The sequence below is a fragment of the Meleagris gallopavo genome, chromosome 2 (assembly GCF_000146605.3).
Source record: "Meleagris gallopavo isolate NT-WF06-2002-E0010 breed Aviagen turkey brand Nicholas breeding stock chromosome 2, Turkey_5.1, whole genome shotgun sequence".
In the NCBI taxonomy this organism is placed as follows: Eukaryota; Metazoa; Chordata; class Aves; order Galliformes; family Phasianidae; genus Meleagris; species Meleagris gallopavo.
In genome coordinates, this window is record NC_015012.2 from 108,973,962 (window position 1) to 109,044,710 (window position 70,749).

A 70,749-nucleotide genomic window follows, 5' to 3' on the forward strand; every position below is an offset into this window, starting at 1 on the left:
GTTAGCCTCTCTGCTCCAACTCTGTTTCACATGAAATGTGTGTTTGCTGCATCATCTTGGCTTTCTGAGCCTACATCCATTAGTACAACATCAAAGAATATTGATTTTTTTATCTGCAGTCCAGCCTGCCTGCAGGATTTGTTGCTTCCTGTTTGAGTAATAACTGGATCTGATCAGCTTGGCTGGATTCCTATGGTGAGATCACTAGGAAATTAAGGGAGTTCAGGGATCTTTCTTTTTTTGTCTCATAATTAGAGTACTCTCACTTGTCCTAGCTTTACCTGCTGTCAGAAGTCATGCAAGCTGATCTGTTACAATAACCAGCACCACAGCTTTTGTTTTAATCGCAGTTAGGTGAGTCAGGCATATAATCAGAGCACTCTCCTGTTTGGAGGCAAAGAAGCAGATGTGTGCCCAGCTCAGCAGCGGAGGCAGAGAAGCAGATGTGTGCCCAGCTCAGCAGTGGAGGCAGAGAAGCAGATGTGTGCCCAGCTCAGCAGTGGAGGCAAAGAAGCAGATGTGTGCCCAGCTCAGCAGTGGAGACAGAGAAGCAGATGTGTGCCCAGCTCAGCAGCAGAAACGTGCAGGCATTTCAGTGGGAATCAAAAGGAAGGGAACAGAATCGGGTCCTGTGTGATGGGAGGACGTGTGAGAGCAGGAAGGCAGCAGCAGGAGACCTTGGAGCTCAGTGAGAGGATGCAGGAGATGCTTTCCTTTTCCTGAGTATTTGAAAACCTTTTTAGATTTCAGGCATTGGCTCGCTGCTGACTTCTGAATGTACCAGCACAGAGATGCAGCTGCTAACACACATCTATTGGTATATTGCTTTTTCTTATAGAGAGGTAAAAGTGCTCTGATAACTTCTTTGTGGATCTCTCAGCTTTCTGAACATACGTTTCTTGGGAGGCTTACATTTAAAAACCTCATTACTTTGTAGTGCCTTGTCTCAATGGCAATGATTCATTCCTTTCAATGAAGTATTTTTAACAGTTGTTGATTAATTCTTGGCTTTTAACCTCAAACTTTGGCATTTCTTTCCATTTTTTAAAGAAATGGAGACAAAAGCCATGTTCAGTTGACTTACTTTCCCCAAACAACAGGCAAATATTGTTGAGCAAACACTTACTGTTCTGTAATTAAGCTTCTGTGACAGACTACAACAAGTGACCAATTATTTTTTTTCTGTTAAATCAAATGAATGGAATTAAGGAGGTTGTCTCCTCTTTTATGTTATCCATCTATATGTGTGGTGCCTTCCCTTCCTCTGTATGGCAGCACCTCATCACCCATGGTAGTTCCAATAGTGCATTCAACAATTGTCTGTTACAGGACAGTTTTAAAGCTCTTAGGCACTTGAAATGGCAAAGTATACAAGTTAGAATTTAAAAAAGATGATGTAATATATTGCCTTTTTTTTTTTTACTGTCATATTTTGCTGTGTAATAATAGTCTATTTCTCTTGATTGATGTTGTTCTCCCAACACTGAGACTTGCCTGTGTGGTTCCTGATGCTTTGGTCTGATGGAATATCTCACAGAATCGTATGATTCACCCAGCATTGCTCCCAGAGCTTGACAGACAGCACTCCCCATTCTATCTCAGGTTTGGGATTTGGGAGGCTGTTCCTCTGCCACACATTCTCGCCTTCAATCCATAAAGGATTTCATTTGATCTGAAGAAAATAGAGCAATTTACTAATTTGAGTGTGCTGTCAGTTGTTGAAGAATGTTGCAGAATGTGATATTTATTTTCGAAGGAATAATCTCCAGCGCACGACAGCAGGATTCTCATCAAGCACTGACTCCAAAAGCAGCTGTTCTGCTATACCCAACAAATGGACAGAGTAGTTCAGCTGAGGATCAGTCAGTGAAGTGCTGGGCTGATGCTTCGTATAAATGTCACAGGAGCAGAGCAGAAAGTCCAGAGTGCCTGCAGGCTCCACTCTGCTGTGCTGTCAGATGAGACTTTAAAGGTAAATGTGTGAGAGGAGTCAAGGACAGTGAGTGGCTGAATGGGATTAGAATACCCAGCTGGATTTTCCAGTTGTCTGAGTAATCAGAGGAGAGCTAATAGGTGGGGATGGACAGGCTTCCCTTCTGCTCACTTGTAGGACTGCAGCATACTGTGAGCTGTAACTCTGAAAATGCAGCTTCCTCTTAAAGTTAGGTGAAAAGGCCCTGAAAAGTTTGTACATTAACAATGTAATCAACACAAGAGTATTTCATTGTCACCAAATTGGGTTCTTTTTTTCCTTAGTCATCAAAGAGCTTAGGATCCTAGACATCTTTTATCTACCCTCCTGGAGTTTCTTATGAGTAACTGAATTTTCTGGCTCACTTTGCATCGGTGTAGATTTTACTTCTGTCAGACAAGGATCAATCTTGGCATCTGTTGTTATCCTTCTCATCTGCACAAACTGTTGCAGGGCTTGCAGCCATCTGCCTGTTCCTGGTAGGGACCTCCTGTTGCTGCTTTGCAGGGTTCTTCTGGCTCCTAGGTAGGTTTCTAGTGCTCTTGTAAGTCTTATTAGCAGAGCCCAAATTACTTCATACTCTTTTGTTTACAGTGACTTCTTCTAGCAATGATAAGCATTTGGGAGGAAGGATAGCTATTGCTCTAGCCTCCCAGTAACATTTGAAAGTTGCTATTTCTAAAAAGTACCAAGGCAAACAAAGTAGAAATGTGAGAATCTCACACTAACGCTGACTACCTTTCTTCCTTTGGAGTCTTCTCCCCTTTTGTGCTCATTCCATAATCCTTTGCACTTCCAGCCTTAAGTGGAATTTGGTTTTGAGGCTCCTTCAAGCACTCATCTCTTGCTGGGAGAAGTTCATGCTGGAGTAAGCTTTGACAGCTCTGCAGAGGGTAACTGGATCTCTGCAGAAGTGGCCATGCTGCAGAAGGCAAATAGTGCTAATTGCTGCCATTCTCCTCTTCCTTGCCATATAGATTACAACTGGATGACATAACAGTATCTGTCTCATGTTATAAATGGTGAGGAGAGACAGTTGTGGACAGAGTGAAGTTACCAGTGGAGATAAATCAGGTTGCTGCTTTCATTCCCTGTCATGCTGGTGATATCAGTGACAGCCAGTCTCTCAAAAAGTGTATTGCAGAGTTTTGATTCTGCCTTCCCTGCATCCTATGTGACAGTCAAATATTTGTCAGTTCCTTTCTATGTCCATGCATATTATTTTCCATTGTAAATAAGTTGTGGATGGTCATCTCAGATGTGCTGTAATTTGACACAGGCACCCCAACGAGCTCTAAAAACATCATTTTTGATGCACCAAAAGCATGAGCTGTCACTAGTCAGCCTCTCATATGCAATCAAGGCATTTTTCATCTCTTCCTGTGATGCATTTGCCAGAGGCAGTTTAACTTTGGCATCTGGGAAAGACTTCACTCCTTAGTGTAGATATTCAAAGAAGCTGTCTTGAGGTAAATGAACTGAACACAGGTAGCAATTGCTGTCCTTGATGATACACAAAGTTGTATTTTCCAGCATCTTTCATAGTCTGCCACCAAAAGACAGTTTTGCTGCCTCTCGGGCTCCACATCCCTTTTGCATTGCATCTGTTGATGATGAAGCCGTGTCGTGGATTGGATCAGCTTGTTCACCTGGTGGGAATGCTTCCTTGCAAGGAAACACTTCTAAATTGATCCAGTGAGCTGGGCAAGTAGCAAGTATGATTGAGTATCAGTCAGGAGGTGTAAGGCAAGAGGTGGCATGTCTGTGGAGAGAAGCTAAGAGGACAAGAGACATCCTGATCAGAGCTGACCTTCCTGCAGGCATTCAAGGCCAGGCTGGATGTGGCTCTGGGCAGCCTGATCTGGGGGCTGTGGGACCCTGCACATAGCAGGGGGTTGAAACTAGATGATCTTTGAGGCCTTTTTCAACCCAGGCCATTCTATGATTCTATGAATCAATTTTCTTCATATGATCACAGACAGAAAGTCTGCCTTTAGTCAAAGCTTGCAATGCTTTGCTGTCCCAGGATGGTGTCAGTGCTGAGCTGAGCGTGTAGGCTGGGCTTGTCCAAGGCTTCAGGTAGGGCAGTGTCCAGCCTGGACTTCAGTGAGAGCCTCTCACCGGTGAGACCACTTGTTGACCTTTGGTTTTACCTGAAATGGAGCCAACTGTCGTGTGTGACCCGAGGTATCTGATAGCCCATGTGTTCTGCCAGCTACTTGTTGGAAATAGCACCGGCTGAACGCTGGCAGCCTGCAGGTTCTTGCACAAGCATTGAGCTCCTGGAAGCTGGAAAATTATGTAATGGGAGTTCACGATGAGAACTTTGTGCTCAGGTGCTGGGGTGGTTCTAGGAAGTGCTTTTGGAGAAGGAGCTGTAGTGCCTTACGTAAAGCAGAGCCCAGAGTGGAGGTGTGAAATTGCAATTTTAACCTCAAAGCAGCTTCATCACCTGAAATGGGTGAACGTTTTTACCTTTCTTGGCCTTCTTTGTTACAGCAGTGTTTATACATTCCTGTTCTGAGGTCACTCTGGAAGTGAGATGCTGTGCTCTCTCTCTAAGACTGAAGTTGCCTGCTTAGCAACTTATACCTGCAGTACACACTACGGTCTGTTTCTTGCTGTGCCTGTGAAATAATTCAAAGCCACAACCACATAGTTCTGACCACGTGGGTGGATTTTGTGCTGTTTGAGGATATGGAAAAACTAAATCAGGAGCTGTTGTTGAACAAATTGCACACCTCAAGAAGCAAAATCATCTCAGTGTTTTGCAGGCAGCAGAAGAGATGACCTGCGTGCTGGGTAATGAGCTTCTGAGGGCTGCTGCAGTATGGTTGCAAACAGCATCAGGAGGTTGGGGTTTTTTGGGGGAGGAAAGGATCAGCAATTCTATAAGTGGATGCTAGCAGTCCTATAGGCAGGGATATACCTTCTGTATCTGACTGTGGGAGCTCCTTAGTAAGCCTTACTGTAGGAGTAACAGCCTGTGTGTTCTGACCCAATGCCTGGATGTGCTCGTCTCTTTCAGACAGATGAATGGCGTCTCAGCTATATCAATAAGGACTTCTCCATCTGCCCTTCCTACCCTCCAGTGGTTATTGTCCCCAGATCCATCGATGATGAAACACTTCAGAAAGTTGCAGTGTATCGCCATGGCGGTCGCTTCCCAGTCCTCAGCTATTATCATAAGAAGAACGGCATGGTAAGCTGCATTTGGTTAGTTGGTCGTACCTGAAAGAGGCATATAAACCTCCTCAGATCTCATTAGCCTTCTTTAATGACAAACAACTTGTGCTTTAGACTTAATACAGTTCATGAGACATTCTCTCATATTATTTTCCGACTTATTTTTAAGCTTCGAAACTGCTTCTGGGTGATGGAATGAGTAATCTCCATCTTAGAAATAGCTATTAATGTGCTTGTTTGGGCACATATGTGGCATGAGCTTGTCTCATCTTGCCCTTAGTGCTGTGAGCTTGTAAAGCCATAATTGGCACCCTAACTTGCTTTATCTGCCAAGAGGCTTCGTACTGAAAGGATGGCAGAAACCACATTGTCCTGCCTCTGGGTGATGGGCTGCCTCCTTCACAGTGGAATCGTGGTGACAGCAAGTGTGCACGGAGCCAGCACTGCTTCTGCTGTGTAACTGTTGGTTGAGTGATCAGAACAATCTGTTCTCCAAGCCTTTCAGTATAACGTGTTTCAGGAGCAGCAAAATCCTGCTGTTGCACAGACTCCAGGAACTGATACGTTATAATTAAATGTACTTTATGAAATCGTTGAGTAATTCCCTGCATCTTGCTGATGTAGTCGGTTCTGAGGATGTTGGGGTGCCCAGCTTGCATCCCTGATCCAGGTTCCTGGGTCAGATGCTGCGTTCTCACCTCCCATGGACAAGATTTGTAAGGACACCTAATCTAATCCTGCAGTACTCTACTTTTGTGGGTTGTTTTTTTTTTTGCCTCCAGTTTCCTAAGTCACGCATTCAGCTCTTTCTCTGCTTGGGTGAAAGCTGTTGAAGGAAGACTTGTTCAGTCACCCATCTGAATTGGGCACGTTTCAGGTGTGAGGAATGTAACAGCATTTGTCTCAGTGCGTGAACTTGTGACAGTAATGCTGTCTGTCGTGTTGCTCTCTTGGCTTTGGGCTCCCAGTACAGCTGGGGGTGCTGACTGGCTGTTCTCACCTCTTGAATGCTTCAGCTGTTGGTATGCAGCAGAACTCTAGTTGGAAAGGCAGTTATGAAAGAAAAATCTCAGCTAATAGATCTGTAGAACTAGGGCTTATTTGTGTAGCTGCTGAGGAGAGCTATTCCTAACTTACCTGCATCTTTGGCACCTGGAATAGTCGAGTCACACACAGATTTGGAAAGAGACTTTAAAAATGATGATCCTAAAAACACTGGTTTGTGAAGGAATTATAGGCAGGAGTTTGTGAAGATGGCCCTGTGATAATAATTAAAGGGATCAGGTCTCTGAGAAGTCTAATGTAAGAGGTACTCTGCCAAATGATTGCACAACAAGCTCAGTCTCTGCACTTGAAAGAATGGAAGATTCAGGGCAAGGGGGAACAGGAGGAACCAGAGAAACGTGGGTCAGTGTTTTTGTGCATCAAACAGTGCAGACGAGCACATTTTTCTGATTGTCCTGATGTTGTGGATCAAACTTGAAGCTGATATGAGAAGTGCAGTGGGATGAGAGGTGTGTTTGAATCACAGAATGGCCTGGGTTGAAAAGGACCCCAATGCTCATCCAGTTCCAACCCCCTGCTATGTGCAGGTCACCAACCAGCAGACCAGGCTGCCCAGAGCCACATCCAGCCTGGCCTTGAATGCCTGCAGGGATGGGGCATCCACAGCCTCCTTGGGCAACCTGTTCCAGTGCCTCACCACCCTCTGGGGGAAAAACTTCCTCCTAATATCCAACCTAAACCTCCCCTGTCTCAGTTTAAAACCATTTCCCTTGTGCTATCACCATCCACCCTCACAAACAGCCGTTCCCCCTCCTGTTTATACGCTCTTCTCAAATACTGGAAGGACACCACAGGAAAAACTACAGATCCAGGAGTGCTCCATTTGCCATTTTCCTCTCTGAGCAGATACGTAAGAAGCTCCTTAAGGTTGAGAGTCTTAAGACTCTGTTTCCTAATTGGGGATTACTTGTCTCCACAGGTGATGATGCGAAGCAGCCAGCCTCTGACAGGTACAAACGGGAGACGCTGTAAAGAAGATGAGAAACTTGTTAATGCCACTCTTCGTCCTGGGAAGCGTGGGTACATCATTGACACGAGGTCCCTGAATGCTGCCCAGCAGGCCAGGGCTAAAGGAGGAGGCTTTGAACAAGAAGTGTATTATCCCCAGTGGAGGAGGATTCACAGGTGCATTGAGAGGTGGGTGAGATCACACAGGCCTTCTTCTGCACTGGGCTTTGGAGGGTTGTGTTGGCAGAGCCACGCCAGCTCCATGGAAAAATTGTCTTCTGTAAGACATGGCTGTGCATCTTGATTGTTGTCAGTAGGGTTGCATTCTAGCAAAATGAAGGTTTTTAGCTTTGGAGCAGCTTGTTTTGAACAGCTTGATGCTGCTGCAGGTTTCAGATATTTTGCAATCTCCCTGTGCCATCTATGTTTCTGACCATCCGTGGTTGCAATCCAGCTTTACTCTTTGCAGTGCACGTGAATGAAGAAGTCCTTTGCTAGGGAATTGCTACAGGAGAGGACTTGAGCGTGGCTGTCACAACTTTGTATCCAGTACTTTTCTCTGGAAATTTAATATTTTATTGGCTATGTGGAGACAAGTTGCTGGAGTAAACAGACCTTTGATCTGACTTTGTTCTACTGCTCCTGAGCCTTGGTTTTGGGGAGTCTTTCTATATGGGCATGCAGTAATGTTGCTGGGTCTATTGAAAGTCAGTTACTCTTCTTACTTGCTGTATAGGCTAGCTTCTGAGAAGCTAATAGAAGGATTTTCCTATCCTCTACTTTGAACTGTTAGGTTTTGCTTCTCAAAACTGTGGAATTGTTGGTTACTTTGCAGGTTGATGGTAGGCATCAGGTTTATTCATTCCTCTCTTTGCATTTCTTGTAAGGTTTTTTTAAGCTTTTTGAGGTCTAGTCTACTGGCTGCATCCTTTGTTACCCTGAGCACGTGCTGGAGTCAGTGGGAAGTGACATCTGATCCACTTGTAGTTTGATGCTTCTGGATGGCATGTTGTGATACAGGGCCAGAGAAGCAGCTCGCTTTACCACTGCGTGCAGAATGCCAGCTTTCCAGATCTTGAGGATGCACTTCAACTGCAAAAGTGAAACAAAATGCATTCCCTCTCCCTATCCTTTTAATCTTCTACCTTATTCACTTAGCCAAACTAATCTTTGTGTGGTCCTACATTGCGAAGCTGAGTCTGGCTTAGAGTTTTGTGTTGCAGTGGGAGTTACGTGATGAATGGTTTTTGGGTTACTGTTGCAGCTCTGCAGGTTAAAGCAGCCAGCATAACAGGAAACAAAACACTTGAAGCTTGGCTCACGCTTGCTAACATCCATGCCAGACTGCAGTGACACGTGTGTTTGGTAAGAGGACTAAGGCTCTGAAGCACTTTGCATATAAAGTGTAGGTATGGCTGAATGCAGGCAGAGCTCAGATCTGAGCTCTGTTGTAATACCCCATGAAGCAATTTGTTTTGAAATGGAAGAGACAACTTCTGTCCAGATAGTGGTGTTCTGCTGGCATCTAGCCATGGCTTGGGATTCCTGGCGAAAGCAGGCTCTGAATAATGACATGACATCCCTGGGGTCATCCTTCCTCATGTAACTGTGCATAACTCTCAGTGCTTCATTTTGATATCAGTAATTCTGAGATCAGTGCGTGTTTTGTCTGTTTTTCTGCATTACTGCTAATATTTCCAATATTTTGCTCTTCCCAAAGGTTTAATATTCTGCAGGAAAGCCTCATCAAACTCGTAGAAGCTTGCAATGACCAGTCACACAACATGGACCGCTGGCTCAGTAAACTGGAAGCTTCCAACTGGATGACTTACATCAAAGAGATACTCACTGCAGCTTGCCTAGCTGCTCAGTGTATTGATAGGTAAAGCTTTTTATTTCTTATTCAAAGAGCCTAGGGTTTCTCATTCACTGGTTAGAATAATTGTTAAATACATTTATTTCCTGTTTAGGTGTTAATACTTAAACCTCTAGTAACTGGCCACCATAACTAGCTTGCTTGCACTTAATGCACAGCATTGTTTCCTCGTCATGATTAAAGAATATTCCTTTAGTACCTCACGTTTGCATTTGAGTACAAGCCTGAGGGAGGAAATGTTGACTAAGGGTGAGTATTATCTCACCTAGATGAGATCTATTCCTGTGTCTGCTTCTACTGCTCTAACAAAGTTGGTTTTATTGGAGTTTTAAAGTATTTTTTCAACTGAAAGCTTCCAGTACCCCAGGTCACTTTCAGGCTGCTTCTAGGAGAAATGGATTTTTTTTATTATTCTCCTAGGAATTGGTCCATTGCAAAGAGCTCTCAACCTTTATCCCCCTGGTCTATCTGAGAAATCTTGCTCGTTTATTATAAGTGTTTGTGACTCTAACCTAACATTTCTTTAATAAATGCTCCTCACTTGACTAACTTATCCTCAAGCTTGAGAGAGAAGCTTAATGTCAGGTGTCAGGATTTAAGACCAAAGGTAGGGGTGTAAATGCAGTCTTTTTGTGGCCCTGGAAGGAGAAAGCCTTTCTCAAGGCTGAAGAAGCCCTCGCTTTTCATAGCAGCTGGGGAACATTACACAGCTACGCAAGCAAAGCTGAAATGCAGCCTCATTGGTAGAATTACTGCATTGAAATATGAGCTACTGTGCGTTCTAAAAGCACTGATGGTATCTGTTTAGTTATAGGTTGTGCCAGGAAAGGATGGCTCTCAAATCAATGGTTTTATCTGTAATTCTTTCCCCTTGTGTACACTGAGAAAAATCAGTGATGAAACTCCTCTGGCTTCTCGGGAGAGCAGACGGTTTTGTCATTTTTAAGCTCTCCTTTTTTCTGTTTACCTGGAGTTCTGACATGCCAGCACCAATCTGATGCCTTGCCTGCCTCGCTCGGAGCCTGGTGATGGTAGCTGAGCTGATAAAAGTGGCTCAGTTATGTTGGCCCCAGGGAGGGAGTGGCTGGAACATCTTTCTGGGGCAAAAAAGATGAAATGTAAAACTGTTATCCCCATGTGCTCCACTTTGATGAGAGCATAGGCTTGGTGATTGACTTCTGCAGTTGTGCTTGGCAGTGAAGGGGCCTCTGCTGCTGTCTGGGGGAGGAGCAGAGAAAATATCTGAAGATCATCTGAACTGTTGAAGCACTGGGTTTATTTTAGGTTTAGGACTGTAAACAAAGATGTTGCAATGTTTAAGGTATGGATTTATTACTGCTTTTCAATTCAAAAAGCAGATAACATCTATCTGCAGGATTACTTGCTTCTCAGATGGAGCTGTTTTACCCACGCTTTGCTGCTAAACTTGGGTATCTGCACAGAAACAAATACAGCCTGCAGTGAATCTCCTTTCTATGTAATGATGTTAGCAGAATTGAGACATCAGTTCAAGGTCTGGGAGGAGTAAGGGGTATAAATGCCACTTAATACCATCCAGTCTTTCCTTCATGAGTATTTAAATTAGATTCTGGAAGCATATCTAAATGTGGCCTAGGATGGAGGAAGACCAGAGGGAATCAGCTGTCCTGGGGTGTGGGTCATGTGAGCCCCTAACAGCATGCAAGACCCTCCTGTCCCAAACTGCCACGTGTTTTGCTCCTCATGTTCTGCTGCTTCACTTGTGCTGGCTGGTGAGCAGGAAGCCTTTGTTCCTGGCTCTTAGACAAGCTTTCTTGCTCAGGACAAACAATTTATCTCCCTTTCTAGAGACCAAGCTCTGCCTTTCTCCATTCTTTCTCCTGAACTGGCTTGCTTCTCTTTCAGGAAAGCAGTTAAGGTGCAGGTGTGAGCAAGAATCTCACAGTACTTTTTACAGAACATTTGGGAAGATGATCCATCTTCAGAGGGTATGGGAGCATTTCAGAGTACTTAGCAAAACAATAAATGATGAGCAAAGTCTGATGTGTTGTCATTCACTGGGGTGTGTTCCTGGGATGTGTTCTGCTCATTCATACTGTTATTCCCTTCCATCTTTCTCACAGGGAAGGTGCATCAGTGTTGGTTCATGGGACTGAAGGAACTGATTCAACACTCCAGGTAACTTCTCTGGCACAGATTATCTTGGATCCAGACTGCAGGACCATACAAGGCTTTGAATCTCTTCTTGTCAGGGAGTGGCTACAGGTAGGTCCTGGTGGACAAAATGTCAATCTGTTCTCTTGGCATTTCCATTGGGAAATGGCCTGAGAGGCAGTAAACAGGTTACATCTTGGTGTACATGTGTGAACAAATAATCCTTGTCTGAAGAAGCAGAATCACAGAATTGCCAGGGTTGGAAGGGACCTCAAGGATCATCAAGCTCCAACTCCCCTGCCCCAGACAGGGCCGCCAACCTCCACATTTCATACCAGACCAGGCTGCCCAGGGCCCTATCCAACCTGGCCTTGAACACCTCCAGGGATGGACGGGGCATCCACAGCCTCTCTGGGCAGCTGTTCCAGCACCTCACCACTCTCACAGGAAAGAACTTCCCCCTGACATCCAACCTAAATCTTCCCTCCCTCAACTTAAAACCATTTCCCCTTGTCCTGCTGTTATCTACCCTTTCCAAGAGTTGACTCCCCTCCTGTCTGTAGGCTCCCTTTAGGTACTGAAAGGCTGCAATGAGGTCACCCCACAGCCGCCTTTTCTGCAGGCTGAACAAGCCCAGCTCCCTCAGCCTGTCTTCATAGGGGAGGTGCTCCAATCCCCTGATCATCTTTGTGGCTCCTCTGGACCCTCTCCAACAGCTCCCTGTCCTTCTTGTACTAGGGGCTCCAGACTTGGACACAGTACTGCAGAAGGGGCCTCACAAAAGCAGAATAGAGGGGGACAATCACCTCCCTGTCCCTGCTGGCCACCCCTCTTCTGATGGAGCCCAGGATACCATTTGCTTTCCAAGCAGCAAGAGCACACTGCTGGCTCATGTTATGCTTTTCATCTATCAAGACCCGCAGGTCCTTCTATGTAGGGCTGCTCTCAAGGACCGCTCCTTCCAGTCTGTATGGATGCCTGGGATTCCTCCGACCCAAGTGCAAAACTCTGCACTTTGCTGTGTTGAACCTCAGGTTCACCCAGGCCCACCTTTCACGCCCGTTGAGGTCCCTCTGAATGGCATCCCTTCCTTCCACCGTGTAAATAGCACCATTCAGCTTGGTGTCATCAGCAAACTTGCTGAGGGTGCACTCGATTCCATCATCGATGTCATTGATAAAGATGTTAAAGAGCACTTTTCCCTGGGTTATTTCAGTAGAGTTTTGAGTTGGGTAGTGCTGAAATTTGGCCCTGAGAAGGGCTCCCAAATAGATGGGAGCTTCTCAGCAGTGGCACAGGACAAAGGCAGGTACCAGCTGACTGCAGAAGAGGAGCCCTGCCTGCTTTGCTGCACAGTGGCCACACAAGGTGCAGGCACTGGTGTAGAAGACAGAGCCCTGGGGGTCACTGCTCGTTACCAGCCTCCACCTGGACACAGAGCCATTGATGACCACCCTCTGTCTGCGGCCTTTCAATCAGTTTCTTATCCATCGAGTGCTCCACCCATCAAATCCACATCCCTCTAATTTGGAGATAAGGATGTGTCTGGGCCTTGTCGAAGGCCTTGCACAAGTCCAGGTAAATGACATCAGTCACCTTTCCCTTGTCCACCAATGCCCTCACTCCACCATAGGAGGCCACCAGATTGGTTAAGCATGACCTTCCCCTGGTGAAGCCCTGCTGGCTGTCTCGGATCACACGCTCATTCCTCATGTGATAAAGCATGTCATACAGGATGACCTGTGACCTGTTCCATGATTTTCCCAGGCACAGAGGTGAAACTCACCAGCCTGTAGTTCCCAGGGTCCTTGTAAATGGGAGGGATGTGACCTTTCCTCCAGTCATCCGGGACCTCACCTGACAGCCATGAGTTTTCAAATATGATGGTGAGCAGCTTGGCAACCACCTCAGCCAGCTCCTTCAGCGCCCTGGGCTGGACGCCATCCGGCCCCATAGACTTGTACACATCCAGTCTCATGAGGCGGTCTCGGACTTGTTCTGCCCTTACAGTGTGGGAGGATTTACTGCCATGGTCCCCACTCATAGGTTCAGGGATGCAGGGCTCAGGGACGTGAGAAGTACTGGAATCCTGGCCACCAGTGAAGACCAAGACAAAGAAGTCATTCAGTACCTCAGCCTTTTCTTCATCCATTGAAGCCAGTTCTCCCTTCACATTCACCAAAGGAGGCACACTCGCTTTGGCCTGTGTCTTCTGGCCAGTGTACCTGTAGAATGTCTTCCCATTGTTTTTCACATCCCTCGCCAAGTTCAGTTGCCTTTCCTGATCCCACGTCTGCAGATCTGGATGGCATCCCTGTATTCTTCCCAAGTGACCCGGCCTTGTTTCCAGAGCTTGTACGCACCTTTCTTGCCCTCAGTGCCCAGCAGGACCTTGCTGAGCCATGCTGGTTTCCTACCTCCTCTGCCCGCTTTCTTATTCAGAGGGACAGAGAGCTCTTGTGCTCTCAGAAAGGCGTCCTTGAAGAGTAGCCAGCTCTCCTCAACATCTTTGTTTTTAAAGATGGCATCCCAGGGGATCTTGGCCAACAGTCCATTGAGCACCTTAAAGTTCGCTTTTCCAAATTCAGGGTCCTGACGCCACTCTTTGCCAGGCGCACATCCCTTGAGATCACAAACTCGACCAGGACATGCTCACTGCAGCCAGGCTGCCTCCAACCTTAACGCCTTTAATGATCTCAAGTAAAGTTGTTACCGAGTCACTTGTACCTCTGGCACATCATGGGGCCTGTACCTCTCGCTGCAGTTTTGCAGTTTGGGGCAGCAGCCTGTTTTATGTGCGTAAGATGAACAACTCTTTAGAATACCATCTGGACTGAAACAGAAAACTTTCATTTCACTCTTTGTATTACTGGAGTTAATATCCTCATCTCGGTTCTTTGGTGCCCCTACAGCAGTTCATTCTTAGTTAAAAATATCCCATCAACTACATAGCCTGAAAAGGCAGAAAAGTATCACTGGGTGTTTGAAGCTGCACATGCTGCATGTGCTCTGGGGGAACAGCTGTTTACAAGAGTGAAGAGGGATAGGTCAAGGGGGAATGGTTTTAAACTGAGACGGGAGGTTTAGGTTAGATCTTAGGAGGAAGTTTTTCACTCAGAGGGTGGTGAGGCACTGGAACAGGTTGCCCAAGGAGGTTGTGGATGCCCCATCCCTGGAGGCATTCAAGGCCAGGCTGGATGTGGCTCTGGGCAGCCTGGTCTGCTGGTTGGCGACCCTGCACATAGCAGGGGGTTGGAACTAGATCATTTTGAGCCTTTTCAACCCGAGCCATTCTGTGGTTCTGTGATACTCACATTCTGTTGCTCTTTGTGATGCTCTGATTTTTCTTTATAGGCTGGTCACCCTTTTCAGCAGCGCTGTGCCCAATCAGCCTACTCAAATAGCAAGCAGAAATTTGAGGCCCCAGTGTTCCTTCTCTTTTTGGACTGTGTATGGCAAATCCTTCATCAATTTCCTTGCTCTTTTGAATTCAACGAACACTTTCTTGTTACACTCTTTGAGCACGCCTACGCTTCACAATTTGGGACTTTCCTGGGAAACAACGAAAATGAAAGGTTGGTGAGATTGCTTGCTCTGAACCCCTTAAATATCAGGTTGTATCTGGCAGAAATGTTGCTTGATTTGAAAAAAGGTGAGGGTGATGGTTTGGTCTCTCTGGACACAGGTGAGTTTCTCTTGATGCAGTTGCATGGTGTGCTGCAATGCTAGGGGGCTTCTCCTTCTCTCAAGCACTTGAGCAGGCCAACATTCAGCATCTGAATCCTGCTCAGCTTCTGATGCTGTGCTGTACCAGTGGGGCAGCTCTGGCCACGCACTGAGCAGCGCTGCTGGAGTTCAGGAGGGTAGGAACCCCACAGGACAGCTGGCAGCTGCCAGTGGTTTCATTTCCTCTTTTTATCTTAAACCTGTCTATTTTCAGGCCTCCTGAGTCCAGTAAGACTATGTGTGAAGACCTCTGAATGAACAGAGGGAAAAAAATAGTGCTGATCATACAAATAAATACAAATACAAATAAAGGCAGGGTGAAGCCTTTCAAAACCTCTCAGCCCTGAAAGTAACCTTTGCTTAGAAGAGATTCCTGTCTTCTGCAGGGATGCTGCTGAACTGGTCAGACTGCAAAACTAAGTCAGGTTTAAAACTTATCAAATGAAATTTGGAAGAATATGAATGTTAGGTGTAATAACCTCTGTCATGTCTGAGTGCATCCACCTGTGATCACAAGCATGTTTGAAGTCCAGTGTTAAGGTTGTGCTGCCTGAAGTATTCGTGGGGATGGCAAATATCCCACCTGGGTGACAGCTCAACAGGATGAGATTTGCTAGAATCCAACGACTAGAAACCCTTGTTTAACTCTAGGTGGTGGGTTTGACCCAGGAAAAAACGTTTCTTTCTGTGCTCTGATGCTTCCTGCCACCAGAGGGATCTAACAGGCCGTATCCAATTCTGCCTTCAGCCTACACCAGGAATTGCACTTAATGTTGACCTACCAGCATTCCTCACGACTCAATCTTAACAAGACTGAGTCCTTTTGCAAAATTGGCAGGCAAACTATTTTTGGGGTAGGCGACTGACATCCGGAAAGAAGAAGGCAGCTAACTTCCACCCAAATTAAAATGACAAAGAAAAGCTGGGGAAACAGTACTTGAGTGATCTGCTTTTAGGTTTCTACCAAGCTGGTGCCATGCTGATGAGTGGTACTGAAGGGATGAGCTTGAATTGTTGATCCATTACTTTGGGCTAGTAGTAGCGCATAGGAAAGCCTGTGGCAGTCTAATCTGACAAAACAAAATGAGTTGTCTTCTTCTGGATCGAGCCCTGGGCAACCTGATCTAGCTATGTGTGTCCCTATTCACTGCAGGAGAGTTAACTAGATGACCTTTAAAGGACCCTTCTAACTCTAAGGATTCTATGATTCTTAGTCTAAAACTGAAAGCTAATTAGGTCCTTTGGGTTTGCCAGGTCTAAACTGAAGCTGCAGCAGAAGACTATGTCCCTGTGGTCCTGGGTGAACCAGCCCGAAGAGCTGAAAAATTTCCAGAATCCTCTTTTTGAGGCCAACAGCCTTGTCATCTGGCCCTCTGTGGCCCCACAGAGCCTGCAGCTCTGGGAAGGTAAACCAAGCTCATATATATTTTGTGACTACTGGGGAAGCATCTGCTTCTGTTGTCTCTGCTGCATGCTTGGTCTGTCTCAGCTGTTAACGTTCTCACTCCCTTTGAAATCTGTTCCAAAATATGTTTGGAATGTAGTTTACCCAGAAGCATAATGCTTCCTCATGAAGTTTAGCAACATGCTCATTTTTGGCAGGAGTCACACTGAACCTTCTCAGTACCATTTAACTTGTTAGCACAGTATCTTTGCAGTGATGCAGCCTTATCTATGGTAAGTTTTGTAAGCCTCAGGCTTTCTTTATTCTGTGTAAGCAAGACCTTTTCCTCCCGGCCAATAGGTGGGCAATCTGTGCACTAGATGATCTGTTCAAGAAACTTTCTCTGACCTATGTGATGTGCAGAAACAGGTTGCCCAAGGAGGTTGTGGATGCCCCATCCCTGCAGGCATTCAAGGCCAGGCTGGATGTGGCTCGGGGCAGCCTGGTCTGCTGGTTGGTGACCTGCACATAGCAGGGGGTTGGAACTGGATGAGCATTGTGGGCCTTTTCAACCCAGGCCATTCTAAGATTCTGTGTCTGCTAAAAAGTTAACGACAATGAAGTAAGCAGGCTGTTTTGGCAGGCCAGAGACTGAACATGGACGTTTTAGTATGAGAAAAAAGGAAGGCAAATTCTTTAACCTTAGTTAATAGAATGATGGATGCATAGCAGGTTCAGTATTGCTAAGTGCTGTTTAGGGAAGAGAGTAAGAAAAAAATATGTAAACTATATGCATGTTACTTGAGAGCTGACTGAATGAGAATAGCAGTTCCACCTCTGATTACAAGAAATCCTTCTGACTTTTTCTGTCTCTGGGCTTTCAGGTGTATTCCTACGATGGAACAGGCCTTCCAGATTCCTAGATGAAGCTGAGGAAGAAATGAGGAGGATTATAGACTACAACAGGTTTCTTCTGGATAAGGTTAATTCAATGAGGAAGCAGATAATGCAGACAGAAACGGAGGACGGGATGGACAGGATGCAGGAGGTGCAGGAGGAGCAGGAGGAGCAGGAGGTGCAGAAGGTGCAGGAGGTTCAGGAGATGCAAGAGGTGCAGGAGGTTCAGGAGATGCAGGAGGTTCAGGAGATGCAGGAGGTTCAGGAGATGCAGAAGGTGCAGGAGGTGCAGGAGGTTCAGGAGGTGCAGGAGGTGCAGGAGGTTCAGGAGATGCAGAAGGTGCAGGAGGTTCAGGAGGTGCAGGAGGTGCAGGAGGTTCAGGAGGTGCAGAAGGTGCAGGAGGTGCAGAAGGTGCAGGAGGTTCAGGAGGTGCAGAAGGTGCAGGAGGTGCAGAAGGTGCAGGAGGTTCAGGAGGTGCAGGAGATGCAGGAGGTGCAGGAGATGCAGAAGGTGCAGGAGATACAGGAGGTGCAGGAGATGCAGGAGGTGCAGAAGGTGCAGGAGATGCAGAAGGTGCAGGAGATACAGGAGGTGCAGGAGATACAGGAGGTGCAGGAGATACAGGAGGTGCAGAAGGTGCAGGAGATGCAGAAGGTGCAGGAGATGCAGAAGGTGCAGGAGATACAGGAGGTGCAGAAGGTGCAGGAGGTGCAGAAGGTGCAGGAGATGCAGGAGGTGCAGGAGATACAGGAGGTGCAGAAGGTGCAGGAGAACCCGTGAGCTGCCAGGGCTTTGTCTCAGGTCTTTCTTTTCCAGTTCTTTTAGGTTAAAGATTAAACATGGAAAGTGCATGTATTGCAGAGTCCTCTGGTACAGCTGACCCTCAGTCCTCCACTGCTGAAACCTTCACTTCACACAATGTACCTCCCTGCTTTTTGGGAGGGAATTTTCTTTTGTTTACAGAAGGTACAACTGGGCATAGTTTCCTTTCCTGGCAGCTTTCTTGTCTCTTACTTGTGCAGTGTCAGCAAAAGCTGGAACTCTTACCTCCACCCAGCTGTATGGATGACCACGATGGGCCAAGAGATGTTACAGATTTATTTTGGACTTTGATCTTTTTTTTATTTTATTTTTGCTGAACTTTCTAAACATTCTTTGCGGGATTAAAGACGAAGTTATGTATAGATAGGTTAAAGGCATTCTATCTGAGAGCACCTTTTCTCCTCAAGTAGTTAGGGCAGCTTAGTTCCTTAGTTTCCTAGAAAAGTTATAATCTAACCACACGACCAACCAGTCCAAACAATGCTTTCAGTAGCCTTCACATCTCAGACTTGGGGGTTTTCTGGTTTGGGAGCAGTAGGTTACGTACCAGGTAAGAAATTTCAGTGCAATACAGAACTGAATAGGGATTCTGCTGCTAATGTTTAAGCTGTGACCTTCAGGTGGAATTGTTCCTCGTGGACAAGTAACTCCTAAGGAATAAAAAATATTTTTTATTCTACCTGGAAAACAAAAAGGCTGTGATTGCAGGAGGTGTATTCACTTGCTGAGCAAAGCAAGGGACTTGGAGCTGTGCTCTTTAGAGCCACACTACCCTCTTGAACTTCTGTCTGTTTCCATACATTTGAACAGGTTCACGGTGCACAAGCAGCACTTAATTTACTGCTCAGCAAAACATTATTACTCCATTTTGTTTCTTCTCTCATGCTCTTTCTGTATGCTTTGTCAAACATCCAAAGCTAAAGCTGAGTTGGCGTGATCCAGCATACCAGGTAGCTGCTGCAGATGGGAAGGCTGTCACATTACAGAAGTGTTAACAGCAGCTGCAAATGACTTACACTAAAACTGTTCAAAGATGCTGGAGAAGATTTTCTTCCAAATAAGTTCATTTTGTAGTTATTTGTCTCTGAGCCTGTAATCTGCTATTTTATAAGGTTGTTCTGTTTTTTCTAAGTCTCTTTCTCCTTCAGATAAGAATGGTGTGGTGCATCAACTCATGTTGGTGTTTGTCCAACTAGATTTCATTGATAGCTACCCATAACTGAGGAGACTTGAAATCAATCAAGCAGTGCATGTGGCTGGGATTACTGTAAGCTGCTCACTGTTAGCCTGTTGCTGCTGAAACCAGTGCAGCTGCATGAGGTCAATCTTGACCTCTTTGACAAGTGTTGAATTTAAGTGTCATTTTTTTGATGCTTTGGATTGAAGCTGCCTTTGCTTAAAAGCCACTTAGCATAAAGATATGAAAATAGAGGCTCCTCAGTTGCCTTGGAAGTATCTGGAGAGCAGCCTTCTGCGTAACACCTAAAAATACCTTTTTAAAAGGTGTTCCATAATGAAGGAGACTGATATTAAGTCTACCTTAATGCCTTTTGCTTCAGTCCTTAATTTTCTTCTTGAGTAGCCTAAACTTCTAAAGTCCTGTGGCTTAAACACTTCATTGTAACACCTGCTTCTTCCTACTCTCGTAGAGCAAACTTGTTCCCCAGATTACAGCTGACATAGGGAACACTTGTATTTATCAGAGTGGCTGATGACCTGTAGCACACCACAAGGGAGATGCAAGCTGGCCATGCCTTTCTTCCACTTCCAGGCTCTGGATTTTTGGAGCTGCCTGCTTATATTGCAAATGAAAGCCCTGAATATTACTGCTCACCCTTCAGAGCTATGGCTGTGCTGTCTGCAGCAGCCTGGATGTTGTACTCCCATCCCATTCAGAACTTCTGCTGTTGCTATATGTCCAAAACACATCATCATGAGTCAGACGAGAAGGATTTGAAAGATCCTGTACATAAAACACACTTAAAGGTTATGCAATTTCCTAACATAGTAATTATATATCGAGCTAAATAATAGAGGAGCAAAGAAGGTGGTTCTCTTTTCTTTTTTAATGTAATTGCTTGGCTGCTGTAGTCTCTTATCTCTTACAGAAACTGCAGGCATCTGGGGAGATGGCATGGATTGGCAGCCTTGGTGTGAAAATGACACTGTCATTGTGAGCAGTGGCAGCAGGTTGTTCTTTTCCCCCCCCCCAGTTCTCCAAATAGTTCCCTTTGTGCAGTGTTACAGTACTGCTGGGTGCTGTGTGGTAGAGCTCACCCAACGTCTGGACCCCACACATCCTCCGGGGAAAACAAACGCTTCTCAGATGTCTCATGGCACCTGCAGTTCTTTTCACCTTTCCATTCCAGTGCTTTCCACACTGTGGAGCACTCCAGCTGTTTGCTAGCTTATGTCTATCACACTTATTCCCTTGCTTTGATCAGCTTGCTTCCCCTCAGCCTGCAGGGCTCACCCCATGGAGTTAACCACACACTGCTGTGTCTTCCCAGGCTGTGAGTGTGATGCTGCTTTGCACAGCTGCTGGGATGCCCGTTTCTGTTCCTTAGCATATAGCCTTTGTGGGCAGTGCAGACATGCTGCCGTTAACCAAAAGAAAAAAGGGAAAAGGAATCAAACTTGCACAGTTTTCACAAAGACAAAGGGAAATATGTACCTTCAATATTTTGATTGTATCGACCTAACTCTTGAATGTGGAGACCTGTTGAAGTGCACTGTTGTCCACGTTGCATACAGTGGAACTGAAATTGCACTGTACAGCATGTCGGCTTCTCGTTGTGCTTTGCTAAAGCCTTGGAAAGTGCTGTCGTGTACAGGTTCCTGTACAAGGGAAGATGTCTGTAATAGCACTCCTTTCTTGTAACTGTGACACTGAATAGCACTGTGTGATGTGTGCTATCTATCCGTCAGCCTGTGCAAACTGAAGTGATGAGTGCACTTCTGTCTCAACATCTGGAATGGTTAATTGGACTCGGCTGCTGCATCAATCTTCATTGGAAAACTAAATATCAGGGCTGGGAGCTGTGTGTTGTTGTTAGATGTATGCTGAACATGTACAGAATCCTGGCTGCTGTGGTGTTGAATATACTGGGGGAAAAAAAAATGACTGTGGTTGAAATGGCTCAGCCATTAGAGGGGGGAGAAACAGACACAAAATGGCTGTAAGCTTCACTGTAGATATGTTGAGAAGATAATAGAATTGTCTGTTCAAATTAAAATGTTCCAATTAAAACCTTGAAGACTGGGATTCTTTAATTACAGTGCTGGAGAATCTTGTAGTACTGCCTTCAGTTCTCATTGTGTGTGTGAGTTGGATGCAAACACTTGTCTAAAGCTTATTTTTCCTGGCTGATGTGCATTTTTCTCCTACAGCGGTGACAAAGAGGGGAGCTGTGCTGCAGGGCTACATGAAAAGGTTGAGACTTCAAGTCTGTGTGTGGATTGCAGAGCTCTGCTTCCATGGTTTTGGTCCTTTGTCACCAGTTCTGCACGTGGTGCAGGAAACAAATTACAGTTCTATGCTTGTATTAGATTCCTTAAAGGATGCATTGGAACAGGTTGCCCAAGGAGGCTGTGGATGCCCCATCCCTGCAGGCATTCAAGGCCAGGCTGGATGTGGCTCTGGGCAGCCTGGTCTGGTGGTTGGCGACCTGCACACAGCAGGGGGTTGGAACTGGATGAGCATTGTGGTCCTTTTCAACCCAGGCCATTCTGTGATGCAGGCAGATGTTAAAGGGAGAGTGGGCAGGACTGAAGCAGAACCTTGCAAGCTCATTAGTAGTGCTGGGGCTCTCCCCGCCTCACTTAAAAACAGTAGGTAGCATCATTTCTACATGCCAGGAAAGGGGGTGGGTCAGCATGCTGTGTCCTTGGGCCATCACTGAGAGGTAAAAGAATGCTGTGTGACTTCTGTTTTTTCAGCAGATCGGCTCTCCATTGCCCTGCAGCTTGTGCAGTCCCAAGCTTCACAGGATGACTTGTAACTCATTTGGGTTGGAAGGGACCTTAGAACCCACCAGCCCTGCAGTGGGCAGGGATGCCTCTCACAGCCCCACCATGGCCTTGGGCACTGCAGGGATGGGGCACCTACAGCTCCGTGGCCAGCAGTGCCACTGCCTCGTGGTGAAACATTTCCTCATGCCTGTTAACCTCTGTGAATGGACTGTGTGTGAGTTCATCTCATTAAATCCTGGGCACCTGGGGTTAGTGGTGTTTGTGCAGCATCCAAATCCCTGTATCTTGTGCGTGCTGTGGCATGAATGGATCTTGAGGGTGTTAAAAGTCAGCAGACTGTGCCCATAAGCGTTCATGAAAAGCCAAATGCTTTCGTTTAGTGCCATTGCAGGGCTGTCTTCCAAGCTGCCAGTTCTCCCCCAAGCAGTGGAAGCAAACAATGAGAAAGAACCACCGTCGTGCCCTGAATGTGACTGAGATGCTTCTCCACTTCTGCTGTGTGAACATGAGGACACAACTGTGGTGTTCACCTTTCAGAGGTGGAGCTGATGATGCTTTGGTTATCTGTTGTAAGAGCATCGCTGGTACCTCTGAGACAATCTTAAGCATCGTAGGTCATACTGGGCTGGTGAGGCACTGCTGTAACTGCTGAAGGTTTTACTGTTGCAGTGCCATGTGCAGGAGAGCTGGAGCTCTGTGAATGTTGGGTTGTCATAGGGATGAAGTGTCCACGAAATGGCTGATGTGCTACAGTAAAATGCACGTCCTGTCGGTCTTAAAGATGCTCTATAGGTATGAAAATAGGATGAACAATATAAGGTACTCGGCCTATTCATGGGTCTGATTGCTGTTCTCTACATTTTCTTTTCCCTCCTCACTTGTGCTGGCCCAGCTGCTTGTGATTCCACACAGCACACTTACTGGGAGAAACTGCTGTGGATGATAAGTAAGCCAGCCAGAAGGAGAAAGCTTTGCAGCCTGAATCGCCATCTGTGGTGGTAAACGTTCTGATGATGCTTTTAGCAATTAAGTCACAAAGATCTGTGAGATGAAAACTCCGTGTGGGTTAATGAGATGTCATCTAAGCCCTTGTCAGTGGGATCCCTATGCAGGTTGGAAGGATGACTGCTTTTTAAGGCATAGGGTTGGAAGATCAAAACCCTGGTCCTGCCACTGCCGTGGGCTGTTGGTGGCATCTTGCGTGGGTTGATGTTGCCAGTGTCCAGGCAAGTGTGCTTTCTGGGGGTAGTCCAGATAAAATGTTTTGTTCTCATCCGCCTCTCATTCACTGCTGGACTGGAATGCTCAGCTGTTGTACGGCTTTGAGCAGAAGCAGCCTCTGGGCTCTGATTGGAGGCTGGAGCAAGAAGTGGAGCCCAGGTGGAGCTACCACCTTGCTTAGCACTTTGCTGAAAGCCATCTGCACCATTGTCAACAGGATTAAAAACAGCAGGTCCACTGAAATACCATATTCTGTGGGCAAATGTGCAGAGCAGCAAAGGAAGAGGACAGCATGTCTACAGCTAGCTTGCTTGTGGCTCCAGGAGGCACCTAGGCACAGAGATCCATCTTGAGGCTTGTGGTGAGGCTGAGCTGCAGGGAGCTCTGAACAAGATGAGCAGCTGAGCAGGATGCAAGAGGAAGTCACCAAGGCTGAGATGTATCCAGCAGTCAGAGTGATGCTTGGTATTACGCAGTGGCACAGGCAGGCCAACAGCAGCACTGTCTAAGTCTCGGCAAAGGGAAATAGATAAGGCTTCCAACCTGACAGCAAACATACAGGATGAGGGGGACTGGAAGCTTGTCTCTCCTTGGAGCAGATGGAGAAGCCTCTCCCATTTGTCCCTGCAGTCCTCCTAGCCAGCAGATACAAAGCTGTGGGGATGGAAGGAGAAGGAAAGGGTAGTGGTTCAAAGCCAAAAAGGGGCAACCATGTTAAGAAGGTGCAACTGAGAACCAGAGTCACAACCAGTGCTGCTAAAAAAAAAAGGTGAAGGGTCTTGGTTATTGGATTGGAGCAATTAAGGACGGCTCCTCTGATCAAGGGGAACATGCTAATGAGGGCTTCTTGCTTCAGCTGCAAGAGGTTTCATACTTGCAGGCTTTCATCCTGATGGGAGAGTTCAACCGCTTGGATGTCTCCTGGAAAAACAACATAGCAGCCTGCAAGCAATGAAGGAGACTCCATTGACAATAACTGTCTGGTTCAGGTACTGGACAGACTCACAAGAGGTGAAGAACTGCTGGGCCTGGTGCTCGCTAATGTGGAGGAGATTATTGAAGACCTTAAGATCAGAGGCAGCCTGGGCTGCAGCAAACATGCCCTGGTTGAGTCTGTGATCTTGAGGGAGAATAGCTTTAAGCTAAAAAAGGGGAGACTTAGGTTAGGTGTTAGGAAGAAATTCTTTACTTGGAGGGAAGTGAGGCCCTGGCAGCACTGCCCAGAGAGGTTGAGGTGTCCCATCCCTGGAGGTGATCAAAGCCAGGCTGGCTGGGATACTGGGCAGCCTGAGCTGGTGGGGAGCAGCCCTGCCTGTAGCAGGGAGGTTGGAACAGATGATCTTTAAGGACCCCTCCAATCTAAACCATTCTATGAGCACTTGTGGATGCTGCATGGGAAAGAAAAGGAAGAAGAAGGTAGTATGAAATAGATTAGGGAGAATGACAAGAGTTTTCTTGAGCCATCAGCTCCCTGGTGTTGTGCTGCTTGTAAGAGTATGCATGGCTCTGTTGCTGGAGACTCCTGACAGCAGTTGTTCCCAGTAGCCCTGGTCCCTGCTCTGGCCATTTTGGTAGTGCTGTGCACTCATGCTGTGCAAAAGATGCTTCAGAGTTTGCCACCTTACTGTGCTTTAAGAACTCTTCCCTCCTGGGAGATTGCTATGGCCTGTGTGCTGCCATCGCTCGAGCTTGCACTGCACCTTTACAATTGCTGCTGCGGATCAGTTCTGGCTGGGAAGAAATAAGATTAACTGCTAAAGAATAGGATCACTTAAAGGTGGGCTGCTCTCAAATTGCTGACCATCCTTCAAATCTTCAGTTCTGCTCCTGTGTGGGAGAAGAAGAGGAGCTATGTCATAACACAGCTGGGATCCTGCCATCCTCCTTCCTGAGCTACCATCAGCCTGTCACTGACTTTCACAGAGCCCTCTTGCCCTTTCTTCAGCTCCCTGCCCTTTTTTCCAACAAGAATGTTGCCTCCAGCCCAGATATGACTCTCCCTTCCCTGTCATCGAGGCTCAGGGAGGCAGAGCAGCTTGTGGGAACATGTCCTGCTCTCTTAGCTTGCATTTCCAATATTCCTTTGTTAGTAAGTTTCTCGACTTAAGACTGGCTTTTCCTGTTTGCAGGCTCTTACACTTGTATTTTTTCATCCTATCTGGGTTTTAAAAACACAGAAGCTTCTTAATAGTTTGTAACCTGCTGCCTCTCGTAGAATCAGAATCCTAGAATGGTTTGGGTTGGCAGGGAGCTATAAGCCCACCCAGCCCCAACCCTGCCATGGGTAGGGATACCTCCCACAGCCCCTGCTGTCCCCAAGCCCCATCCATGGCTTTGGGCACTGCAGGAATGGGGCATCCACAGCTTCTCCTGGAGCATTTCTTGTACATAACAGATAGCAAGGACTAGTGAGGCACAAGATTATGCAGACCACTGAAAAAGACACCCAACGTTGTATTTATTGCCCACAGGCAGCAGTTGGGTGGATCATCAGCTACTAATGTGCTCATGGGGTTCAGCTTTTACCCTTTTAGGATCTTTTGCCACTCTGTTGTTGAGTTTTCTCCTTTCAGACCTTTGAGCTGCTACCTATCACATTTTGACACTCTGTCCTCGGTTTTTCTTCTTATCTTGCAGGGCTCTGTGCTCTTTCTCACAATTTGGCAACCTCCATACCCAAAGGCAGGGTTATCCAGCTGGGCCTTATCAGGGAGGCCTTGGAATTCAGCTGAACCTTTAGGACAGGGTGGTGTTGAGGCCAGCTTGCTGCAAGTTCTGTCTAGCCCATGTTCATGCCAGTTCAACCCTCCGGATGGTTCTCTTGGTGCTGGAGGAGGTCAAATTGTTACTAAATCTTATAATCATAGAATCACCAAGATTAGAAAAGACTTCTAAGATCATCCAGTCCAACCATCCACCTATCACCAACATTTCCCACTAATCTATGTCCCTCAGGACATGTAAACCTCTTGCCTCTTTGTCAGTCTACCATCCTGGCACAATTACTCATCAAGAAGAGATCTGAACTTTATTCATCCATCACAGGGCAGGTGGAGTAGATGACCTTTAAAGGTCCCTTCCAACTCAAATGATGCTAAGACTCTAATCAAAGCAAGGCTGACCACTATTTCATAGAATCATAGAATCATAGAATAGCCTGAGATGAAAAGGACCACAATGACCATCTAGTTTCATGTGAAAACCACTGCTGAGCAATTCAGATGCTCTGTGCATCATCTTTCTTGAGCAGTAAAAGCCCTTCTGCTCAACAGAACCCAATGGAGGTGTTCTTCTGCAGGGTGTGTGAGTCTGACTTGGTTTGCTGAAGATGCTGCACAGTTCACAGCAGATGAAGCAATACTGCTGAAGCACCTGTAGCACTACATTCCCAAGGGCTTTAAATGCACTTCTGAGGCTCTGCAGAGTTTATTTTCCTGCTATAGCATTTAAGAGAGACAGCTCTTTTTGTGAAAGGTACTTAACAGTTCTCTCAAACTCACTTAGGTGCTTGGGAGCCCGCAGTTGCAAGCACTCAGCTTCTGCAGCTAGCAAAATATTTTCTGCCTGCAACTTCTGCTGCGCCGTGGTTTTCTGAGATATCGATGCATTGCGAGCTCAGCTTCCAAAAATTGGCTATTTATTAGTGCCCAAAGGCTGCAACCCCTGGAAAGGCCAGGCTGGATGTGGCTCTGGGCAGCCTGGTGGTTGGTGACCCTGCACATAACCACAAAAAAAACCTAGATGATCATTGTGGTCCTTTTCAACCCAGGTCATTCTATGATTCTATGATTCTATGACACAGTGGTCAGTCTTGCTTTGGTCAGAATCTTAGCATGGTTTGAGTGGGAAGGGACCTTTAAAGGTCATCTACTCCACCTGCACTGTGATGGATGAACAAGGACAGCCACAGCTCAGAGCCCTGTCCAGCCTGACCTTGGGTGTCTGCAGGGATGGAGCACCCACCGCCTCTCAGGGCAATCCATTTACTTTTAACTTTATAATTATCTGAAAGTCACTTCATTCATTGCTTCCCTTCTATTTGTTAAACAAAAAATCCCAATCCTGAACCAACCTTAATCTCCTATCTCCAAGAAATGCCAGGGATTTTTTTCGACAGCAAAGCATTCATCCATTTGAAAAGGCCGAACAGTGAATCTGAAGTGCTTTTTCCTATTGCAATCAGCACAAACCAGTGTTTTGTGTAGGATTTTCTTCTCGTCCTCTAAGCCATGCCCACGTCCTGCCCAGCCGGCGTTAAGGGATGCGATTAATAGCTGTCACAGGTGGTTGGCTCCATCTCTGATCTCTGGTGAGGGAGATGTGTGTGCAGTGGAGGGTTTTATTTTTGCTAGTAGAGCTCTGTGAAAGGTTTCCCTCCTGGGAAATTGCTTCTGCTGGTTAAGATTGGCCTTTATCCTGACTGGAATGTAAGAACTCAAAAAATATGCATACATCGATAATTTTTGTACAATGTATGTCTTTTTTCTTGGCATAGTTGGGCTTGCCAGAGTATTTACTTTTGGTACTTTTAACAAAAGCAGTTTACTATTTCAGGTTTCCTTTCTGGTTGCTGAGCTGAAGGTTCCAGATCACTGAAGCGTACCGTGCTCTGAGACTCTTTGTGCTGTGTTTTCATGGTCTGGATGCTGCCCAGGCAGCTCCCCAGAGCAGGACACAGGGCTGAGCTGGCCTCATGAAAGCAGTAAATGCAGCCATGCTGGTCAGGATGAAGGCTCACGCAGCTCTGTGCTCATCTCCAGCAACCATCAACAGTGGATGAGTAAGAAGAGAACACAGAATCACAGAATGGCCGGGTTGGAAGGGACCTCAAGGATCACGAAGCTCCAACCCCCCTGCCACATGCAGGGCCACCAACCTCCACATTTCAGAGCAGCCCAGGCTGCCCAGGGCCCCATCCAACCTGGCCTTGAACACCTCCAGTAGCGAAGCAAAAGAGGATGTGGGATCTGCCTGACTCAGCTGCAAACACTGCAGTGACTTCTTGGGGCAAAATGCATATCTGGATTGTCATCCTCATTGGTCACTATGGAGCTGTCTTCTAATTCTCTCATGTTTCCTTTGGGATTTCAGTGACCAAATGCTTGAGCCACACTTTGTGAGGAGTAGGAAGTGAAGTTGTCCCATTTGCTTTGGAAAGGCTCTGAATGTATGACACCCAAAAGCGCAGTGCAGGCAGGCAATGGCCTGAAATCGTGCAGCTTAACACTGACAGGGCTTGAAACACTTTGGGTTTAGTTCAAGAAAATGCTGATGTCTGACTTAATGGAGAATGAGAAGAAAATTGAAAAATGTAGGTGAAATCCTATTTTATCCCCAAGGGCAACTCTGGTTTTTTTTCCTGCTGAAATTGCTCTTTTGGTGTATGGAAAATTCCCAAGTTGCTTGAGCTGACAAGCCCTTCTTTTTAGAATCAGAGTCATAGAATGGCCTGGGTTGAAAAGGACCCCAATGCTCATCCAGTCCCAACCCCAACTGTGTGCAGGTAGCCAACCAGCAGCCCAGGCTGCCCAGAGCCACATCCAGCCTGGCCTCGAATGCCTGCAGGGATGGGGCATTGTGTCAAATTATAAAGATTATCTAATGATACCGTATGGGATATGGAATTCCCCAGTCTTTTGCCTCTCCCCCACTCCCATTGCAGTGCCTTATTACCCTCAAGCAAAAGCAAGAACTACTTTTAAATCCTTAAGCTGATCTTCACTGATACTCCACGTGTTGCTGGAGGCTGCTCTGCTCCATATTAGCAGCTGGGGAGGCTGTGGGAAAGACTTCTGCCTCTCCTTGATGCATCAAGCACACACTTGACAAATGATTTTGCAGCTGTGCTTATGGCTCTGTTTTGCAAAGATAGCCATTTTAGATTTCACTTTAAAATGCATTTTAACTTTTCTCTCCCAAAGTTTTTCCCCCCGGGTTTTCTGCCAGAATTCAGCTTTGCTTTCAAGTCAAAGTTTTGAGGTTAATTGAACAGAGAGCTTCAGAGATGAGGGATTTACATCCAGGAGACTCTTGCAGATTTCATAAAATACACTGATATGCACTTAGCAGGCTTTTCTCGAGTCTGTTCATGAGGGTTACATATTTTAAGATGTGAAATGTGGTGGTTCCCCAGACCACAATAACCCCCAGTGGCTGCACTCAGCAGTTGTGCACCTAATCCCAGATCTGGCAGACTGCAACCAAAGATTTTACCAGGTGTTGAGACCCTAAAAGGGAGACTTTTGTTATGTTAGCAGATGAAACCGGAGTCCGTTTCCTTCTCTGCTTTGTTCCACTGCAGAAGAGTGACCCTTTAAGGGAGCTGATGCTCGTGTTGTTTCTGTTCAGCTGTCTGTGATGGTGAGGAAGGGACTGGAGTGATGCAGAGCCTTTCCTACTCAATACATGTAGGTTATGATTACAAAGAGGTGCATTCATTGCCCTGTTCATATGATAACTGCATGTGTACTGGGAAAAAATAGTGTATGTGCTGACACACTCATTAAGAAACTCTGCAGTCCATCAGCAATCTAAGGCTGATCCAGGGTGTGGATGCCCCATCCCTGCAGGCATTCAAGGCCAGGCTGGATGTGGCTCTGGGCAGCCTGGGCTGCTGGTTGGTGACCTGCACATAGCAGGGGGTTGGAACTGGATGAGCACTGTGCTCCTTTTCAACCCAGGCCATTCTAGGATTCTATGATTCACTCGAAGGAGAGAAAACCACTATGTAGTCCACCCCTTTCAGATCAGCTGGTCACTTCCCATTTTCTTGATTTCTGAGCTTCTCAGGAAGATATATCATTGCATTGACAGCACACTTAAGTTACAAAAATGGTAGCACAAATATATCTTTCAAAACTGTCTGTTTTGCCTTTTGTGGCTTCCATCCTCCCTAAGGATCCCAAAGGATCTCTCCATACACAAAGCTTAACAATGCATCCCAGCTGCAATGGTTGTCTCAAAGTGCAGATGAATGCCAGCCTGAGATGGATGCTGTTTGGATTGGAAACTTATCAGAATTAGTGCTGTTGGAATGAAGAAAGGAAGAGGTGTACCTGTGACTGTGGAGTATCTTCTCTACTGGAAGGCTCGTGGAGGAAGGCTTGAGGCTTTTCTCCCTTACTGTAATTAAGGAAAGGATTGTCTGGATCTTTTCCATTGGACTCTCCTATTTCTCATGGAATTTGAAATCTCACTGCATGTTCTGCTTGCAGCAGCTCATGTACCACTGAACTGCCCAGCTATTCCCTGGAAGGCCAGATCCAGGAGAACTTCAATCATAGAATCATAGAATGGTTGGGTTGAAAGAGACCTCAAGGATCATGAAGCTCCAACCCCCCCACCACAGGAGGGGCCACCAACCTCCACATTTCATACCAGCCCAGGTTGCCCAGGGCCCCATCCAACCTGGCCTTGAACACCTCCAGGGATGGATGGGGCATCCACAGCCTCTCTGGGCAGCTGTTCCAGCACCTCACCACTCTCATAGGAAAGAACTTCCCCCTGACATCCAACCTAAATCTTCCCTCCTTGAGCTCAAAACCATCCCTCCTTGTCCTATCACTGTCTACCCAAGTAAAAAGTTGATTCCCCTCCTGTTTATTATTCCCCTTTGAATACTGGAAGCTACAATCAATCCTCATTGAGGAGGGCAATTAAATTGTCCAGTGGTCTTTATGTCCATGGTTCTTTGTTGTGTGTGATAAACTTGGTTTGAGTCTTTGACTGGATTTTTGCTTAAAATAGCCTGGTTTTTACCTTTCCCAGCATGCATTCCTTAACCATTACTGCATTGCAACATCTGCTCAGCACAGACCTGTAGCAGCTTGTTTTCATAACCAGGTTGGGCGTTGCTTAGTAGGAGAAAGACCTGTAGGAAAGCAGACTGTGATTTATCATAGAATTGAGTTAGAAGAGATTTCAAAGGCCATCTAGTCCAACTCCCTGCAATGAACAGGGCCTCCTACATCTAGAACAAGGTGCTCAGAATCCCATCCAGCCTGAAACTGGAGAAGACTTCTACAAATAAGCCTAAAAGCTGTCTGGGATGCTGCTCCTGCTTACAGCAGACACTTATCTGTGCACTAATTGTGCCTTTCATTTCCAGAACTTGTTTCAAATTCATCCCTGGCTGTCAAGGCCAGTAAAGAAGAAACTGGGAAAATCAGCAAAAAGGAACTGAAAGTCAGCTTGAACTAAAGCCTTGCTCATTCATTGTGAGCTCTCTTTATCTGTAGGGGTGTGAAAACCCTGCTTAAGGGCAAACATCAGCTTGTGGTGGATTTCTTAGAAACATTACACTCTGTACAGGCAAACATGCATGAAGGGTGTCTTGGCACAATTCTTTCTATGCATACATATCTCAGAGTACTTTTCTTATGCATTAGATGTATCCTCCACCCGTTTTAGATGGACAGTTGCTTAGATGGCAGACAGTGCAGAAATGGGTCTGTGTAAGAAAGTGTGCAGGAAACAAATGGAGCTGTTTCCATCCCCGAAATAACAAATCCATCTGCTGGAATTCCTACAAGCTGGTTGCAGTGTTTCCTCAAGGACTGTGTAACCTTCAAAGCTAGAAGCAATGTCCTTTTAGGAATATTCTCAGAATAAAAATTATTCTTGTTTTCTATGCACTGCTTGATTATGAAATAAATCACAAGCAATTCTATGGGTGACACCAGAATCACAGAATCACAGAATGGCCTGGGTTGAAAAGGACCACAATGCTCATCCAGTTCCAACCCCCTGCTATGTGCAGGTCACCAACCAGCAGACCAGGCTGCCCAGAGCCACATCCAGCCTGGCCTTGAATGCCTGCAGGGATGGGGCATCCACAGCCTCCTTGGGCAACCTGTTCCAGTGCCTCACCACCCTCTGGCTGAAAAACTTCCTCCTCATATCCAACCTAAACCTCCCCTGTCTCAGTTTAAAACCATTCCCCTTGTCCTATCACCACCCACCCTCACAAACAGCCGTTCCCCCTCCTCTTTACACACTCCCTTCAAGTACTGGAAGGCCACACTGAGGTCTCCCCGGAGCCTTCTCTTCTCCAAGCTAAACAAGCCCAGTTCCCTCAACCTTTCTTCATAGGAGAGCTGCTCCAGCCCTCTGATCATCTTAGAACTGTAAGGGCAGTTTGTATGCAGGCAGAGCTATACTGCAAAGGCTTCAGAGCAGCAGAAGTGGCAAACATGGCGAGATTCAGGCCCTAAGCCTCCTCAGTTGTGTCAAAATTAGATCCACTAAATGTGCGTTGCCACCGATGGAGGTTTACCAAACCTGCTCTTAAATCTCTTGGCGACAGAAACTCTGCTTCCTTCCCAAGTTATCTTTTCCAGGACTTCTTCTATCTAAAAGTTTGCCCTAGTATATAACCTTGCTATTAATGCATGGCTTCCTGGTCTCTGTAGTCATTAACTGTCTCACCTCTCTTGCAAAACCCCTTTACTGTAAGGGTGGAAATGAGCATCATGGATGTAAAAGATCCGAGCATTCACACGTCTTGCTGCTGTCTTTACAGGGTCCTTGCAGGGTTATTACCCTGCATTCACAACAAAATGTTGACTGGTAGAAGGTAACAAGACAAAAGCATCCAGGGAGAGCTGGAGGCTTTATCCTGCAGCATTCCTGTGCAGGGTGCTGCACGTTCCCCTTACACAGAGAAATGTGACTGCAGCCACTGCAGTCTGTAAGATTTATGCCTGCAGTGCTGGAGGAGAACCTGCTGCACAACCCTCTCCTCTCTCCAACCAGCTGAAAATGCTGCTTTGCAGGCAGTGGCCCTACACTGTGCTGAACAGGCAGGTAGGGGGATGCCACCAGCAGAAGAGTGTCTCCTGCTCACCCACCTGAGGGGCTGACACCTGTTTTCACACTGCATGAGCTCATAAGAACTGGAGTGATGCCAGGTGAATGATGTTCAAGTCACTGCAGCAATGGCTCGCACAGCTCTCTGCCTCTTGTTTTGGGAAGAAAGAAAAAAAAAAAAGGCAAAGCAAATCTAATGAAATCAACGAGAGTGATTTTAACAACAATCATTCTTTTAACAACAAAAAAAGTATTCTCAAGAAAATCTTTTCCATCTCCTCTCCTCCAAGGAAATAGCAATCCATTGTGACATGTTTGGGTGCCAAAGCAATGCCAGTCATCCACAGAGGGAAGACTGGACTGGCTTTGACTGGGAGATTTTCCCTCACCTGCCAACACAGTGTGACACCTTCCTGTGCACAAGCACAGCCCACGTCAGATCTGTTGGGGATGATGAACATCAGGGTTAGAACAGCTCAGTGCCACAGGGGGAAGATGTTTGTTCTATTTATGGTCTTTGTGGCTGAGCTGTCACCAAACTGAAGTTCACTTTCCTTTCTTAGTGACTCTTTATGGCTTCTGTGGCACATGAGGTGACAACAAAAACTTGTGGTATCCAGAATTGACAATTTACTCATTGGTGTTGGCTGCTATGGTCTGAGGGTCATAGACCATATGAAGTCAAGGCTGTTCTCACTAAGTGTAAGTCAGGATGGCTCCTGGTTTACTCAAGTGAGTGATCTGGTCATACAAGTCTCTGGTAACATGAACTGAGTGACCTGGGTCCAGTTTCTTGCATGCTCTCTCAGCTTTCCATTAGCATTGCCTGGTTCAGTCCATGTGCTCAAGAGCTGTTTGTCAGAGAATATAAGGACTCCAAGTGTGTAATAATTCAAGTACAATTTAAGATAGGTCAGACAAAAGCTTTAACAACAATCATGGTGAGAGAACATTTGGTCAGCATCTACCCCTTTGCTCCCTAGTTCTCTCTCACCTGATTGCAGATATACAGCTTCAGGGAAGAAAAAATGAAGGGAAACAAATCGTTCCAATGTTAACAGAGCCTTCAGGGATGGACTCCAAAGAATAATTGTAGTCTTAACAAAGCCAGGTATCATCCCTGTGAGGGAAGGACGCCTTAAGTACTTTGTTAATTGCAACAGCTGTTAAGAAGGAATCAGGCAGTGAATTAAGTGACAGTATGGAGAGATGGCTCTTGGTGGAGCTTGTGGGAGTGTTAGCTTACAAGTGGGCAATTGGAAACAATCACAGGCTTAGCTTTTATTTGAAAGGAATGTTTTTTTAGTTACTTTGCCTTGAAGATTATTAATTGTACCACCACAGCAATTCTCCTTGACTGCCCAGATATTGGAGGGCTGTAGTATCTAACTGATCTCTCTCTTGCTAATCCTCACCTTCACATTTCAAACTTCTGCTGCTGCCTTTCCTGGTGTTGCATCCTTTCAGTGGCTCTTGTGCATAAAGAGCTGTAAAGACTTCTTTTCCCTTTGTTAGGATGTGGTTTCCAGTGCTTGCAGTCTTACTGGTGTCACTGGCCTGGTGGCAGATTGGGACCTCTTGAGTTCTACAGTGCTTCTGAGCCAGGTTTTGCTGTATAGGAAAATATCACAAAGAAATGGTTTTCCCTTCTCCATCAAGCTCAGCAGCTCATGGATGTGTGAAGTCCAAAGTGCCTCTGCCCAGCAGAATGGGTGACGTGGTTGGTCTTAGGAGCAGAAACCAGTGTCCAACCTTGTTCAGTCAAGAGGATCCTCATGGAACAGAACCTGTAAGAGTCATTACTTGGTGTCTGAGCTGCCTGCAGAGCAGTTATACACCATGCTTCTAAACTGGACACATGCCCTATCAGTACATAGGCTCACATTTACAGCCCCAGCTGACAGAGCAGTTCAGGAAACCCCTGTGTAGCTTCAAGCATATCACAAACAAGAGTCTGCTGGATGATTTTGTGCAGGAGATGGGCGTTGCTGTTCCAAGAAGAAAACTCACCCTATCGATGTAGTTGCTGTTTAAGCTGAAGGCCATACAGTGCAGTTAGTGGGGCTCTCTGTCCACTAGAGTCCCACTGAGCATCAGCATTCAGATACTGTCAGATACTGCTAGACTCTGTAAGTGAAAACTAAAACGATCTGAGAAAGGGAATGCATGTGATACCAGGTATATTGAGCTGGGATAGGATGGGAGTATCCACTGCAGATTTCTTTTTAATTGAAACACATGAATGGTAGATTTCTGTGCAAGACAGGAATGCAGGACTGTAAATATTTACCTGGTGGGTTATTTACCTAGACCCTATGTTTCAGGATCTCAGTCACAGGAATGTGTCCTCTGAGTCCTACTGTCTCCCCTGTGCATATCCTCCAGAGCTCTTGGTGTGCTTCTTGCTTAGAAATTCTGCCTCTTCTTTTTCCTTCTGGGGAAAGGAACTGTTTGATACACATTCCTACACATTTTATATCAATGTCAGGGAATGCAGCTTCCACAAATCCTTCTCTCACCCCCAACCACATCTTTGTGAAATGGACTCTTAGGGGTTAGATGCATTTCGTGTCAGCCCCACAAAGACAGCCTCCGTTGAGAAATGATTGCATGCAACACGCAGCTCACACAGTCATTTGGTACCTCAGTATGCTAGTTCTGCCTGTTTTCTCCAGCACTGTCCTTCACTCAGCCTCTTCATTCCTTCTCTTTTGCCCACCACTGAGCTGCAATCTCCTGTTCTGTTCCTCAGTTCATCACGTGCTGTTACTGCTGTACTCCTCCCCGCCCTTGTCTGCTTGGGTTACTTAAAGGAAATGTCCTGAACAGTCTGTTCTTGTTTGCAAACACCCACTGAAAGGCAGTCCCATCTGGTGGTGCTCATGCAGAGCCACTCCCCAAATCAATATGATTGATACTGCAAAACAGTATGGAGGCAGCATGGACAACATTGTGTATTTCTTGGAGGCCACAGCAGAGCATCCTGATAGAAGGGGGTCTTGTTTGGGCAAAACTGCAAAAACCCATTAACATGACATGGTTTGCTGCAGTCCAGACACTCCTGACACTCCTGTGCAAAGCTGTATGTCGCAAGAAGTTCTTACTGAGCATCCAGAAGGATTAGAGGGCATGGAGCAGCCTGTGCAAAGTATCTGGACTTAAACCTGATCTCATATCACGCTTTCTCAGAGTCTTAGCACCATCCTGCTGTGCCAGGCTTTTCTATCCTAAGAAGCAGGGCTCAGTGTGGTTATCCTATTCCTAAATCAAAGTTCTCATGCTGTTCCTGGCTGAGGGAGCTGGTGACTTCTGACAGCATAAGGTGCTGCTGGCAGGGGAAGCATGTGTTCTTTCCTTTCACGGGGGGCACTGTGACTATGTGAATTAGTAGGATAAAGGAAAGAAGCTTCTGGCAAACAGGACACCATGCTTGTTCAAGCATTGATTTGATGGGCCACAGAAGTCCCGAACAGGGAATGCAGTCAGTGATGCCCATCTTTAGGCAGAACTTGATAGAATCTCTTTTTTTTACAGAGAGGCTGTGGCTGCCTCGTCCCTGGAGGTGTTCAAGGCCAGGTTGGATGGGGCCCTGGGCAGCCTGGGCTGGTATTAAATGTGGAGGTTGGTGGCCTGCCTGTGGTGGGGGGTTGGAGCTTCATGATCCTTGAGGTCCCTTCCAACTCGGGCCATTCTATGATTCTATGATTTTCCTAAGCCAATCCTCACAAGTTTTATTTGCAGCTGCAACTATACAAAGAGCTTCCAGAACTCCAGACCCTTTCTTACTTCTGTTGAGCTGTACTTCTAGCAATCCACACTTTTCCCTCCTTACTTCAAGCATTTCTATCTTGCACAAACATGAACAATATTAATTTCCCAAGTAATCTTGAAGAACAAAGACTTTGAGATAAGATTAGCTTACCACAGAGATGTTTATAAGACTTTTTTCCCTTCCCTCCTTCTAATGAATTTCACCCCTTGGCAGGCAGGCTGGGGATTGCATAACAGTTTAGCTACACATAATTAGAGGGCACAAAATTATATGTGAAGCGGGCATACGATCCACTATGGATAATAAAGGCTTACCTGAGTTTGAAAGCACATGGAGGAGTTCATAGAGGAGAGTGACTGCAAAAACACGTAACGTGAAGTTGCTGTGTCTGGTTCAGAAATTCCTTCAGCTGTAGAGTGCAGAGATCTGAGAGAGAACTGCAGGGAAACAACTGCTGTTAAGAGACACAGAAAATAGAGCAGGATGAACTTGGTTTGCTGTGGTTGTCTGAGTGCTGAGCAACACCTGCCCACTCACAGCAAGAAGTGGATGAGGACAGAGCTTTGCAAATGAACTTTCTGATAATGCTGGTTTTCAAAGCCACTTATTGTAAGCAGAGCACCGAGGCATAAAGAACCTGACTGCACTAATGACTCTTATTTAGTTGTAACACTTTAATAATTTGCCCAGCATGGGCCCTTCCTGTTGGCTGGACCCACCTGCTTGTCATTCCTACAATGGAGTCACGTTCATGGTGGTGAGCTTATCATTTTTCTTTTATAAATGATTACTGCTTGAGTCATGTTTACCCTCAAACGCTCTCCTTTCAGCAGTACTATGGGTGTTTGAAGGTGTTCCTGAAGGCAAACAAGCCTCCTCCTTTGACCAGGATTTCACATTTAAACATGTCTTTTTGAAATGTCACCTATGTTTTCGTAAGATGGTGGTTCCTAGATTATGATATTTCGACTAATTTCTGCCCATAAATTGGTTTTAAACTTTGCAGCGGGGAAAACAGGAGATAAAATACCTTCCAGCTTTTACTTTTTCATCTTCTATATAGACAAGCAAATGGAACTGGATGATCTTAAAGGTCCCTTCCAACCCAAACCATTCTATGATTCTATGATTTATACCTTAACTCATGACATCAGTAGTCAGAAGATAACTACTAGGGTCTTGAAGAACCTTGCCCTTCTATTGTTTCCATGATAGAGCTTCTGATTCCTTTCTTCCTTTCTTCTACTTGAAAACCTTTCTGTCACTTTACTCTGACAAATATATGTGCCCTTGAACCTCTGTGCAAAGTCCTTCTTGGAGGCAGGAGGATTTTCCATCTGCATACTGATTATTGAGTAGTCTTACTTCGAAGTATGTAAATCTTGCAGAACTCACTGACTGAGGGTGGTGAGGCACTGGAACAGGTTGCCCAAGGAAGCTGTGGATGCCCCATCCCTGCAGGCATTCAAGGCCAGGCTGGATGTGGCTCTGGGCAGCCTGGTCTGCTGGTTGGTGACCCTGCACATAGCAGGGGGTTGGAACTGGATGAGCACTGTGGGCCTTTTCAACCCAGGCCATTCTATGACTCTATGATTTGCCATGCCTTCCTCAGCAGTTGTTTAACCAAAAGGTTTTCTGCTGGGCGCACAGGTAGCTGCTCCTTCCTTCTACCCAGAGGGGTCATCAACAGCAGCACTTATCCTCAGCAGCGGTTGAGAAAGAGGTAATGCAATCACAATGAGAAGTTTCTTCACTGTTTCTTGAATTAGCCCCATCCTTTTCACAGTCAGACAGGCTTTGTGGCATTCTTACCTCGCAGCCATATCAGAAGATGTTTTGTGGTTAGAAATATTATTTTAAGTCATGCTTTCAAGGGGGCAATCCTAGGGCAAGGCATTACACGGTGGTTGGTGTTCTGGCCTTGTACCTTCCAGACTGATACACATCCTTAATTTCTTTTCACAAACAAGGCCTCTGCCAGCACCACTGGGATGAAGGATGGATGGCTGGTGAGTACTGTGCTCAGCTTTGGGCCCTTCACTACAGAACAGTCATTGGGCTGTGAGGGATCTGGAGCACAAGTGTTATGGGCTGAGGGGTTTGGGACGGGTCAGTCTGGAGAAGAGGAGCTCAGGGTGACCTCATTGCTCCTACAGCTCTTGGAAGGAGGCTGTGGTAAGGTGTGGTCGGCCTCTGCTCCCAAATAATGGTGATAGGACGAGAGGTGATGGCCTGACATTGTGCCAGGGGAGGGTCAGGTTGGATGTTAGGAAACATTTCATCTCCTAAAGAGCGGTGATGCAGTGGCACAGCTGCCCAGGGAGGTGGTGGGGTCATTGTCCCTAGTGGGGTTCAGTGTGGGGCTGTGGCACTGAAGGACACGGTCAGTGGGCTGGGTGACCTTGGAGGTCTTTCCCAACCTGAATGATTCTGTGGTTCTACACCTGTTTGTCTCCTGACAGAACCAGAGAGCGGTTGAAGCTGGAGGCTCCCCAGGGTCCGCCTCACCTGACTGTGCTTCACCTCTTTGCCATGGGCCCTCCCCCCCGAGCCGCCATCTCCCAAGGGAGGGTTGGGGAGGGGGGCAGCATTACGTCACACCCCGTTTGCGTCACTCTGACGTCACCACCCCCCACCCCCTCCCCCGCTAGATCGCTTTCAGCTCCGCCTCCCCTCCTTCCCCCCCAGCCCTGGGAGGCCGCGGGGCCGGGCGGTGAGTGCGGGACCGGGGCCGGTTGGAAGCGCTGGGTGAGGCGGGGAGGGACGGGACGGCCGCGTTCAGGCCCTCCTCCCTTTCTTCTGCCCCTTATGGGATTTTCCAGAACGGCCTGGCGAGTTTCTTATCTTTCTTATCGCTGTAACGTTCTATTGGTAACTAATACGGGAGAAAATACTCGCTTGCATAAGCATGTTTTTGTTGTAAGGTGAGTGACAGGTGCCTGCCTGTTATGTAACACACAGCTCGGCGGGGATCGCTGCGATTTGCTCAATGTCAGCTCGTAAGCTTCTCCCTTCCCCTCTTTTCCCTCTCCCTTTGCTTTCAGTTCACAAAATCCAGAAAATTCTGCTATCCAGGGGCTATTTTTGCTTTACATTTCAGCACAGCTTTGCTCCATGCTAATCCTGTGCGCTGCCACCATTGGCTCGAAACCCATCCTTCAGTGATGACCCCGGATGGGATGCATCTGTCAGCTCCAGCCTCCTCTATCACAGCGTTACAGACACCTCAGAACCAAGCAGATGTGAACCAAGCGATATCCCCGCCTGCTGCTCTCACCCTCGTGCTCTTTTTTTTTTTTTTAGCTATGGGACAACTCCTACTTTCTGTCTCCTTTTGATTGGCTTCCCAAAGAGGCAGTGTCCTATAAATTGCAGTCTGCGGTGTGCTTCTGCCCTATTGCTGGCTGAGGGACAGGTGAGTACAGGAGGGAATGGATTCTGCAATGTCGTGTGTCATCCCTGAAGGTAGTGTTGGTTGTTGGTTCAATCAGTGGGGTTGGGGGAAATAACTGCAGTGTTTCAGCCTGGTCTGGTGGTTGGTGACCCTGTATGTAGGATGGGGGTTGAAACTAAATGAGTGTTGTGGCCCTTTTCAACCCAGGCCGTTCTATGATTTCAGCAGCTAATCACTCAATTTCCCCTCTTATTTTTAAAATAAGAAGGAACGCAGGATGCATGACATAAACGGCATTTTTTTTGCATTAAGTTTTGCTGCTTAGCTAACTAGAGGGTTTTCTGTGTCTGGTGTAGAATGTTTACAGCTCTTTTGGGTTAGCCTGGACTTGCACATAAATTCCCCTGTTAAGCCTATGTATTTATCCTGTGAGTGCATTTGGAGAAACTAATTCAGTGAGTTGGAAACCAACCTGATCCCACCGTGGCATTCTCAACAGCAACTAATTTTAATCAGTGTACTCTGCATCTAGAGCTCCAAGTGTAAAATACTGCTTGAGGTACTGTCAGGGAAAATGTTATGGGTCAGGTATCCTATGAGATCTTCTTTGTGCAAGGCTGATGTTCAGCTTTGTGCCCTCCAGGACCTTTCCCTGCAGGGCTGCCTTCCAGTGCAGCACTGTAAGCTGAACTGTGCTCATCAACACTAGAGAATCGAGGTAGGAGAGAGGTCTCACAGCCTCTTGGATAGCAATGAGTCACATCTGAGATTAAGTCCAGGAATAGTGTTCAAAAAGCTTCAATAGGACTCTTTCAAGTGCCAGAAAATTCCCCATCTTGTATGTTGCTATAAGTGAAAAGAACACCCTAATTAATAGGTTGCTTGCTTTTCTGTGCTTACTCTGAATTGGTGCTGGAAGACATCTGCAGCAATTAGCTAGTGTCATTTCTTGTTACAGCCTTCCATCTTCCCATATTTCTTGCTTGTATGTGCAACAGGAAGGGAACATAATTGACAATGTGATCACAAGCAAGCTACATTTTGGAGAAGACAGTTAAAAGTTGAAGGATTTTAAGAAAGAATTCTGCATTTGCTGTCTATTGTGATTGAAATCATGGTTTCTAGCATAAAAAGGCTTAAATTTGAACTGAATTCTATGTTCATTCCACTGGAGCCTGTGCTGGGGCTCTGGATGTTTTCTTGTGCTCTCTCTGGTGAATGCATTACCTCTATTCATCTTCCTTCCCAGGCTGCTTCCAGCAGACGTGGCTCTCGGTTGGCACATCAGCTGGGGTTTGGATTGCATCAGGCCTCTTTAAAAGAGTATTCTAAAGGAGCACTGAAAAAGCTGAGCGTGGTTGAGTCAGTTGTGACTAATATTTTTCTCCTGTTCTCACAGCGTGCTTGAAGAAGGAAGATGCCAGTCGTTAGAAACGTGAGCAGAGCTGTCAGCAAGCTGCTACAAAGTTCTGCTTGTGGATGTGGGGTTTCCATCGTGCCTGTTCGATGCATTGGCATCTCACCCCGCCAGGTGGCCTCTGATGCTAGCTTTCATTCGGTTTCTTTTTCCGAGTCTGATCATCCTCGGGTGCTAATTACAGGTCAGCATTCCTGTTGTAACTGTATGCCTGCTCCAGGAATTCCACATTCCCCTCCTCTCTCCCCAGTGAGCAGAATAATGGAAGCAAAGATGTTCAGACCAAAAAATAGTCAAAACTGTCTGGAATTTTTACGGTCTTTCCTGTATGGTAATAGGATCTGAATCCCATGCGAATCCCCCATGTGTGAGGGGGTTTGGGCTTGATGATCTCTACAGGTCCCTTCCAACACCTGCAATTCTGTGATTCTGGTGTTTCCAGTTTTTATTCCTGAAATCTACTAGAAACAACTGAGTTTTAAACTGTTCTCAAAGAAAACATGTTGATTCTGAGAAGAGAATGAGGTCAGGGTGATCTCATTGCAGCCTTTCAGTACCTAAAGGGAGCCTACAAACAGGAGGGGAGTCAACTCTTTGCAAGGGTAGATAATGGCAGGACAAGGGGAAATGGCTTTAAGTTGAAGGAGGGAAGATTTAGGTTGAGTATCAGGGGGAAGTTCTCCACAGAGAGAATGGTGAGGTGCTGGAACAGCTGCCCAGAGAGGCTGTGGATGCCCCGTCCATCCCTGGAGGTGTTCAAGGCCAGGTTGGATGGGGCCCTGGGCAGCCTGGGCTGCTCTGAAACGTGGAGGTTGGTGGCCCTGCCTGTGGCAGGGGGCTGGAGCTTCACGATCCTTGGGTCCCTTCCAACCCAACTATTCTATGATTGTCAGAAGAGAAAAAGCATGTTTCTGATGTGATGCATGTAATACTGGGATGCTGTGTTTCAGTACCACTTATCCGTTTTGTCTCCTGTGTGTTGTCTTGTAGGTGGGCTCGGCCAGCTTGGTGTGGGACTTGCTAAGCTCCTCAGGTACGTTATGATTTTTTGACTCAGTAGTAGTGAAGAATTCAAACTTGAGTTTCAGCTTCGAGAAGCGATAATTTTCAGGGAAGTTCTTTTTGAAAGAATCCTGGTGAGAAATGCAGAGTGTTTTGCTGCTTGGTTTCATACGTAACCTTAAACTTTTACTTTTTTTTTTTAAATTTCTGTACTTGGTTTATGTTCACTGACGTACTTTCTGTGTGTACATTGGTCGTGGTTCCCGAAATAATTTTGTCTGAGAGTTTGACCACTGAGTTCAGCTTGTTCCTAGTTCAATGGGAGTATTCAGAACCAATATCCTCAGAGTGTGGGCAGCCAAATAAGGCTGTGTTTCACTGCCCAAGAGGAAAAGGTTGGGATTTTATATAGGTACTATGGGAGAGGAAAGGACTACAAACACCTACATGAAGAAAGCAGAAGCTTTGCTAACTGCCCAGCAACTGCACGTAAGAACTGCTTACCTTTTTCTCTGTGAGAGTTTTAGTCAGTCTGCTTCAGGAAGAAGATGCCCTGCTTAGTGCAGTGCAAACAGAAATAAAACTTCCTTCAAGATTGTCAAGATTGTGTACTCTAATATTTTATAATTGACAAAAGATGGGCTGATGTGGCAGAAGTAGTAAATACAAAGTGTATCCCTTCTGTTTCTTTTTGTTCCTCTACCTCTCACACAACACCACACAACACCACACAACACCACACAACACCACACAACACCACACAACACCACACAACACCACACAACACCACACAACACCACACAACACCACACAACACCACACAACACACACTTTTCCAAAATTCTATGAGCTCTCATCACTGTCCATATACTCATTACTCAGCTCCAGAGAGTACTTTGCATGCAGGCAGTGTTTGGACTGTGATAAAAGTGAGCCCAAGTGCTGCATCTGATGCCATGCTGCAGTTTGAGTGTTTTCAACCATTTCTGTGATATATTTAAAGTCATACAAATAATGGAAGGCTGCACTGCACTCCGATTCCGTCAGACTTGCTTTCCCAGACTGTGCTGATTAGAACAGTACAAGGCTGAGATTACTTTATCAGTTCTGTTTACCTTGCTGATAGGAAAACAGCTGCTGTTACAGCTCACCCAGTGGCTTTCTGGTGTCTGGGGAGGGAATAGATTTTCTGGATACAATTTTCAGCAAGAGGAGAGCAGGAAGAACTTACTTTTCTCAACTTCTTTTCTGAAAGATTTGTCTTTCAATAGAAAGACTACTAGAACTAATTTACTGATTTCCTAAGACACCATACTGATACTAAAGAGAGAGTGGTGGTGGTCTGTTTTGTTTTAGTAGAGCAACTGATTTCACTGAAAAACTTATTTTCCTTTTGATATTGCTCCTGCTAATCAAAGCAGCAGAAGAGCAACTGATGAATTACTGTGAAGGCTGTGGACTCACTGTACCATGTGGGTATTTTTCTACAGGAAACGATTTGGAAAGAACAATGTGATCTTGTCTGACATTCGAAAGCCAGCAGATCATGTTTTTTATAGTGGTAAGTGCCTGGGGGAGCAGATGGAAAAATACACTGACTTTACCAAAGCCTAAATGGTGTGTGGCTTACTGAACAAGTTGCTACTTGAAACTTCTGGATAGTGCCTTCTTGTTTTGAAATCCTGCCCAGACATGGATTTCATCTATTAGTTACTCCCTCTTTCTAAGTAATTTTTCTCTGCATTTATTTTACTGTCTCTTTGCCACTTTGTTGACCAGGGTAAGTGTTCAGATCAAGTTGGAGTTGGCTTTCGGGCTCCGGCTGTAAAAAGAAATGTTTATTCTTTTGGAGGGAAGATGTTGTAAATGAAACTTCTGTTTTGTTCCTCCATTCTGAGGCAATTTAGATGTTAAGATGAATGTAGAATGTTTTTTGGACTCTCGAGTTTCCATTAAATTTGAATAGATTCTTCTTTCTCATCACAGCTTAATAACGTACATAGATACTTGAATAGGAAATACTGAGTGTTTCTTTTTCTCATGTCATTAACTGGGTAAAAGAGGAGTTCTTGAGTCAATCTGTTAAGGAGAAGGTGACAGTTTACCTTAATTTTTCCTCTCTATTTCCTAATGTATTGGCTGCTGTTGGTACCAGGGGTCCGTTTTGCTGTGCAGTCAAATCCCAAGTAGAGGAATGGGAAAGAAGCAATCTGAGTTTCATCTTGGGCTCGTCTTGACTTCCATGCTTCTTGGTGCTCACTTTCCTTCTGGCTCCATTCTTTTAGGGCCTTTCATCTACTCAGACATCTTGGACTACAAGAATCTACGTGAGATAGTGGTGAATAACCGCATAACGTGGCTCTTCCACTACAGCGCTTTGCTCAGTGCTGTTGGAGAAGCAAACGTCCCCTTGGCCAGAGCTGTAAATATTACTGGTATGTGACAAGGGTCTCAAATTCCTGATTCCTCTAGGCTTCCCGTAGAGGCTTGAGGAAGTGCAGGGTGTGTTCTGATAAATTTTGATATTGTTCCAGGTTTACACAACGTTCTGGATATTGCAGCTGAGCATAATTTGCGACTCTTTGTTCCAAGCACGATTGGAGCCTTTGGGCCCACCTCTCCTCGAGATCCAACTCCTGATCTCTGCATTCAGAGACCAAGGACCATCTATGGTGTCTCCAAGGTTCATGCTGAACTGATGGGAGAGGTGAGAACTTGTCTTCTTTCATTAAAGTTCTGGGAGAATTTCATTGATTTGTAGTGGGTTTTCCACCTCCCTTTCCTTCCTCTAGGCTTCAGTACTCTAGCAGTCTGAAGCAGCAGGAAAAAGTATTTTTGAGTTTTGTAGGAATAAGCACTAAGAATTAGAAACTGGCCAATTTGAGTTTCAATACCATTTCTTTCTCTGATTCTTTTGACTTTGACTTCTCTTCCTTATCTGCCAGTGTGAATGACATTGCATAAATGAAAGCACACAAAGCATTGGGAAAGCACAGTAGGCAATGATGACTTTTGCAAAAAGTAAAACAAACAAACAAAAAAAACCCTCACTTCTGCACAGTCAAAGCCACGAGAGTGTACAGGCATAACTTGTACCAAGCTGCCCAGAGAGGCAGTGGTGCCCCATCCCTGCAGACAGCCAAGGTTAGACTGGATCAGCTCTAATCACTGATGGAGCTGTCGGTGTCCCTGTTCAGTGCAGGGAGTGGGACAGATGGCCTTTAAAGGTCCCTTGCAACCTAAACCATTCTATGATTCTATAAATTTCTCTGTTGGCTTTGTATCAGGAACTTCTGAATGCTGAATCTAGACCCAATGTTAAAAGTCAATCCATATGGAACTAGGTGATCTTAAAGGTCCCTTCCAACCCATACCATTCTATGATCGACTGAAGTGGATGAAGACTAGACAAGCAGACAGCTCAGTTGCCTGATAGGGAGTATAGACTGTTCAGTAATTCCTTTTCTTCTTTCCCTGTAAAGGGAAGGTTGCAGAATGACGGTTTATCCTGCGGGAGATTGTTCCTGTGGAAACAGTGAGCTGTAAAGCCTAGCTTTGTTGTGTAAAACTGCTTCTCTCCTCCCTTGGTAGTACTACCATTACCGATATGGCCTCGACTTTCGCTGCCTGAGGTACCCAGGAATCATATCTGCCGACTCTCAGCCTGGTGGGGGAACAACTGGTAAGCTGTTTGTATGCATTTCTCAATGTTTCAGACAAGAACAACAAATCCATAAGCCAATGGAGTCATTTTTAATCTGTTTATAGAATTTAATAAGGCATCAGTGTAGAGATTCTATTTCAGCTGGAAGTTACGGCAGTTCTTCTGTCCACTGCAACCTTAGGGTGTACTTTGGTAGTCTTTACCTTTAAGCACTGTCTGGCAGAGTTTGGCTTAGTTATGCTCATTGTGAGACCATTTTCTTTAAAAAAAAGAATAAATTCAAATCTGCTGTCTTGCTGCAATGTGCAAATGCTAGAATGACTTCAAGACAGTTTGAGATGGCTTCTCACATTCTGCTGTATCTTGTAAATCAAACAGTTCTGCTGGGTTTTAGATGGGACGCCAGAGGTAATCTAGTCAGGCTGAGGGAACTGCGTTTGTTCAGCTTGGAGAATGGAAGGCTGTGGGGTGACCTCGTTGCAGCCTTCCAGTACCTAAAAGGAGCCTACAAACAGGAGGAGAATCAACTCTTTGAAAGGGCTGATAACAGCTGGACAAGGGGAAATGGTTTGAAGTTGAGGGAGGGAAGATCTATGTTGGATGGTTAAATGTGGAGGTTGGTGGCCCTGCCTATGGCAGGGGGATTGGAGCTTCATGATCCTTGAGGTCCTTTCCAACCCAAGCCATTCTGTGATCGTCTGAAGATTGTTGACTGTTATGATGTGAAGAATAAGGTAGATACACACATCCATTCTACTTTTCCACAGATTATGCTGTCCAGATTTTCCATGATGCCATTAAGACTGGCAAATTTGAGTGCAACTTAAAGCCGGACACCCGCCTCCCTATGATGTACATTGATGACTGTCTGAAAGCAACTCTAGAGGTCATGGAGGCCCCTGCAGAGGCACTGAGCATGAGGACGTACAACATCAGTGCCATGAGCTTCACTCCTGAAGAGCTGGCTCAAGAGGTGCAGAAGCACGTTCCTGAGCTTCAGGTGACCTACAATGTGGATGCGGTCAGGCAGGCCATAGGTGGGTATTGCTTGTGGGCAGTGGGTAAGGGGAAATACTGGGTTGCTGTACGTCAGGAACAAAAGTGTTTTTCCTTTGAGACACTTGAAAATGTCTACTGCAAAGTTCAAGTCTTATGGTCCAGAAATGAGCTTTAATAGTTCAAATGAACTAGAGATGATACATCTTTGAGTTTAAAGATACTGCTTTTAAAGGACTTGAGGGTCCTGGTAGATGAGAAACTGGACATAACCAGCAGTGTGCGCTTGCAGCCCGGAAGGCCAACTGTGTTGAAAGAGGGGTGACCAGCAGGGAGAGGGAGGTGATTGTCCCCCTCTACTTGGCTCTTGCGAGGCCCAATCTGCAGTGCTGCATCCAGGCCTGGGGCACCCAGTACAGAAAGGACGTGGAGCTCTGGGAGCAGGTCCAGAGGAGGGCACTGAGATGATCAGAGGGCTGGAGCAGCTCTGCTGTGAGGAAAGGTTGAGGGAACTGGGCTTGTTTAGCTTAGAGAAGAGAAGGCTTCAGGGAGACCTCATTGCGGCCTTCCAGTACTTTAAAGAGGAGGGGGAACGGCTGTTTGTGAGGGTGGATGGTGATAGGACAAGGGGGAATGGTTTTAAACTGAGACAGGGGAGGTTTAGGTTAGATCTTAGGAGGAAGTTTTTCACCCAAGGGGTAGTGAGGCACTGGAACAGGCTGCCCAAGGAGGCTGTGGATGCCCCATCCCTGCAGGCATTCAAGGCCAGGCTGGATGTGGCTCTGGGCAGCCTGGGCTGCTGGTTGGTGACCCTGCACATAGCAGGGAGTTGGAACCAGATGAACACTGTGGTTCTTTTCAACCCAGGCCATTCTATGATTCTATGATTTTTTCCTAAGCCTTATGCTCCTTGTTTCTTGTTCTTTTCACTGCAGCTGACACCTGGCCAATGAACTTTGATGACAGCAATGCCCGGAGAGACTGGGGATGGAAACATGATTATGACCTCCCTGAATTGGTGTCTACAATGTTTAGCTTCCTTGGGTCTGATTCCAGGATTGCTCAAGCTAACTGAAATATTTTATCAGATGTTTCCAGATTTCCACAGAGGACCAGGAAGAAATGGCTGAATCAGTTGTATAGTTTTGAGTCTTAAAGCATGTCAATTATTAGCTTTCCTAAGTAGCAATGGAGTCGGGCAGAAGTATAGTGTAGCTGGAATGCTCTGTTAGATAAACAACATCATTAGGTGCTGTCTCCAAGCACCCATAGTACAGAATTCTAGAACTTTCACATTCAAGGAACTAGGAAGAAAAAGCACGTACTCTTGATTGATGAATCTCCAGTCATTCTTCCTGCCTTATATCCAGCAAACAACATGGGGCAGTACTGTCAAACCTGATGTTTCAGGAAGATCCCACTGTGTTAAAAACGTTTTTCATTTCCCTAGTGGAGGTTATTAGATCACAGTAAGATATGATCTTTCCTCTCTGCTTACAGAAGAGAGAAACAAGCTACTTGATGCTTCCAAATTGCAGGCAGGGTTTTTGCAACTCTAGTTTGAAGTCAAATTTTGGTTAGTGTTTCATATTTATGTATATTATTGTATAAACATACCGTATGTAGGGCATACAGAGTAACATTATTCTTGTAATGCCTATAAATGTGAAGAGGAATATAACTTGAATTCTTTGTGCTTTAAAAATGACAGGGTTTACAAACTAAGCTTTTCCTATTATTTCAAAATGCTGCTGCCATCGGTTTAACATCAGTAAATCCAAAATACAGAAAGCTGTTACATTTGTGAGAATTCAGGGTTTATCTCAAGAAGACAATGCCCAGGAGTGGGGTTACTGTTAATTAGTGCTACTTCTGGTTATCCCAGTCGTTTGCTATGCTAGCATTATGACATGCTGCCTGGAGCAAGTTCTAAAGTTGGACTGATGATGGAGACTTATTTACATTAGAGTCAGGTTGACCTTTGACATCTGTTCATGTTGGCTGCTTTTTCTGTATGTGCTGTAGATGTATTTGTAGATGCTATTTATGTGTAACTGTCATACGCTTCTATTCTTCAGAGAGGATTCCAGAGGCTGAAACCATCTCCTAGCTACAGTTAAGCCTATTCTGCTCATTGAGTTTAATGCACAGGAGATTCTGGGATTAACAAGGGAATCTTAGTAGAAGGATGCAGAGAAGATGTGTCTATCCAAAAGTTACATACGAGACTTTGAAAGTGAGAAATGACAGACTGGAGAGACAGGAAAGCCTTTCAAGGTAAAACTGCAGTCTTGAATCTGAGCCATGGGCTACTATAGGAGTAGTATGCCTTGAGAAACAACATCTTGGAACTTGGATTGTATTTTACTTTTTCAAAGAAAAAAATATCTTTCATTTTCAAAATGTTTGGAAATTCCCTAGATGAAGCTCTCCATCTTTTTTCCTCTTGTAAACTCCAGTTGCCCATGCAGGTATTACATTCAGTATTTTCTTGTCTGTGTTGTTCACCAAGTTTTCTGTGGCAAGGCTTTGGTAACTGAGAGTCTGCTTCACTCTGTAACCCTGCGGTGTTTCTTCAGTTAGTGGCTAACTGACGTGACCTGATCTCTGTCACTTTGTGAGGGAATCTACATACTACAGGATAAATGGTTTTCTCATAGAAGTAACCTTCAAACAAAGATGATACGGTGAAAACCAGAAATCATTTTGAACATTTATTAAAGTTGTGTCTCTTGGTTTTGTATACCTTACTGCTTTATCTGTTGGCAAAGCGTGCATTTCCTAGGTACTTAAGCTCAAAACCCCTCTATGGTTGTGGCCTGTTCTTAAAACTTTCTTTATAATGTTTACATTTCTGAAAAAGGCAAGTTTTTAAATGTTCACCACTGTTGTAGCTCTCATGTTGTTCAAGTGTAATGTTTGGTCCAATGGGCCAGCAAAGTTGGGCTTATTCATATCATACCATCCAAGAATAGTTTGACTCTGGTTTTGTCCTCTGGCCTGCCAAAACAGGATTATCTACCATTAAACTGTTACACTGATCCTTCAGATAAAGGGCTTAACAGGATTTAAGATGTTTTGTCCATTTTAGTCCTTCTTAAATCAGCACCAAGGGACTCCTCCTTGCCTCCATTCCATGAAACCAACCAAAGAGTTGTTGATGGGTCTGATTCCATTTCTTTAACTCAGAGAAAGTCATGGGGTCCCACTCCATTCGCCCTTGTTCAGAGCTCTAGTTAATGCTAAAAGGAGTGAAGAACAAAAAATACTCTTTCTTCTGAAGCAAGCTGTCCTTCACTGTGGCATTGCACAAAAGGTTTAAGTTGTTAAAGTGCAGATGAAAAAATCAGGTGAAAAATGCAGATGAAAATCGCACCTATGGCATTTTAAACAGTGTGTTGTTTACCAAAAGTTGCTGACTAATTTAAGAGCATTCTGGTTTTTAACTTGTGACCAGCAATGCCTGAGTTTTCTTTTTGCATATCTTCCCTGTAACTTCTGTTATAACTATGCTGCAGTATTTTCTGTACTAAAGCAATTTGATGTGACACAAAGTGTACAACTTTTTTTACCTGTATGAAGTCTGACTTCTGGGCTTAGACTTTTCCCATGATATTTGAGTGTTGCAGCTGTTACCTGTTCAGGAAAAAAAAAAAAAATGTTGGAAATATTTTTTTCAAATACTGCAAATTGTGGGTGATGCCTACTTTAATAAAGTTCTATACAGATGTCTTTGCTTTGTCCTTTGTTAGATCATGTAGGTACTCTGATCCATGTTGCAGGATGGTAGTAAGTGCTGAAGGCTTTCCTTTTGCTGCAGAAGTGATGGATAATTTGAAGCAGAGATCCATCCCTTGGCAGTCTGTGCAGTGACTCTCAGACATTTGTATCTACACTTTCTGCTGATTGTTCCAGTTGCTCTGTACAGTAGGCACTTGGTCACAAGCAGGTACAACATGCTTACCCTTTTAACGTTAGCAAGCCACTAGGCAAGTGTCTGGGCTGTGCTTCGTAGGTGGGTGGCTGTAGCCCAGTTTGGCTTTCAGATTTTCTTCTGTCACTTCTAGATTTCCTACCCCTTTTGTAGGGTATGGAAAGCTAGTTGGTCTATGCTCAGTCCTGTTTCTTCTTATCTCTGCATCTTCAAAATCACAAAAAAAATAGTAATGTTCTGATGGAGATAGCTTTAGATCACTGTTCTAAAGGGAGGTGGGAGGCAAATGGATGAGGCCAAGCTCTTATCATTGGTGCACGATGACAGGACAAGGAGCAATGGCCTGAAACTTGTACATAGGAAGTTCTGTACAGACATACAGAAGAACTTCTTGTCAGTTAGGGTGACAGAGCACTGGCACAGGCTGCCCAGAGAGGTGGTGGAGTCTCCTTCTATGAAGATATTCAAGACCCATCTGGATGCCAACTTATGTGATCTGTTGTAGGGAACTGCTTTAGCAGGGGTTGGGCTTGATCTCTCAAGATCCCTTCCAACCCCTGCAGTGCTGTGATTTTGTGATTACACTTCAGATCCTAAATAAGCCCCTGCAAAAAACTCTCTATCACAGTTTGCTCCATTATTCAGAGATTTTAGAGCACTTGACCTTGAAACCATATTCATGCAGCAAAAACAAAAGCCTCATAACCTTTTTACTTTTAATTCTCAGATTTACTTCTGCTTGGATTGCCTTGGAGTCAGCCATTGACTTTGCTGACCTCTCTCCTCTGTTCCCATTTAAGAAGGAACACAGAGCTGGAGCAATGCTGACACCATGGTGCTTGGTAAATGATGCTAAAAAGAGTTACCAAAGGAACTCTGCACTTTCTCAAGGTGAGAATGCTGCTGGAGTCCATTGTTTGGCATCCCATAGGCTTCAAAGTTGGTGCTCAACTATGGTGTTTCTATGGCAATGTGCTATTAATGCCCATGCTACTGAGCTTGGAACAGAGCTTGCTTCCAGTGCTCAGGAAAGGATCTTCCAGTCCTGTGCAAAGCCGCCTTCTGAGTCAGGGATATAGTTTCAAATCCTGTCTGGTTCAGGATTCTATTGGATGATTGATTCCTAATGTAGCGCCGATGAGCCATTTGACCCAGGCTCTGTGTGCCTCCAGGGAGGAGGAGCGAGGGGCAAGAAGAGAAGGAGCTGAAGTTGAGGTTAGCCAAAGGGCACTGTGTGGGCCTGCAGGGCTGGGATGCCGATGTTTCAGCTCCCATTCATGCTTCAGGCAGTGAGGGGGCTTTGCTGGCATACCCGGGGCAGGTTGTTTCTATTTCAGTCAGACGTTGGCTTGAGCTGTGAAACCTTTGCCCTTATCCTGGAAGCTTGGGCCAGACGAGTGATCTGCAGACTATTTTTGGCTCAATACCATAACTGTATGTGAGCTTAAATTCTCTACACTTGGAGGGGGGAGTGCAGGAGGTGTGTGGAGGGGTGTGCTTGTGCATGCCCTTTGAGTGGTGCCTGGTGCTTCATTTATAACGAATGGGATTGCTGTGTACAGAATTACTATGCAGATCTTCAAGCCTTAGAGGGCTCAGTGCCCTCTCCTCCGTGGGTCCTACAGCAGAAAATTCTGACATTAATGTGAAAAATATCTCGATCTCCTGTAAGTGATGGGTTTTGACTGAAACTTCCCATATAGATTTTACTACAACAGGATATTCAGTTTTATTTTTGTCTAGAGCAACCTTCTGTCTTGAAATGTGTTCCGTATCAAAGGATTTCAGCCAGTGGCAAATCCCATTCCTTTTCTGATCCAGAAGGCATTTTTCCAGCACAGAACTGCTGATTTCTCTAGCTGCCATCTCTTCTCATTCTGCTTGTGTGGAACTCATCTTGGCACTGGGAAAAGCAGAAAACACTTACAGGTGTCAGTGCTTGAAGGCTTTCTTATTTTGTTGCGTTACTGTAGTCACTTTTGTCTTTAAATAGGGAACAACCTCCACACTAATCTATAGGCAAATGGAGTGAGGTTGTCAAATCTCCTCATTGGAGAACTCCCAAAGCCACACCTGGACGTGGTCTTGGGCACACTGCTTTGGGTCCAGAAGGACCCAAGGTCCCTTCCAACCTCAACCAAGCTGTAAATCTGTGGAAAAATCATTGTGGCCCCAGAGTTCAGAAGTGTTCCTGGCTGATAAGAGCTGGTGTAAGGATAGATGGAAAGGAAAAGGGGCTTGGAGACAGGTTGGTTCCAAGGTTGGAAGGCAGGATGGTTGGAGGCAGGATGGTTCCAAGACAGCTCTACACATCACCTCAGCACTCTAATTTTTTCCCCCACCTTGCTGCAAGTCGCTCAACTTATCCCTGCATTTGGTCCCAGTCCCATGGACATCCACAACCCCCTGCTAATCATGGGACAGGGCAAAAGCCCTGTTCCCAGCAGGATAAATGAATCCCCAGGCATTTTGCTCTGCAGTGGGGTCATGGCATGTTGACGAATGGGTTGGACAACCTTCAGGCCAATCTTCAGTAGAGGAGTTCTTGGCAGGGGACATCAGTCCTGCTCCAAGGACACCAGCGAACTCATCATTTTTTGGCAAGAAATGGTCATTGTTGCAAAGATGATTTCTCCTTACCCATCTGGTGCAATAGGTCTTTAATCTAGGACTTTCAGTAATGGTAGGGTGAAAACCCGTCATCAGCTGAACTGTTGCAAAACCAACATCACAGGAGACAAAACAAAGTCCAGAGTCTGTCCACCAGCTGTCTGCTTCCCTTTCAACTGACACTGCCAGTTCTCTGGACCTGCAGCTCAAGATTCATGAGATTCTGGTATGTTTTTAAAGCACTGCCTCCAAGAGTCCAATGGTTCCATGGGGGCGCATCACACAGAGTGTGGCCAGTGGGGAGAGGGAGGTGATCCTCCCCTCTGCTCTGCCCTGGGGAGGCCACATCTGGAGCACTGTGTCCGGTTCTGGGTTCATCCAGGTGATCTCCAAAGGTCCTTTCCACTGAGGTCCACTTTTTCATGGCTTTTTTTTCTCACGAAGCTAACTTTTCATGAATTTTAAACTAATCAAAACCCAATCCCTTTTATTAGTAGCCCCTTCCCTCTGCCTTAGTCCAGCGTCTTCATGCCCACACACACGCGTCCCTCCATGCCCTTCCCCATTGCATTTGCCTCTGGGGATGATAAATAAACAACTGGAGGGGCTTGTATCAATCATGTGGGAAGAAAATGGGTATAATCTGGGATCTTGCAATTGGACCCCAGTGCTCGCTGGACACACTCTGTGTCCCCCGTCACTCATGAAATACTGCAAACACTACAGAGATGTCTGAGCTGCCGATGACACGTGGCTGCCCGGGGTGTTTGCTCTGTTGGCAGCAGGTCCTGGAAGCAATGCCAAGAGTAGATTTTCTACCTCTAACCCCTCTGCCTGGCAACAGCAGCTGTGCCAATTGTCCAAGATAAGCTGAACTTCAGGAAGAGAGAGCAGGGATGTTTCCCTTCCATCCCCAGGCATGCATGCCTGCTGCAGACCCTGTGGGTCCTTGGCCAGAAAGAACCATCCTGGGTGGTTGTATCCTTTCTCTTGGGATCACATCATGATAGGGTCCGGACAAGACATCTATGCAAGTGTCCAGGGCAGTTTGGAGAGGTTAGAATATCCCAAGTTGGAAGAGACCTACAGCATCATCACAGCTTGGTCTACTAGATGGCAACACTACCCATGGCAGGGAGTTGGAACTGGGTGCTCCCCAAGGTTCCTTCCAACCTAAGCCATTCTTAATTCTAGGTATGATCACTGAATCCAACTTCTGGCTTCACAAAGGACCGCCCTAAATTCATCCCCTATTTCTCAGCTATGAAGCCTTGGTGTGAGGCTCGTGTGCATCCATCTGCCACCTCTTCGGGCAGAAATGCGGAAGCCAAAGTCTTGACTTTTGGACCAATGGGGATCATCTTCTATTCTTCCTGTGTGCCTCTCCCTAAAACATTCAGTAGTCTGTTGGCCTTGAAAAGAGGCCAAGAAGAGATGTGAAAGTCTTGTGTAGTGTGGACATTGAGGAGTTCTGGATTTGGCCACAAATGAAAAAGGTATGTAGTAGAGAATCCAGAGGAGAAGAAGAAGAATTAGGAGGAGGACATGAAATCTGACTGTTGGTCCCTACCTTGGTGTTTTGGATTTCCCTATGAATGCTCTCTATACAGACCGTGAGGATTTGAGACTGGAAGATTGCTGGACCTTCAGTGATCAGTGCATTGAGGTGGTCTGAGCTTTCCACCACATGTCCTTCCCCCCCAAAAGAGACAAATGCAGCATCCCAGCCCTGTCTCGTCTGCAAGGAGTGCAAGCATGGCTGGACTCAGCTTCGTACCTTGGAAGATTTTCCCAAATTTCTTCCAACTCCCAACTCTTTCCATCACCAAAGGAAGATGTCTGGGATTTTTTTCTGTATTTTTATTTTTTTATGTGTGTGGTGATGACTTCAGTCTGGGAACGTGAAGCCCAGATGCTCCCCCAACACTTTGCAGATAGTGCCAAGTTGTTTCTGCTCATTGCTCTGGCTGATGTTTCTCCACAGTGCTTTTTTTTTTTCCACATGGATGGTGATTAGTTATTTGCTGAGGTTGGGGCATTAGCTTCTGGTGCTCTGCTTTCCAAAGCCCTTTCTGTGCCAGTAGAAGCCACATCTCCATCTCCAGGGCATTCCCCATGTCACAGCTTTGTTTGTCACCAGACCAGGGCAGGGGTCCCCATTCTTGCCTGTTGAAGTGGAAAGCTTAATTTAAGACTTGGCTCGGCCTCTCTCAGGAAGTTGTTAATTAATCAGTGCTGCCACTGACTGGGAGATAGAGATGCTTGAGTTTGCAGCAATTGGCCCAGTTTGGGTGAGATGCAAGCAATACTGCTGGAGCAGAAGGGTTTGGAAGGAGCTGTTCCATGAGCAAGGTTGGTGCCAGAGGCACATCAGGCACAGCTTTCTGTGTCAACTTGAGAGAAGGGGCTCAAGGAGCAATTTCAGAGAAGTGGGGAAGGAGAAGGGGATTCTCCATCTCCAGACAGTGAGCCCGGAGCAAATTTGTGTTGCTACATCTCTCCTTGTCCAGACAGCACTGGCATCTCAGGTGAATTTGGCATTACTTACAATATGAGCAAGTACAGTTACTCAGCAACATGATGCATTTTGCTTTAAACTGTTCCCCCTCCTCACCCTCCTCTCCCCCACCCCTCCCACCCCCATTTTATTCCATCCCATCTCAACCACTCTCTAACACGTTGTCATGGAACACCCCAATGCCCAGTGATAATTGGAAGAGCCTCAGTCACACAGTGGCTTTTGCAACTCCCAAAGTGCCCATAGTCACCCCAGGCACCCTTAGGGGACAGCAATGTGAACCAAATGTCTCCTCAAAATGCCAGATTCAGGCGGGGAATGCTACCAAGTGGCCTGCAAGGGAGTTTGCTTGGAACCAGCAATGCTTTTGCAATTATTTTTTTAAAGAGCTCAACATTTGACTATTCCCTCTTGCTCCTCCTCCTTCCCCAAGCTGCAATGCCATGGGCATCATTTTAACCTGCTTCTAAGGGAATGAAACAGTATCTGTCTGACTGTCTGTCCTCGTGCCTGTTAGCACTCCCCTGGCAACAGCAGCATCCCATGATCGATTTCAGCCAAGCTGCACCAAAGGCTGTAGGCAAAAATGCCCAGCCTGTAGAGATCTGAGGGCAGAGACAGGTGGAAGGAGCAAGAAGGAGGTGCTGTGGGGCAGGCTGAAGCCCATATCAGACACCATAGAAATGCCTCCTTGGCTCAGCCCTCTTTCCCTGGGGCTCAGGGCTGCTCTCACCCCAAAACGTGGACTTGTCTTGCCATCTACTGGTGGGAGCCCAGCAGAGGAGCTGGAGCAGGGCGGCTGGTTTTCTAACATCTGTTTGAACACACACACCCTTGTGATAGCATTACCCCTCTTTTGGGGGTACCAAGACTGTCTCCCATCTTTGTTCCTGGGTTTGGCTCAGCCTGTCCCTGCTGTGGGTGTCCTGGTTTCACCTCGCTCGATGTGCCAGTCCCAGTGATGAGCCACAGATGGGCCATGGTATGAGTGTATGTAGGGACAAAGGGCTTTAAAATCAGCCACAGAGCAAGAGGAGCTCTGATGTGTGCAGATCTCACTGCATTGCAAAGGGATGGGCATGGGGGACAGCTCACCACAGGTCTGGAAAGACGTATATCCTACATGCAAACATTAGTGACCATGCTTTGCTACCAAGCTGGATTCTGGGGGATGCTCAGCTGCATTGGTTTGGTTCACACCTGTGGCCCACACCTGCTGGCTGATGACCAACTCCAGTGCCTTCCCAACCAGCTTTTGGGACTAGAAAAAGGTGTCAGGAGAGGGAGCCAGAGCCCCAGCTGAGAGCAGCAGAATGGCAGTGACAGCCTGGGGACAACCACACAGCCACCACTGTCCCTTAGGAGTTGCTCCCAGGTGCATTTGTGGTGCAGACCCAACAAATCAAGCCCCTCAGGGCTCTGATTTTTGGAGACACGTCCTAGCACAGTCAGAACAAAGGACCATTTCCCTCTGGGATGGCAGTTTTAAACCGCAGGAAAAATTCACCCTGAATTTTAATCATGTTGAGTGCTGCAAAGGCTTTAGTTGGGATTTCTCTTTGCTTCCTCCTCCTCCTGTGCTGGAAACCTGAATTCAGCCACCCCTAAATACTTCTTGTGTATTTGAACATCGTGGTGTGTGTGTGCACAGCTTCATCCCAGCATCTCAAAGATGATGAGTGGGAAATTTCTAGTGCCAGAAAGTGTTCAGTGCTGTACAAATACTGTAACTTTAGCCTTACAGAGAAAATCCTGTTCCAGTAAGGTGAAAACCTTACTGAGGGAGAAGGAAAATGCAGGTCTGTGTGTGGGTACAGGTGATAAATGAGAATGGGAATCCTAGCAGCAAGCTGAAGCCTGGTGTCTTGAAACCTAGACAGGAGCAGGACCCTATCAGCTTTGTTGGTGAAGCAGGAGAAAGGATGGGGAGCCTGATCTCTGCCCCTTGAAATATGTGGGCTATAGCATTGTGTCCCGTGTGTCCTCCCACCACTCAGCCACCCTCACCCTGGAGACAGAGCAGCTTTGGGTGCTTTGGCATCCAAGCAAGATCCATCCTCTGCCTCATCTCCAGCTCAATTTGAGAGCTTCCTGAATTATTAACAGCACCGATGCATTGGGCTATAATTAGCTCTCCCCAAGTCTTTTCCCCATGGGCTGGAGCTGGGAATGCATTTTCTTTCTTTTTCTGTGGCTTGAGCTGAGGGAAGAGAGGGAAGGATGGATGGCCTTGGGGAGGGGGGACTTCAGGGGAGGGTTGGGATGGCTTTGAGCACACGGTGTGGTTTGCCACTGGCTGCCCTTGTTATAGGAGGATTCTGGGACTGTCCAAGGGGTCTTCAACCCAGATTGTACACAGTGAGGCCGTGAAAGGAGCTGGGAGAAGGAAAAGGGTCTTCGTTATGTTATCTGTTGATATTGCCCAGAGAGCTGTGGGTGCCCCATCCCTGCAGTGCCCAAGGCTATGGATGGGGCTTGGGGCAGCCTGGGCTGTGGGAGGTGTCCCTGCCTATGGCAGGGTTGGGGATAGTTGGGCCCCAAGCTCTCTGCCAACCCAAATATCCTGTGATTCTGTGATTTCATGGTATTCTTTCCTGAAAATCTGAGCTGCAGCAAATAGTGGTTCCTCCAAACCACCCCGTCTGCCTCATCCCTCATTCAGGGGCTTCAGAGTTAGGCTGGAGATATTTCATTTAAAAAGAGAGGCTGAGCAGAAAGCAGTACAGTCCCACTGGTCTCCTCTGCTTTGCCCTCTCTTTTGAGCCATGCAGAGAGCTTTCTGTATGAATGCCACAGACCTGAGTGGGCTGGGGATGGGAATCTCTCGCTGGAGAGCAAGGAAATCCCCACTGTGGGATGCCACAAGAAGCAGGGATGCTCTTGAGGAAGATATTTTCCATGTGCAGCTCCTGGCTGGGTTTCTGGGAAGGGTTTGCAGCAATAGCTTGGCCAGGGTCTGCTTGAGGGACTCCTTTCCTTGAACCAGTGGGAAGAACCATCAGGGGGATGGGGGAAAAGTGTTACTTGTCAGCTGTGAGACTGAGCACGAGGGCTCCGAGCTCTCCTTCCAGCCCAGCCAAGCATGGCACAGCCTTCCTGCAAACCTTTCCTCCACTCATACCTGAATGCCAAAGAGTTGGGAGTGAGTTTTCAACCCCAAAGACACTTGGATACAAGGCCACAGCACAGTGGAACACACTGTGCCTTGGAGAAAAGCTGGTGTTGGGGTCAGCTTGGCCATTGCAAGGTGGGAACGATGTGCTGAGGCCCACTCTTGCCTGCAGCCCATCAGCTCCACATCAATTTCTAGCAACAGCAGCCTATCACAGCAAGGCATCCCACAGTTCAGGTGAAGCACTTTCCAAATTGAATTGGGCTTAGGTAGAAAATTGTCCCTTTGTTTGAGAAATCCATCAGTTCTCTTAGTCACAGCTGTGTGGGAAATGCAGTACCAGAGCCTGTGTAACGCTGCATGTGGGCTCAGAGCTGTGTACTTGCTCTGCACCCTGTTACTTACTCAGCTATGGGTATAAGGTTGGCCAGGATGAGTAGCACTGATTCCAAAACACCCCGTTACACATCTTTGTGGACTATGAAAATTGATCTGTTTGGGAAAGAATGATTTTCCAATGGACACCACCAGGAGAGAGATGAAGGACCCGTTGCCAACCTCTCTATGCCATGGACATCGTCCCAGCCTGAAATGGCAAAGATAAGGAACTGTGCAGGGTCACACAGAGCTTTGGGATGGAGAAGGGACAAAGGGGATCATGGCAGAGAAAGCCCAGGGCAGAGGTGAGGTGAGGTGACATACATGGTGAAGGTGGGATACTGAATGAGACCATCAGCACTGATTTTGGGTATTGTTTCTCCTCTCATGGGACAGGAAAAGGGACTGAACATCCTCTCAGGGTCCCTTCCAGCTTCATTAAATCTGCATTTCCTAAGAGCTATAGAGGCTTGCTAACCAGCAGCCTGGCTTTCCCTTTCTCCCAGCAGTGTAAAAACTCAGAGATGAGTGGATAAGAAAGCAAAGAGAGGAAGTTTGAGTTCAGGGTACAGGTCATGGGAGCCTGTTATAAATAAACAGGACTCATTTAAAAGATGATATATGCTGCAGTAATATTGCTCCCAGTCTTCCACTCATCACTGCAGGCTAATTATACTTCCTGGAGCCATCAGACTTTCCTTTGCATCTCAAAAGTGCTGCACAATGACAGGGATATGATGTAGCAGCTTGTGGCTGAGGCTGGCCCTTCTGTTTAGGTTTATTTCAGTTTTTCTGCTGTAATTGCTCATGTAATTACATACTAATGAACTGTATCCTGGCCTCTGAGGAACTTTGGGTCCCTTCCACGTCTTCTAGAAAGAACATGGGGTTAATACGAGGTGAAGTTCCATATCAATCTCATGTAAGGCTTCATGCAAGGCAGGCTGAAGTGGGTTTTGTTGGCTACATTCGTTCAGACAAAACAGGGACCATGGCCATCTCCACTGGGTTATCACGTTCTCTTGCACAGTTTTGTCACACTGCTTACACGACTGGGGATTTCTCCCTCAAATCTGGAAGAAAAAGGGATTGGTGGAGAGACTGAGGAAGGTTCCCCACTATTTGACTGTATGGGCTCTGAAGGAAGGAATTCCTTCTGTCAGGTCCAAGTGCTGGCTAACCTAGGACTTAGCCTAGGACGCATCTCATGATGGAGAACAGCAGGCCTTGCTCTTTGCCTTCTGTCTTTCATTTGGTCAAAGTTTGAGTTTTTTGGGATAGTGCTGACATTGTGGTGGATGAGGTGTATTCCTGATCAGGTAAATACCTTCCCTGTCCCTGTAGACACCCAAGGTCAGGCTCGACAGGGCTCTGAGCACCTGTTTGAGTTTTAGATGTCCCTGTTCTTGCAGGGAGTTGCACCGGATGGCCTGCAAAGGTCCCTTCCAACACAAACGATTCTGTGATTCATGCCAGTCCTTACTTATGTCAGACTGGGATCAGTGAGCCAAAAGTCCCTCCTCAAATCAGTTCATTTGGAAGTAAGGCCCTCTTCTGACCTTAGCACCACTCCGTAACTCATGAGAAGGCCTTCCCAGCGTGTCTCTGAGGACTGCAGGTCCTTACAGTGAGTTTTGAGATCCCTTTGTTTTCTGTGGTGGATGCTGTGAGGTGCACTTGGCTCTCACAGCTGATGGGAATGCTCAGGTGGTGAAGCACTGGCACAGGGATCAGAGAGGCTATGAGGTCACCTCCTTGGAGATCTTCAGAAGTCACCTGAACATGGTCCTGGCACCATGGGTGGCCCTGCTTGAGAAAAGTGAGATCAGAAGGACTGAGAAATCCCTTCCAGCCCCTGTGATTTTTAGGGTGAGAGATGATGACCTCAAGTTGTGCCAGGGGAGGTTCAGGTTGGATATTAGGAAACATTTCTTCTTGTAAACAGCAGTGATGCAGTGGCACAGCTGCAGGGAGGTGGTGGGATCACCATCCATGGAGATGTTCCAGAACCATGGGGATGTGGCACTGAGGGACGTGGGCATGGTGGGGGTGGGCTGAGGTTGGGCTTGGAGATTGGAGAGGTCTTTTTCAACCTGGATGATTCTGTTACTCCAAGTACTCTTACAGACTCATCTGTGCCTCCAGGTCTTCCTGGCTGTGGTTTCTGTGCACTCATTTACCAACATGAAGTGTCACTTTGGTGAAATTATCTGGTCTCCCATCGGCTCCATGTCGACCTTTGGCAGCAGCAACATACCACAGCAAAGCGTCCTACAGTTGCACTTTCCAAATTGAATTGGGCTTGAGTAGAAAATGGTAGAAATAAGTCTCTGAGAAACACAGACACCTTCCTCTAGCATCTGATCACAGGCATTGACTCTGTCTCTGGGAGCTGCTGCTGCTTTGGGTGCAGTGAGAATAAAAGGACGCTTTCATACCTCAGAAAAGAAAGGAGCAGGGCCACAAAGTGAAGCACCCATATTTTCCACATTTCTGGGGCCAAACAGGACTGCCAGCAGGGGAAAGAGAGAAACTCAACCGCCACAGATGAAGTGTTTGATGGTGCTCTGGCCAAATTCAAAATAAATCCCCTTAAAAGTTTTAAAATAGCTCTTCTTGAAGCCTGAAGATGGATGGATTCATTCCTTCCTTTCACAAATAGTTTTTTTCTTATTTTGACCTTATTCTAATAGCTCCAAGTATTTAATGTCTGGGATATTTTCCAGGTTGTTTAAACAGCAGCTTCAAGAGCTGACTTGATGGTTTCCTGCTGTAGCCTATGCTATGGTTGGATGTCACAGAATCATAGAATCACCAAGGCTGGAAAAGACCTTCAAGATCATCCAGTCCAACCATCCACTTACCACCAGTATTGCCCCCACTGTGCCACATCCCTTAGTACCACATCTAAACATTTCTTGAACACATAGTCATAGTCATGATCATGGTCGTGGTCGTAGTTACAGTGGATGCAGGTGATTTCTGGCTGATTTTCATCATAGACCAGCAGCTTTCCATGGGACAGTGCTGATGTGACTCTGTGCAGAGCCTGGCTTGCTCTTTCTGCACATAACACCTTCTTTGCTTTTTGAAAACGGCTCCACTGTGCTGAATCAGAACAGCCTCCTCATTTGGTTTGTTTATTAGTGCAGATCCCAACATCAATCTAAAATCACAGAATAATGTATGCTGGAAGGAACCTTTGGAGCTCCTCTAGTCCAACATCCCACTCAGCACTGACTAAGTTCACTTGGGACTGTGTCCAGCTGTGCCATGAGCAAACAAGGCAGCAGAGGTGGACAAAGCCCTTCCATTCTTTGGGACATCTCAGGATTGAGCAGGACCCCAAGGTGCTTATAGTCTCCATAGAAGAGGGAAATATCCCCTTGTATTTAGACAGCCAGAAAACTTGGGGCTAGACACCTGGCCCAATGCTCCCTCCCAAGAAGAGGCATTTCCAAGGGCTATGGGAGAGCAAGAGGTGAGAGTTGCATGTGTTGGATGGGAGCCACCAACCTTTAGCCAAAGGACACTTTCTGCTCTACCAATCTGTTCCCTGTTCATCCTCATTAATGCTACTTCCACACTCGACAGTTGTGATTTGAATAATTTGGCCTGATTAGTGTTTACATAGCAACATTTGGAAGAAATGAAACCACACTACAGCCAACAGCCAACTCCAGGCTCTGAAATGCTGGTTTGCTGTGTTTCCTAAAGAAGGAAGCTTGTGCAGCCATGTGAAACCCATACCACTTGCTGGTCTACAAGGTTAGTTACCTTGAAATGTGTTGGCAAATCACAACCCTGTCTGATTTAGGGGTACAGGTCTTGGAGATACTTGGTTCTTGCAGTTGTTCAGCAAGCCTCGTTGCTGGCTGGGGCTGCTTTTCTACTGGCATTGAAGGAAGGACGAGGGTGGCAGTGCCCAAACTGATTGATACAGAAGGGACACAGCAGCCAGGCACTGCCTCTGCACAGCTCACAGTGAGGCCAAGAGTTGGCATATCCACAGCTCCAAAGTGCAATAACACTGATGGAACAAAGAATTCCCAGCATAGTGGGATCACAGAATAACAGAATGGCCCAGGTTGGAAGGGACCCCAAGGATCATGAAGCTCCAACCCCCCTGCCACATGCAGGGCCACCAACCTCCACATTTCATAGCAGCCTAGGATGGTAAAGAATTGATGGGAATGGGATTTGGGTTAAGCTTCAGGGATCTCCTGTGGTGTCTGCAGACTCTGTGCTCTTCCCAGGGGATGAACAGCCACCCATACCATCCCATATGCCCTCATCCAAAGGGATTCAAGAGAAATGGAAATAATGAAATCCCCAAAGCTTCCTCTAAAAGCTGACCTTTTATCTGAGGGCTCAGAGAAATGCCAGCCAGGCGTGGGTTTGTTTGGGGATGCTGTGGTATCCAGCAACAAGCTGAAGGTAAAACCCTAGGAGAGCTAAAACAAATACTGAAACACGAGCAAAATTCCCCTCCCTTACAAATGAAATATTAAATCTCTCCATATTTATGTGTTTATTTGACACTCCATGCTTAGAGTTGTGGTATGGACAGGCCTCGAGCACGTCCACTGCTGGGTAAATAGCTGATGGAGGAGCACTTGAGGAATGGTTGTGGGAATGTGATGTCTTTGAGAGCCACAGATCTGTCAAACTGGACAGGGATCAGGGTTCAAAAGCTATTGGGAAGGAAGAAGGGGTGGATGACAGAGGAACAGACACTCAAAGTCATTCCTAAGTATCACAGAATAAATTAAATAAAGGATCCTCCAAACTGCAACTGTAAGAACTGATGCCAAGAGGGCAGGACAAACGGGAATATTTTATATGGCACGATTAATTCAATCCAGCAAAAAAATCCCAGCTCTGCCTCTGAGGAAGCTGGGGAAGCAGAGAGGCAGCAAATGAGGCTGAGGCTTCCCCTTCCCACACCCAACATGCAATTTGTGGAGCAGCAGAAGGTCGGGGATTGATTTGGAGACCTGCATTTCTGATTACATCACCATCCAGACGTGCTTCCTGGCCGCATGGCTCCCACTGCAGCAAATGAGCTCAGAATACGAATGGAGAAGGCTGGCACCGAGCAGGGATGGGGAAGGAGCACATTGTTCCCTTGAGAAGTGAGCAATGGGGAGACAAAGACCTTTCCATGCTGAATTAGCCCAGTTTTGCCTTGGATTGTAATCCCCCCCTTCCTGATTGAGCGAGGGGAGGCTGGGGCAGGAGGAGGGTCAGCACTGGTTGGTTTTGAGCTGGAAGTTGGGCTGCTGCATGCTCCCCCATAACAAGAGAGCTGCAGAACTCAAGGGGTATGGAGGCTCCAGGGGGGGGATTAGAGAAATCTAATGGGAGAAATCTTTTGGTGTGGTTTTAAGAAATATAGAGGTCCCTTTAACTCAGGATCTAAGCATCCATGCTTACAAGCTCTACATTTTGCAGGATCCTCTTGAATGCAGCCAGTGCTGAACAAGCACTGACAACCAAGCAATGAAAACATCTGAAAATATCATTAAACAGCAAAGCAGGACCAGCACAGTTTGTATTTATTTCTTCTCTAATGATGTCCTCTCTTCTTAATGAGAACTGCACTGATACGGAGGAACAGATGGGCTGTCCTACCCTCTCTCTTATTTCTAAAAAGAGATGTTGCAAAGAAGGACAAATAGCTGAACGTTTGGGATGCAGAGGAAGGGTAAGGCTGCTCAAGCAGAGCTCTCTGTGGTACTGGTACCATCATCCATCCATCAAAGGGGCTGGGAAGGAGGAATTATAGAATGGCCTGGGTTGAAAAGGACCACAATGATCATCTAGTTTCAACACCCCTGCCACATGCAGGGTCACCAACCAGTAGACCAGGCTGCCCAGAGTCACATCTAGCCTGGCCTTGAAGGAAGATCTGCGTCCATTTCATCCTTACCTTGTCATTGCATCTTTATCTCACTCCTGCAGCTGAGGGCATTTTGGAGAAGAGTGGTGTTGGAGGAAGCTGTGGGAGAGGAGATGGAGAACGATGCAAGGAGGGGGTTGGGAGACTGATGCATAGGGCAGGGAACTGGGGAAGGAAACGTGCCCCAAGGAGCCAACCTCTGACAGTGGCTCTCGTTTGGGGAGGTGCTACCAGTGCCAGGATTTAAGGATGTGTGCACACCCACAGAATGCAGATGTGTGCACACAGCATGTGGCACATGCAGACACCACAATTCACATCCCAGATGCTGATCCCAAGCCTGAGATCTCTTCACATGTCTGAGGTTAATTAATGAGTTTTGACAGTCACATTAATAAACTATAATCCCTTCATAGAAGTGTGTGGAGCCCTCAAAACCCCAGCTTTCTGACGTGCAGCTGCCTTCCTGAATGCTTGATGATGGCTCCGATTCCTTGTGCACTGCAGTGAGCATTCTTCCAGCACTTGAAGAGTCTGACTATTTTCATGGGCAGATAGAGACAGGACTAGGGGGAATAGCTTTAAACTAAAAGAGAGGAGATTTAGGTTAGGTGTCAGGAAGAAATCCTTACTCAGAGGGCAATGAGGCCCTGGCACTGCTGCCCAGAGCTGTGGGTGTCCCATCCTTGGAGGTGCCCAAGGCCATGGATGGGCCCTGGGCAACCTGAGCTGGTGGAGGCCTCCCCAGTCAGTTGGGACTGAATGGGTTTTAAGGTCCCTTCCAACTCAACCTTTCAATGTTTCTAAGCCCCTCACCTTGGTTGCCCAAGGCAGCTGCATTTTGGGGAAGCTAGCATCACACTTGACTTTACAGAGGTGGCTTTGCTAATGCTTCATCCTTGCTGTCTTCAAACCCTGCCCTATTTCTAGCTTAGCAAGATCTGGTTGTTAACTGAGGGCTTTGGCATAGCCATGCAGATACAAGCACAGTTCCTCCAAGTCCCAAACCCTCCCTCCTTCTTCTTGCAGGCGGTGAAGGGGGCTGCAAGAACACGAAATCCATGGCAACCCTCTCAGCCTCGCAGCCATCCATCCTGCTCCCTCCCCTCCCCTGCCTTTGTCTGCCACATCTCTCCACTCCCCACGTTTGTTGTTTCCATCCCAGATTTTGCTCGCAGGGAGCAACCCAGCACCCACGTGAGCTGGCATGAGCTGCAACAAGCGGCCAGAGAAACTGCTCATGCTTACAAATCAGGGTGTTCCCCATAGAAAAAAACCCTACTGTAACAAAATGAGAGCTGAAGGGCACTCTAGAATCCCTCTATCTCCCTCTCTACTCAGACAGGAGGATAACAGCCTCCTCTGTGATTACTCCTCCCTGTACCCAGACATGATGAAATGAGTGTTATCCCAGCAGTGATGCTGGCGTCGTGCTGCTGCCTCCCCCTGCCCCTTCCCCATTGCCCTGGGAGACCAGGATGAGCCCCTAGGAATCCCACACTGGGAAAGCATGGAAAAGGGGCAACGCTTTGCATGGCTCTGCATTAAACACACAGGCTGCAAGCAAACCCGAGTCCCCCAAATTTCAGCTTACTGTATGCTGGGATTACCTCTCACCCCACAGCATGATTTTCCCCTATCCTTGGCTCTGATCTTTACAAGGAGGAACACGGCCAAGCACACCCATGGGTGCAGCGTGTATCTGGAGAAAAGCATTTCATGAGCATACCATGGAGCATCTGGGGCTGATGTGATGATGCCTTGTTTCCAGCTCCTGCTGAAGCCGGTGTTGCTACTTCTGCTTGAAGATAAGCATGTGCTTGTAGATTGGGCTGGCTCCATCCCAGCATGAGCACAAAGAGGGCTTTGTGCAAAGGGGATGATGCACAAGGCTATGGGGCAGAGCTGCTCTGTGAGGAAACCGGAGGCCCGTACACACACACAAAAAAAAAGGGTCCCTGGGGGGAAGCTAAAAGAGGACCTTTCTTCCTTTGCATTCCATGGGGAGAGTGGCACATGGTAATTAACGGGCTGCAGGTGATCAAAGCCCTGTGGCCGCCGAGCAGTGAAAGGAAAGCTAAGAGGCAGAGGAGGAGCCCCTCTGAAAGCAAACAAACTGAACTTAGAAGGCCGGGATCACGCAGATCTGCCGGCCTTGAACTCACTCAGAAGCTTTATTTCCTGCGGGCTGTGATCCTCATAGCCAGGCCTGACTCTCCCACCAGCAATAAAAGGACAAAAGCACCCCCCTGTGCTGTTCACAGGCCAGAAGTCCTTGGCCAGGCTTGCTGCTTAGACACAACATGGCAGAGAGGAGGATTTTTGTCCCTGTCCCTCATTCCTACCCCTGAACAGTCCCCTCCTGTGCATTAGAGTTGGTGCTGCTCCATGGGGAGCATCGAGGGGAACCCACTCATCTGGTTAGACCAGGTAAAAAAAAACAAAAAACAAAAATAAAGCCAAGTATACATCTGGGATATCGTCATACATGGATCATCGTATGGGAGAAAAGGTAGAGGAGGTGGAGAGCAGTTAGCAAAGGAGATTGGCATCTGGAAGGGATTCAGGCCAGTTCCAGAGAGAGCAGAACTGGCCTTATTTCTAACCCAGTTTTCTAGGAAAGGAAAACCATCACCGTCAGGGTGTCTGAGCATCTACCTGCAGGGATCTTTGCCTCCCTGGTAAGCATAAAGCCCATCTGATGTTCCCAGGTAACTCCAATCCATATCCCCACAAATATGCTTGACCTGGAGGGGGTAGTTGTGGTCCGAAATGGCAGCTTGGTGTGAGATGGCTGTGAGATGGCTGGGATTGTGTCTGGAGAGAGGTTTGGAAAGAAAAGACCTGAATTTAGCACTCTGAACCTCAGGAGAGGTGATTTCAGCAGGGAAGTTGCTATGAGGGAGGAGTTGTCCAAGACAGCCGGTTGATTTTTTTTTTTTTTTTTTTAGAGAAAACTTATTCAGAATTTGGAAACAAATGCTGCCTTTGCACATGAAAATGAGGAATTTCAGCACAAAGCCTGCTTGGCTAATTAACACACTTCTTGGTGAACTGAGCTGCTAAAAGGGAGCATACAAGAAATGGAAATAAAGAGGAAAAATGAAAGAAGAGTGCAAAGGCGTTGCTTGGGTACTTAAGGAAAGAAAGCAGGAGAGAAAAAGACCAGCTGGAGCAAAGCCTGGACAGGGATGCTAAGCATAATGAGAAGTGGGCTTACAATTTTAATAGCGTACTTCAGGGAAAATGTGAGTTTGCTTCTAAATAGGGGGATAGCTGAGTTGAGCTGGCTGAGCTGAGAGCCTTTTTTTTGTTTGCCTCAGTTTTCATAGGCTGGACTTGTCCCAAACCTCTGTGCATAACATTTGGGAAGGAGAAGAGCAGCCAGCAGTGGGGGAAGAAGAAGGTTTGGGACTATCTGGTGAAATTAAGTGCCTTTACATCCACGAGACTGCCTGTTGGGCATGAAAAATAATGGTGATTGACAAGGGGTTGGAACCAGATGATCTTTAAGGTCCCTTCCAAACTACACCTGCTTGGGTCTGGTGAGGATGTGGTGTCTCTTCCTAAAACTGAATGGAGCTCAACATCAGCCTGAGAAGCAGCACTTGGAGCACATCTCTAGGAAACAGGAGATGTGGATCAGTCCCATGTTTGCCTGGAGGAAATCAAAGCCACAGCGCAGTGGGAGCTGCACATGTCATGCATCAAGCAGAATTTGTCTCCACAACCTTGGCTTGAAAGTGCATTAGGAAATTCCTTTTGCAAGACTTATGAGTCATTAGTGATTGCTGCATTATGAGAAAGGTTGCTTGCACCCCATTTTGGTTGTGTTTCTTCATGAAGATGTTGCAACTGAACTGTACCAAGGTCCCTCCTCTGTCCATGAGGCCAAACAATTCAAAGAGTTCAACTTTCCTACCCCCCAAAAGGTGGCTGCACCCAAATCACTTCCCAGGGTTGGTCCCTGGCTCACGTCACCTCCTAAGCCATATCTGCCCACCGACAGGACAAAACCACACCAGGAACCGTGCTTAGAATCAAGAGCTCACCAGTGGCAAGCCAAATGCCAGAGCCACCAAAGCTTTGGCTGGAATGACCAGTGTAGGGAGAGGGACAGGACACCCGAACCAGCTGCTGATCTCATGGGGTGGGTATGGACTTACTAGAATTAAGAGCTCCATCCATCTCATTTGGTTAGAAAGCTTGGTTAGGAGCTTTGCATCGGCCTTCCAATTTTAATTTGTCTGCATGACAGGCTTTCTTAAGTGCAGTGGCAAGGGACTTGCAGAGCGTGCCAAGGCTGAAACTCAAGGCCAGAAGATCCTTCAGCATATCTCAGACTGAGCAGCTGCAGCCTGGGGCACAGCACTGCCTTCCCGCATCTCATTTTCCACCCTATAATTGGTGGATAATTGTTCTGCCTTTCTGGAGGAGTCGGAAGAAGCTGACCTTCGCAGTTCTCTGCAGAGCACTGAGAACAGCATTCCTGTTTCCCACTGAGTTGCCTCCGTAAGCTATCCGGGCTGCAGTCTGAAGCAGTTGGGGGAAAATTCCCTTTGTCTTCCCAAGCAATCCCTATCCCATAGAAATCACCTCGTAGCGTTTCTGGAGCAGCTCATTCCTACCCTCATTGTTCCCAGGGAGTAGAGACAATGATCTAAGAATGTAACACTCTTGAAACCCCTCCAGAAAGCTGCGTTTATGAGCAGTCTGTTCCAGCTGGCACAGGGAATTCATCAATGCAACAAAAACATATTGTGTAATGCCTCCTTCCTCCTCTTTTTCCCCTGGGAGGCAGCAGGCAGGATCTTGAAAGGAAAAATGAGTGCTGGGGAAGTGACAGCAGTGTAGCATTGAGCATCTTCCACCAACAGCTCGGGACCAGAGCACTATAGACCTCTCCCAGTGGCTGACCTACACATCGAGGTGCTGAAGGTGACAGTCAGCACGATGGCTTGGCTGCCCCAGGGTTGGCATTACAGGGGCTCCATATTGTCCTCCTGTTGCTGATGGATGGAGAAAATCCAAATCCCAGCT

General features: G+C 46.5%; 2 protein-coding genes across 2 annotated transcripts in view; both read left to right on the top strand.

The window, feature by feature from the left end:
• Positions 1-21,267, top strand: part of MTMR9 (myotubularin related protein 9) — a 23,406-nt gene extending 2,139 nt beyond the window's left edge. The window contains exons 3-10 of the mRNA XM_031552661.1: positions 5,001-5,174; positions 7,143-7,360; positions 8,892-9,053; positions 11,150-11,291; positions 14,535-14,755; positions 16,161-16,312; positions 17,175-17,878; positions 17,942-21,267. Coding sequence (XP_031408521.1) covers positions 5,001-5,174; positions 7,143-7,360; positions 8,892-9,053; positions 11,150-11,291; positions 14,535-14,755; positions 16,161-16,312; positions 17,175-17,878; positions 17,942-17,968 — 1,800 coding nt within the window. The 3' untranslated portion in view covers positions 17,969-21,267. The remainder of the gene's footprint in view (positions 1-5,000; positions 5,175-7,142; positions 7,361-8,891; positions 9,054-11,149; positions 11,292-14,534; positions 14,756-16,160; positions 16,313-17,174; positions 17,879-17,941) is intronic.
• An 18,818-nt stretch (positions 21,268-40,085) lies between these two features.
• Positions 40,086-50,983, top strand: LOC100544436 (L-threonine 3-dehydrogenase, mitochondrial). Its single transcript, XM_010708181.3, has 9 exons — positions 40,086-40,197; positions 41,576-41,777; positions 42,584-42,626; positions 44,086-44,156; positions 44,881-45,030; positions 45,130-45,302; positions 46,187-46,277; positions 47,027-47,296; positions 48,191-50,983. Exons 2-9 carry the CDS (start codon positions 41,594-41,596, stop codon positions 48,328-48,330), a joined length of 1,122 nt encoding a protein of 373 aa, XP_010706483.1. The 5' UTR covers positions 40,086-40,197; positions 41,576-41,593; the 3' UTR covers positions 48,331-50,983.
• Positions 50,984-70,749: the final 19,766 nt, after the last annotated feature.

Coding starts and splice junctions, on each gene's coding strand:
- LOC100544436 (XM_010708181.3), top strand. CDS start 41,594: ATGCCAGTCGTTAGAAACGTGAGCAGAGCTGTCAGCAAGCTGCTACAA. Junction 45,031..45,129: donor CAGAGCTGTAAATATTACTG/GTATGTGACAAG, acceptor ATATTGTTCCAG/GTTTACACAACGTTCTGGAT. Junction 46,278..47,026: donor GCCTGGTGGGGGAACAACTG/GTAAGCTGTTTG, acceptor ACTTTTCCACAG/ATTATGCTGTCCAGATTTTC.